The sequence below is a fragment of the Ascaphus truei genome, assembly GCF_040206685.1.
Source record: "Ascaphus truei isolate aAscTru1 chromosome 12 unlocalized genomic scaffold, aAscTru1.hap1 SUPER_12_unloc_1, whole genome shotgun sequence".
Lineage (NCBI taxonomy): Eukaryota > Metazoa > Chordata > Amphibia > Anura > Ascaphidae > Ascaphus > Ascaphus truei.
This window is the reverse complement of record NW_027453837.1, coordinates 1,048,773-1,120,861: the sequence shown is the minus strand read 5'-3', so window position 1 is coordinate 1,120,861 and position 72,089 is coordinate 1,048,773. Positions and strand designations below refer to the sequence as shown.

General features: G+C 45.6%; 3 protein-coding genes across 3 annotated transcripts; 2 read left to right on the top strand and 1 right to left on the bottom strand.

Annotated features, from left to right (window-relative positions):
- The first annotated feature begins 49,049 nt into the window (after nucleotides 1-49,049).
- LOC142473439 (histone H3) lies at nucleotides 49,050-49,519 on the top strand. The gene has a single exon (XM_075580681.1). The coding sequence runs from the start codon at nucleotides 49,074-49,076 to the stop codon at nucleotides 49,482-49,484; it is 411 nt and encodes a 136-aa protein (XP_075436796.1). The 5' UTR covers nucleotides 49,050-49,073; the 3' UTR covers nucleotides 49,485-49,519.
- A 581-nt stretch (nucleotides 49,520-50,100) lies between these two features.
- Nucleotides 50,101-50,946, bottom strand: LOC142473438 (histone H1-like). The gene has a single exon (XM_075580680.1). It carries the CDS (start codon nucleotides 50,886-50,888, stop codon nucleotides 50,232-50,234), a length of 657 nt encoding a protein of 218 aa, XP_075436795.1. The 5' UTR covers nucleotides 50,889-50,946; the 3' UTR covers nucleotides 50,101-50,231.
- An 11,149-nt stretch (nucleotides 50,947-62,095) lies between these two features.
- On the top strand, nucleotides 62,096-62,407 carry LOC142473413 (histone H4). Its single transcript, XM_075580659.1, has one exon. It carries the CDS (start codon nucleotides 62,096-62,098, stop codon nucleotides 62,405-62,407), a length of 312 nt encoding a protein of 103 aa, XP_075436774.1.
- The last annotated feature ends 9,682 nt before the right edge of the window (nucleotides 62,408-72,089 follow it).

The window sequence follows — 72,089 nt, the reverse complement described above, 5'->3', positions numbered from 1 at the left end:
ACAGGTAGGGATAATGGTGTGTTTGACCTTTATTAAAGAGCAGCCACATTTACCCCTACTGTCATAGTCTCTTTGTCAGGCTAACATATTTCTTATTACAAGAGCATTTGATAGTATAATCCACATATGTGGTGTTGCAGTTCAAATGGCATTATGTCTTCATGTTCTCAATGTGCTGTTCTTCTGTCTCTGTAACATCTTAAATTAAAGTGAATGTCTATGTTAGGGTTCTGGTCCTGGCTTTGGCTGCAATTCACACTTACAAGCATTCAGAGCTTCCAGACAAAGGCCTCCCTATACTTGGCAATTGGAATCACCTGGGTCTGGACTCACACTGCAGTCTGCTTCTTGCTGCCTGCTATGCAGCTCTGTCCCTATTGGCTGCCTATGCTATTTAGGGTCAGCCCTTTACCCAGGAAGTGGCTGAGCATAATCCTTTCTTGATGTTACTGTGCTGACCACAAGCTCCTTTGCTTGTCTCTTCTTTGCCTTCCTGTGCTTAAGCTTCCTGTATCCAGGAGCCTCCTTTGTCCAGAGTCCATTCCTGTGCCGAATCCCCTGTGCTGAAGCTTCCTTGTTCTCTTAAGTCTTTGCCTTGTTTACGCTGCAGCATCTATGCTGAAGCACCCTTGCCAAAGCCCTTCCTGTTTCTGAGGACCTCCTGTGCTGGACCACCTGCTGGACCCCCTGCACTGCAGGATTCCTGTCCCGGAGACCTCCCTTTGCACTGCAGTGCCTATGCTGAAACCCTACGCTGACGCTCTTCCTGATGCTGACCCCGGTCTGTGACCTCAAACTATGCTCCTATTGTCACGCTTGTGCTCGCCACAAACCAAGACCGGACCGCGGTGCTGAGGTGGGGATGTGAATACACCGACCTTAGGCCACAAAGCCTGTTCTGGATTGCGCAGTTCGTAGTCGTTCATAGCAGGTTCAGGGCTGGAGAGGCCAGGGTAATCCTTTGACACGCATGGGTCTTGGTTGGAGACAGTAGAACAATTGTTATCCAAGCAGGGGTTCGGCAACAGGAAATCAGGTGCGCTCCACTTTAGCGTAGGAGCAGCAGCAGTGCGGGAGTGGCCTCTGTGCGAGGAGTGGGAATGGCCCATGGTACCGGTCGCAGCAAAGGGAGAAGGAGGCCGGAACAGGCACACCTCCGGGCAGCGTTGGCGAACCAACGCTTCAGCACGGAAGTCCAAAACAGGCCTCTGCGAGGCGAGAGCAGCAGACCTTGGACTCAGTAGGCAGACCTCTGCTTTGGAAAAAGGCAGCAGGTCACAGGAACAGGGATCAGGAACAAGAATACAGGAACAGGGCGGCCAAACAGGTAGCTTGTGGCAAACACAGTAACATCCTAAGTGAAAGGACTATGCTCGGCACTGAGGCAGTGTGAGAGCACAGTATAAGAAGGCCAGCGGGCTAATCCCAGGAGAGAAGTGTGAGGGCATTCCTCCATTGAGAGCACCGAGGCAGGGCGGCAGTAATTGTGAGGGGAGGTTATCTGGAAACAGCACAGTTCTGTAAAGAAAGGGTTTCCATCAAACCCAGAAACGGATTCCTTACAGTACCCCCGACCCTTTCAGGTGAGAACTCTGGGCGAACAGGACCACTCATAGATCTGGGAGACATATCATTGTTCCTGAACTGTCTTGGCGAGGAGTAGATCCATAATCCCACAAATCATTGGCAAGCACCATCTTTAGATCAGAGAGCAGTAGCACTGCAATTCTTGGTATATGGAAAGCAACACAAAATGTCTTGGAAATCCAGAGCTGTGGAAAAGTAGGTGATTCCCGAACAGGGAAGTCCAAAGGACACCAGCCAGGTACCCGGTCCCTAGTAATAGTCCGAGAGTATAGGACGGAAACACTGATTGTTGGTCGGATATAGCAGAGAGGCCTTCTGGACAGGCAATGTTTTTGCTGGAATCGGTACGTAGAAGCTTGAGAAAATCTTTTGCTCCCCAGGAATTCCGGACCGTGGTTAGCAAGGGTATAGGGCTGGAGGGTTCACTGCAAGATATTGACGCAACCCCTTTGGTACAGTCCTGGCCCGTTCCCCCAAAGAAGTCAAAAGTGGAGGTTATTGTGTTTAAGTAGTTTCCTGCCGTGGCACTGGCAAACGATAGGTCAGCATTCCTGGGCATCTGAGGTCTAGGAAGCATCCGGTCCGAAAGCTGGACATCCTGGAAGGGAGCAGTAGGCACCAAAGAACAAGCAGAGAAAAGCATGACCGTATTCACCGTGGGAGGACAAGAAACAGGAACGGACACCACAGGGGTGAAACAGTCCAATAGAGGTGTTTCAATCTTTGGCGAGGGCAACATGAAATCCAGAGGAGACACCTCAGCCGCCACACGGGGCCCTGCGGGCATAGGATCTGCTAGCAAAGTGAGAAAGCTTGGATCCATACAGACTTTATCCGGTACAGCAGGAAGCAAGGTGAGCAGTAAACCTGATTTAGAAACAGAAGTCTTGTATTTAGAACTGGGTATTTCAAGCACAGAGGAAGGATCGGGAGAACATGAACTTGACTGAGGAGTGGAAGTCCCAGCGTCAGAGGCTTCACGCGATACTGTAGGAGAGACAGTATCAGATATCTCTGTTTCGAACACAGGGTCCTTGAAAGCAGTAGATTCATTAGGTACTAGCGAAACCTCACTGGAAGGTAAGCCTGAGTTTGCAGCTGAAGTAGAGCGATCTGTAGTAGGTACCCCAAATATTGTGGAAAAATCAGAGAAGTGTAACTCGGTTTTGAACCCTGGGTCCTTTGAATCTGTAGGATAAACAGGCACTACAGAAGAATCCAAGAGAGATAACCCTTAGTTGGTTGTAGCAGCCATGTAGTCTGTAGCGGATACCTCAAATGCTGTGGGAAAAACAGCGAGAGAGTATTATCTGAGGAGTCGGAATGCCAGACTCTAAGGCTAAGCGTGGAGTTATAGGGAAGTTAGGAAGAAAAAAGCGTTCTCAGCAGTGAGGAGCTTAAAGTCATTCTTGGTTATCACAGAAGCTGCGGGAAAATCAGTGGAGAAACAGTTTGTTCCTGAACCGAAGGATTGAACAGCAACAGTGGTTATACAGTACTAAGTACAGCACCGGAGTCCGAGGAAGGTATACTGGACACTGCCGAGAGTACTTGAGGAGTCAGACTGGGTGTTTCCATGGGGTCCAAGGACATTGTGCTTGTCTCTGAAATGGGTGGTTGGGAAATAGCAGAAACCGGACCGAACACTTCAATTAAATCGGAGGAGATGGTGCTTGTCTCAGATGAGGGTGATTGGGAAGTGACCGGAACTGCTCTAGACTCTTCAATGGAATCAGAGGACATTGTGCTTGTCTCTGAAGTGGGAGTCAGGGGGTCCGTAATCGATAAGTCAGAACCTGGAGGAGTCTGCGTGGCACAGGTTAACACACAAAATGCTGGAGAATCCTTAGAAGCAATAAGGGGAGACTCAGAGGGTACTAAAGGATAAGAGGCAGAAAAGCTGATCTCTGAAGGGATAGCCTGAGGGGCAGTAACAGGGGAGCTAATCGCTATAAAAGGTTCCAAGGAGACAGACTTAGTCAAGGACAGGAATAGCAACAGTCTGAGACATAGGAGGAATAGCATTGGTGACAGGCGTATCACATACTACTCAAGGGGCAGAGACAGGGTGACCTGCTTTTACATCAGGAATTTTAGCAGTCGCACAGGTTAACACCGGAAGTGCTGGAGAATTCTTAAATGCAGTGAGAGGGAATTGAGGGTTTAAATGAGTGAAAGGGAAATCGGACTTGGAAACCTGATCCTCCACTGCTGGCAGGGAAGGCTCCGATCCCACTAAGGGAACAGACGCAGGTACGCTGACCTTTGAAGTGGTAGCTAGAGAAACAGCAAAAGGGGGACCAACCGCCGTGGGTGGCTCCAAGGAAGGAGATTTAGAGTCTAAAGCAGGATTTTCAACTCTCTGGGAAACTGGAGGGGTATTACTAGATACCATAAACGTTTGAGAGGGGGGAATCTGTGTGCTGGTTCATGGCTACGGCGGATTCATGGGTATTCCTTTTAGATTGGCCTAAAGTTTCAGAAGAACTCAGTGGCCGGAACTTTAGCTGGGACAGTGGGATGAAAGCAATGAACTTCAGGGGCGGCATAATGTGCAATGTCTGCCTTTAAAACCAGGGGTAGAGAACTATCAAGGGTTAACGCAGGCAGTGCCTGAGAGTCAGAGAAAAGGGAATCTGACTTTGAAACTTGGGGCATAGAAGGTTCATCTTCTGGTGCTGGGAACATAACATTGGCGTGGGGCTTACAAGAATACACAGAGGGAGGCTCAAAGGTTTCACTAGCAGGGGTTAAAGCAGGCAGTACATGAGTCAGAGGAATGAGAGGTAGAATCAAAACCAGGGATTGTGGCCAACTTCTCTTTTGGCTTAAGAGGGAAAACATCAGCTTGGTCATTTTCAGGAGGAGGGGGTACCTCCAAAGGTTTAGTAACAGGACTAATAGTGCCGGGGAACCATCCAGAAATAGCGTAGCTGGCGAGAGGGTCACCCTTTTTTTTTATGCACTGATCCAAAGCTAAGGACAGTTCTTGGATCATACTTTGAACCTGCAGCAGGTGCGCATAATTCCTTTTCTCCCAGGTAACAGGGGAACCAGGAGACGGGACACAGGAGAGCAGGGTCTGTTTGAACTCCCTAAGGTGCTGGGCCTTAATATGGAGATCTTTATGGAGCAGTCTTTTAGGCGGAGTTAGACCTTCATACAGGGACGGGATTTCAGGCGGGGGCATTCTTTCAAACAGGAACCGGTCTGCAGATAGTATTTCAGGCACGAGCATTCCCACCCTCACCACAGGGAGGTCCGAGTTTGTGGGGTCGAGCATACTGTCACGCTTGTGCTCGCCACAAACCTAGACCGGACCGCGGGGCTGAGGTGGGATGTGAATAAACAGACCTTAGGCCACGAAGCTGGTTCTGGATTGTGCAGTTCGTAGTCGTTCATAGCATGGTCAGGGCTGGAGAGGCCAGGGTAATCCTTTGACACGCCAGGAAATCGGGTGCGCTTCAGCATAGGAAAAGCAGCAGCGCGGGAGTGGCCTCTTCGCAAGGAGTGGGAACGGCCCATGGTTCCGGTCACAGCAAAGAGAGAAGGAGGTCGGAACAGGCACACCGCTGGGCAGCGATGGCAAACCAGCGCTTCAGCACAGGAGTCCAAAACAGGCCTCGGTGAGGCGAGAGAGCAGCAGACCTAGGACTCAGTAGGCAGAACTCTGCTATGGGAAAAGGCAGCAGGTCACAGGAACCAGGAACAAGAATACAGGAACAGGGCACCAAAAAAGATAGCTTGTGGCAAACACAGTAACATTCTAAGAGAAAGAACTATGCTCGGCACTGAGGAAGTGTGAGAGCAGAGTATAAGAAGGCCAGCGAGAGAGGTGTGAGGGCATTCCTCCAATGAGAGAGCACCAAGACAGGGTGACACTAATTGCCAGCACAGGTATATCTGAGGGGAGGTTGTCTGGAAACAGCACAGTTCTGTAAGGAAAGGGTTTCCACCAAACCCAGGAACAGATTCCTTACACCTATGCCGCCTGCCCTAACCCCGGCCTGGATATATATTGTTAACCCTGACTTCTCCAATCCTTACCCGGCTACGTTTGACCACGGAATTCGCACTCCGGACCCGTCTTTGTAGTCTAAGGTTGGTGTATAACCATCCCCACCTCAGCCCTGCAGTCCAGTCCAGGTTTGTGGCGAGCACAAACCTGACAGTCTACTACTTTGCATAATACACTTGTATGTTTCCCTGAAGATCCTGGCAGACTTACATGGTCACTCTACCTTATAATTTCAATACTATTTTTTCTGGTGTCCTTTGCAAGAATTGTGGCAGGGTGAGCGTGCACTTTCAGAGAGAGATATGTGGGTCTGAATACCAGAATCCTTGTCTAAATGAAATAATATTTGGAGGCTGAAAAAAAAGTGGATGCTCTGAAGAAGTAAACGTGAGAAGCAGACTTGTGAGAGACGAAATGTGACCACTAAGTTTAGAGTTGTGTATCTGAGGCCCTGAATTTTGTCAGCCTCCAGATTGTGCTACTAGCTAAGATCGTGCTACTGGCTAGAGCCACAAACAAGTGATCTAAACATCCGGGCCTTAGAGCCAGGATTTACAAGCATAAATGCCCTTCTCAAAGTCAAACACAATGTCCATAAAAAGCTTTGTCACATTGGACCTTCTATAGGAGAATCTCAACTCTCTAAACATTGAATAAAAGTCTGAGGCAAGAAGACTTCCATTTTACCCAACCAACAGTGGTGTGAATATGTATGGTATCCTTTGTGTGGTTATTAGACACTTTGGGGCCTATTCACTAAACTTTGATAAGTTCAGTGCATTGCTGAATGAGTTTGCATTTTTGTTTGAGTCTATAGATGTAAGGCTGCCTGTCTATATGCCAGGGGTCCCAAACGCGCACCAAGATGCCTGCCAAGCATTTTTGGGTGGCCGTGACTAGCCATTTCATAGATCAGGGGTCGCAAACACGTTGATCGTGAGCTACGGGTAGCTTGCCGGCTGCCAGTGAGTAGCTTGCCGCAGTGCCGACAACAGCTGTTGTGCTTCTTGCTCTTTCCTTCTGCTCCGGACGTCGGGCACAACTTCCGCATCTGTGACACTGGAGGCCACCCCCAAGGTAATTGTGTGTTTGTATGTTAATTGGTTGCTGCCTGCTACTCTCCTGGACTCTCAAGTGGGCGCCTTGGACACAAAAAGGTTGGGACCACATGTGTAGTGAAAAATAGGGTAAATGCTGCACACCATAAAATGAAGGGAAAAAAATCTGATACTAATATCTGTGGTCCTGGTTCCACGGACAGCCTGCCAATAATCCAGAATGAATCAAAACTAATGTAGCTGAAACATAGCACTATGGATTTTCATCAAGCTAAATGTATTGTGCCAAAACGAAACACATTGTTTCTGCCTCTAACTGGCCTTTCACTTGATAAAAGCCAGTTTGAGGCCTAAACATTGTGTTTCCTTTTGGCACAATAAATGTTACTTGATGAAAATCTGTAATGCTCTGATTCATCTACATTAGTTTGGACCCCAAGTGTAGGACATTCAAGTACAGCAAACATGCCATGACTCATTGACTAGAATTGGCTGCAACGTGTCTTCAGGCACCAGAATGTGTCATATGGCCTGTCACAAGAGAGCAGAACTTATCACTGTGACCAGACAGGACAAAGCAGTTCAATAAATGTTTATATTCCAGCCAGAGCCAGCAACCTCAAAACAAAAAACATAATTGAGCTATTCTCACTAGAACAGGGGCATACAGAAGGGATCTGAGCTGGCTAGGTGCTGAGCACCACATTGAAGGCTTACCCGGGACTTGCTTCCACTCTCTGTTGAGGCAAATATCGTCTAGACTTCTCTGGTACAATTTGCAGCAGAGAACTTTCAAAAGTAATGCTTAATAGTCCTGCTCTCCACTTCTTCTCTGTCAAGATACAGTTCATAGTACAAAAGTTCTTTTGAATGTCCCACTGGGTTAGACTTCCAGGCCCATGTTTGGGTGTCTCCAGCACAGTCTTGGAGCTCACCGCTTAGTTCACTTTGACGGCAAGATCAGAGTGAACTATGGAATGCTGATTGGGTTCCCCTTTCATAGATTCCCTGCTTCCATAGGAAATCATGGTAGAATTGCAGGTGACTAATCAGTAGGTGAGGGGTTCATCTGTAATTGGCCAATCAGATGAGGTGGGGCTAAGAGATGTAAGGGCCTGTGGAGAGAAATACAAATAGCAGGGTGGACTCAGCAATGGCTTCCCCCAGCTGGCTGTAATGATGTCTCCCCCTTGGCTGGCACCACTCTGGCTGGGGAGGTAACAAAATGTTATACTTTTATGGTGGATGCCCCCCCCCCCCCCCCAGTCAGATGTCCGCCAATTGCCACTCTCCTTTCTTTCTACACTTCACCTGCTCCTCGAGTCACAGCAGCAGCCATTTTCCCCAAACATATGGGCTGCACAAAGGGTTTCTCATCCCCAAATGCCCAGACTTTGGATATGCTTTACTGTTGCATAAAGAAACAAAAAAAAAAAATATTTCTACACTTGCAGTTGAATAAAGAGTATATTTTACATAGGATGCATAGGCTTCCGGGCTTGTAACAACAGGGTAGCTAACGTGTCTGATGGTTAGATGAGCTCCAGGTAAGGACGAGCCCCAGGTATTAACCTTTATTATACTTGTGTGTGTGTATTATAGTACAGTATATGCAAGTGATACAATGCTAGGTAAAAAAAACATCTCTAAATCCTCTCATTGAAGCCTTTGCTGTGTGTATTATAATATATGCAAGTGATACAATGCTAGGTAAAAACCATCTTTGAATCCTGTTTCATCCTACCCTTAATTAAATTAAGCATTGAAACCTAGACAGGGAACACCCTGTGTAGAAAACCTTCTGTTTGAATGTGCCTCAGATGTGCTAATTAAGCAGACAAAAGTTTAAAAGGACGTTCAGAAGAAGTGGACACCCCCAACTGGCCCTGATTCCTGCATTTGAATTACGCTGGAAAGGAGGATATCATCTATACCAGACTGCATCATTACTGCTGTGATGCTGCCTTTACCATTTATATTTGATGTGTGTTCACTTCTTCTCAAATTATGCACTTCTTTTTACCAGCCTCAGTATGTCTCTAACTCCATTCATATATCTCCATCTCTCCTTCCTTTACCACTTCTCTGTTCACATGAACTCCTTTCTTTCCTGCGTCCTCTGGCACCACACAGCTATATCCCCTGCACTAAAAAACACCCCTACAAATCATCCTCACACATCCTCTTTCTATCCATGCTTCTCCTCCTTGCTTCTGGGGATATCTCTCCCAATCCTGGTCCCTGCCTTATTCCTACATGCTCTCGTCCTCACCTGCCAATTACAACCTCTACTCCTTCTGGTGTGAACCCCTCCAACCTCATACCCATCCCCTGCCACCCTCCCTCCTCTCTCCCTTTCTCCTGTGCCCTTTGGAATGCTTGCTCCCTTACTAACAAGTGCCTCTCTGTACATGACTTCTTTCTCTCTCACTCTGCTCCTATTTGCTATAACTGAGACCTGGCTCACTCAGTCTGACTCTGCTCTGGAAGCTGCGCTCTCCTATGGTGGCCTTTCTTTCTCCCACACTCCGTGTCCTGACGGCAGGGGTGGAGGCGTGGGACTCCTGCTCTCTCTGCTGTTACCGAACCCTTCCTATTCCTCCATCTCTTGATTTTTCCTCCTTTGAGGCTCACTCTGTCCAGATCTTTTCCCCCTGTCCATGTGGCGGTCATCGCCCACCTACCTCTACTCACCCCCCTTCTGCCTTTCTCACTTTGAATCCTGGCTCTCTTTCTCTCCTCAGACTCCCCTGTTCTTCTCCTTGGGGACTTCAATTGTCATATTGATGGCCCCTCTCTCCCTTTGACATCCCACTTTCTCTCTCTAACCTCTTCTTTTGGCCTTCAACAGTGGTCTGCAGCCAGCACCCACAAGGATGGCCACTACTTTGGCCTGGTTTTCACTAAAAACATCTCTCCGATTTCTCCATTTCCTCTTTTCTTCTCTCTGACCATCACCTCATCTCATTCTATCTCGCTTCTCCCTTTCTCCACCTCCATCTAACCCCCGGTTCTGCAGAAACCTGCGCTCTATTCACTTACCTGACTTTGAATCCACGTTATGCTCCTCTCTCAGCTCTGCTACAGACCCTGACAACCTGGTCAGGAACTACAACTCTGCCTTGTCCTCCTCTCTTGATCTTCTTGCCCCGCTTTCTCTCTGCCGCCCTCGCCCTTCTAACCCTAGACCCTGGCTAAACTCCCACATGCTGTGTTCCTCCACTCGTTCCTCTGAACGCCTCTGGATTAAATCTCATACTCTCGCAGACTTCCATAACTACAAATTTATGCTATCCTGTTTCAACTCTGCCCTCTCGCAAGCTAAACATGTCTAGTTTTCTTAACTAAACCCAAAATGCACAAGTCTAACCCACGCCGACTGTTCTCTGTCTTTGATGCTCTACTCAAACCACCCTCAGCTGCCTCTCCTTCCTCCATCTCCGCTCAGGACTTTGCTGACTATTTTAAGGAAAAGGTAGAATCCATACGTCAGAACATCCCCTCTGTTTCTTCCTCCCATCCTACACCTCTTTCTATCTCTCCTCCTGCCTTCCTTGACTCTTTTTCCACTGTCTCAGAGGAGGATGTGTCGCTGTTGATCGCCTCTTCTCCCTCTACCACTTGCTCTCTTGACCGCATTCCCTCCCATCTCCTAAAACCTCTTGGTCCTACTATAATCCCTACACCCACACACATTTTTAAATCCTCCCTCTGCTCTGGAACCTTTCCATCCTCCAAACATGCTACAGTTATGCCATTACTCAAAACAGCAAGCTTGACCCTACATGTCATTCTAACTATCGACCTGTCTCCCTTCTGCCTTTTGCCTCTAAACTCCTTGAACATCTTGTACAGTATTCGCTTGCTTGCTCCATTTTCTCAACACCTATTCTCTCCTAGACCCTCTACAATCTGGCTTCCTCACTGCTCACTCCACGGAAACAGCCCTCACTAAAATAACTGACGACCTCCATCATGCCAAAGACAGAGGTCATTACACTCTGCTCATATTACTCGACCTCTCTGCAGCATTTGACACCGTGGACCACCCTCTTCTCCTCCACATTCTCCATACTCTTGGTATTCGGAACAAAGCTCTATCCTGGATCTCATCCTACCTCTCCCATCATACTCTCATTGTCTCTTCTGCTAACACTTCCTCCTCCTCTATTGATCTCTCTGTGGGGGTACCCCAGGGCTCTGTACTGGGACCTCTTCTCTTTTCTCTGTACACACTCTCTCTAGGTGACCTAATAACATCTTTTGGTTTTAATTATCACCTCTATGCCGACGACACACAAATATACTTTTCAACACCTGACCTTACACCTGCTGTACAAACCAAAGTTTCTGAATGTCTCTCTGCTATATCATCCTGGATGGCCCTCCGACACCTTAAACTCAACATGGCTAAAACAGAGCTCCTCATACTTCCTCCCAAACCTGGCCCTACTACCTCCTTCCACATTACTGTTGGAACTACAATCATTCACCCAGTAGCCCAAGCACGCTGCCCAGGGGTCACACTCGACTCCTCTCTCACATTCGCCCCTCACATTCAAAACATTTCTAAAACTTGTTGCTTTTTCCTCCGCAATATAACAAAGATATGCCCTTTCCTCTGTTGCTCGACTGCTAAATCTCTGACTCAGGCCCTCATTCTCTCCCGTCTTGATTATTGTAACCTCCTGCTGTCCGGCCTTCCTGCCTCTCACCTGTCTCCCCTACAATCCATCCTAAATGCTGCTGCCAGAATCACTCTACTATTTCCTAGATCTGTCTCAGCATCTCCCCTCATGAAATCCCTCTCCTGGCTTCCGATCAAATCCCACATCTCACACTCCATTCTTCTCCTCACATTTAAAGCTTTACATTCTTCTGCCCCTCCTTACATCTCATCCCTAATTTTTCATTATGCACCATCCAGACTCTTGCGTTCTTCTCAAGGATGTCTTCTTTCTATCCCCTTTGTATCTAAAGCCCTCTCCCGCTTTAAACCTTTTTCACTGACTGCCCCACACCTCTGGAATGCCATTCCCCTCAGTACCCGACTAGCACTCTCTCTATCCACCTTTAAGACCCACCTTAAGACACACTTGCTTAAAGATGCATATGAATAGCACTGTGGATATTCTGAACACATGATACATAAAGCTTGGCCCCCTGCAGACACACTTACCAGAACTCCCTCCTACTGTCTCTGTACGTTCTACCTACCTACCAATTAGACTGTAAACTCCTCGGGGCAGGGATTCCTCTTCCGAATTATTACTTTTATGTCTAAAGCACTTATTCCCATGATCTGTTATTTATATTATCTGTTATTTATTTGATTACCACATGTGTTACTACTGTGAAGCGCTATGTACATTAATGGTGCTATATAAATAAAGACATACAATACAACACACTCGTGGAACCAGATAAACCCAGATATTTGGATGTATTGGCTGGGTAAGTGTATTACCAGCCTAGCATTCCCAGGGAACAAAGAAACACACAGTTACACAAGCACAAATACATTTCACAGACAATACAAGTTTACACATAACATGGTGGCCACATGAGCCACAGGTAGATGGATATACAGGATTACCTTGTACACCTATCACACAGATAGGGGCCAGGGAGTGGGCTTACCTTTAATACTCTGGTTTCTGGGACCCTACCGTTATAGTGAGCACCACATTGTAGGCTTACCAAGGGTTTTCTTCCACACCCCATTGGGTTGGGATCGTCCAAACCTCTCTGGAACAATTTGCAGCAGAGGACTTTCCAGTCTCCTGCTTTAAAGTCCTGCTCTCCGCTTCTCCGGCAGAGCCACAGTTCCACAACACAAATCATGTTTAAATTTCCCGCTGGCAAGGATCTCAGCCTCGTTTTCAGGTGGCACAGCATCAGAGCTCAGCGCTTTGTTCACCACCATGTTAGGATCAGAATGAACTCTGGAGTGCTAATCGGGTGCCACTTATCTAGCTTTCCCTCTACCGTAGGAAAGCATGGAAGAGGGGATGGGACCAATCACCGCGTGGAGTTACAAATACCTCTGGGGTTAAGAGTGAATTTAACGCCTACAATATTTAGTGACAATAAGTGATGTTGTAACACAAAAGAAAGTGCTTAGGTGCTACAAACCATAAAAATGGAAATACAACCAATATAGAAACTAAATAGAACATGTAACAGTACACAATGTATGCAGGGCAGCCAGGAACACTAGCAGAACACCACCAGAGAGCACAAAGAACATATACAGACCAGCACCCAAAAAGTCCAATAAGTCCCAAATAGAGTCCAAACAAATGAAGGGGGGGAGAATCCAGATGGTCCAATCACTGAAAGATCTCCAATCCGGAGGTCCGTGACATAGGGACAGAAACAAAAAGAAAATAATAGTGTAATACGTAATATTAAAATTAAACAAAAAACATAGAACACATAACAAGAGACATATAACCAAACAAACAAGCTGAAAATAAAATAACCATTTATTAAAACAAACGGAGCCTGCTGCAGCGGGTCATCAGGGGGTTAAAACCCAAAACCCTACTTACAGCAGGACTGGAATAACACGCGTGTGTGACCAAGTAAGGCAGACGCCGGCAGCAGTAAGGGTCCTCGCGGGCTCCCCGATGTGTGGTATATGTCCCGTTTTCCTCTGACTTCGTAGCACTCTTCAAGATGGATGCCGAGGATGGGAAATCCACACACACCTGCACACATGCAAAACAGCCTCTCTCGCGATGTCTCGATGACGCTGTTCCCTGCTTTACTTGACTGACACGTTCTCACAACCGGTACTTCTCCAAGGCGCCGTGACCTCTGACCCTATGCGTTTCGTGACTGATGTCACTTCCTCAGGGGATCATCCCCTGAGGAAGTGACGTCAGTCACAAAACACGTGACATATACCACACGGGGACATATACCACACATCGGGGAGCCCGTGAGGACCCTTACTGCTGCCGGCGTCTGCCTTACTTGGTTATTCCAGTCCTGCTGTAAGTAGGGTTTTGGGTTTTAACCCCCTGATGACCCGCTGCCGTAGGCTCCGTTTGTTTTAATAAATAGTTATTTTATTTTCAGCTTGTTTGTTTAGTGTTATGTCTCTTGTTATGTGTTCTATGTTGTTTGTTTAATTTTAATATTATGTATTACACTATTATATTATTTTTGTTTCTGTCCCTATGTCACTGACCACCGGATTGGAGATCTTTCAGTGATTGGACCATCTGGATTCTCTCCCCCTTCATTTGTTTGGACTCTATTTGGGACTTTTTGGGCGCTGGTCTGTATATGTTCTTAATAAGTGATGTTGTGACAAATGTGAGAGAATTCTGTATAAGTGTTCTTTCGATATTATAATCCTAACCATCGAAGAGATCCAGAAACTGCTACAGTACTGATATCTAAAGAAAAAAAACACATAATTGGAGAGCAAGATACTACAGAAATTCACCACTCAAGAGATTGAAGCCTTAAAATGTAAAATCAGGCGTGACGGCTGAACTGCATGGACGTATGAGCCATTAGCTCCGTTCACAGCCGGCGGCAAATTTAATAATAAATAGCATCACAGCGTAAACACCAACATCAGAACCTTACCCAAAGCTGCCTTATACAGCCAGGATGTCGAAAGGGACCCATTCAAAGTGAACCTCCACAGTCCTGACTGATTATTTTGCGAAAGGGGACTCAGCACGCGCCAAAAGCCAAGAGGGAATGGCGCGAAGTGGCTCAGACTCGGAGGAGGAACACAGAGTGGAGAATCCCAGTGACAATCAGATTCTGAGAAGGAGGGACATGAGGGAATTCTGTCTCGATATCAAGAGATGTTTACAGACGGAACTGGCTGCATTGCGTGCTGATATATGCGGGATCGGAGAGATGACAGACTCCCAAGAGAAGAAAATGGATGCCACAGTGAAAGCGCTACACAGAACCGACAAGCAAGTGGCGCAGGTACAAGAGTCGGTCAGGCATCTCATGGATAGGCAGGAAGATGCCGACAACCGAGACCGCCGGAATAATGTGTGAGTCAGGGGAGTGCCACAAACCGAGACAGACCCAGAGGAGTTTATGGGAAGATGGCTCAAACACTTAATGCCCGATCGAGCAGAGCAAGACCTGCATCTGGATCGTTGCCACAGAGCTTTGAGGTCACGGCCTCAGCAAGGGGACCCCCCACGAGACATTATCGCTCGGTTCCATTTCTTCAGAATAAAGGAGGCGTTCAGACAAATGACCAGGAGTGAAGTGGAATTCGAGGGCTATAAAATACAAGTCTATCAGGACATCTCCCCCACCACCCTCTTAAAAAAGAAGTAGCTAGCCCCCGTCACCAAAGTGCTGCGGGAGGAAGGAACCCGGTACAGGTGGCTATACCCGTTTGGGCTACTGGTGGTCCAAAACGGAGCGGCCAACACACTGAGGCACCCTGAAGACGGAGCAAATTTCCTCACCAAATTGGGGCTCCAGGACAAAATACCGGAGGAGATGTCCGCAGGGGGATCAGCCCCAGAACCATCCTGGAAGGATAACAGGAGAGGAGCAATCCCGAAATCCAAAGTTAGGTCGCGCTCCAAGTTGCAGATCAGTGCCTTCACCTACCTGTTCCAGTTGATGTTTCGTCGTTGCGAGATCATTTAAAGACTTGTTAAGGTCAGTTGACGCTCCCGTCCCTCAGCCCTGACAGCGCTCCTCTGAGAATGGCGGCCATCTTGGATCGGCTCTCGCTCCACACTGGAGAGGGGGCGGAGCAAGATGGCGACGTAGGAGGAAGTGCCACTTCTCGCGAGAGGCCGGATCGCAAAGAGACTTGCCACACACAAAATAGCGCCGGAACCGGATGGAGAGGATGACGATACGATTACCTTCCGGAAGTCTCCTAAAGTTTACTGGCCGGGACCAGAGGCGGCAGTAAAGCTCGGAAGCAACACCACAAGGCAAAGGCACAGTGGACTATGCACGACACGGGATGAGGGGGAGTGGGGGAATGGGAAGCAGCAACACGAATATCGGACCTACTGTCTCTATTAGTAAATAAAAAAGCTGGAATGTAAAAGGAAAAGGGAAAGGAGTATGGGAGGAAGGGAACGCTAAGGGGGCTCTCAAAAAATAAAAAATATTTCATAAAAAAAAAAGAACCCAATCACGCAGCAATATATCATAGCACCCCTAGCAAGAGAGAGTAGCAGTTGGCTAGACATATACATGAGACATAGTAGGCACAACAGGGCTATCTGCTCAAAGAACCCCCACATAACTATCTCCCATTTACTGGGGCTCACTTCCGAGCTACTCACGCTTAGGGTAGCAGAGAAGGAGGGAGTACATAATTCAGGACACAGGCCCTCCGAGCTTTACATGAGGGTGAAGTTACTAGAGTAGCAGGTAGGGTTTAAATAAGTTTGAGGTTAAAGTTGGTAGTTAATGTTTGAAGTTAAACAAACAGAGTTCAATAGAGTCTCAAGGAACAACTAAAGCGAGGAATAGAGAGTAACACTACATGCAAGTTCAGAGGTAGTTGCAAATCTGAAGGGACCGTGACGGATGTGGATCAAGAAGAGTTTAAGATTGGATTATGAGATGAGAACTAGATTTAACTGAAAGTTAGGGGATAGGTTAGACATCACACAGGTCCTGTGACGTCATCATTTTTTTTTTGTCGGCCAAAACACATGGTTTTCACGGTCCAATCAGGACCGTGGGAACCATGATGCAAAATGTGACGTCATAGGCCTTTAAAAGCCTATGTCATCTCATTTTGAAGCCAGACGCCGCGGAGGAAGGACCTCCGGGAAAGAAAGAAGACCAGGGCGTGGCCGCAGACGGGGAGAAGACCCCGCCCCGCCCCGCTGGAAGGAGATAGAAGAAAGTAGAACACAGATGAAGATGGATTACAGATAGAAGACCCGTGGATTGATTTGGATTTTTAGTTTAATGTTTATTATTTTGTGGTTTATTATTTTATGGGTTCCTGATCGTGGATTGGTTCGTGAGTAAGCTGCGCAACGGGAGTCGGTGGGGGCAAGTAATGGTAAGTGAACTACAGTAAAGAAATGTATTTTATTTAACTTGTTAATTTTTTCAAAAGGTTTTTTAACATGTGTATTTTTTTTTTTGTGGTATATCATTTCTTGCCACTGTATGTATGTATGTACAGTATATATGTCTAGAGAGATATACTGTACAGTATACATTCAGGGTAAGAAATGATGATGTTTTAAAAGCTGGATTAGATGTGTTTTTAATTATTTTGTGAGTTTAAAGTATTTTAAAATTAGATACAGTAGATGTATTTCTTGGTATTGTATTGTGTGTTTGAGGAAGGTCAGGGATAGATAGCCTTGGTTGTATTTTTGTTGGTACTTATATTTTTTCAAAGGCGTAATTGTTCTGCTCTAGGCGTGAATCTGTTAATGGTTTCATTGTTCGTGATTGAGTGTGAATTGTTTAGGGATGTAAATAATGATTGCTAATTGATTTTTGTTTACGTTTGATAAATTTGCATAATGTATACTGTATGGTGCATAGATATTGAGGCATCATTTATATTGGAATGTAAGTTGTTTAAATGGCTTTTCAGAGGTTTAGTGATGATTTAGATTGAGAGATCAGTTATGAATATTAAAGGAAATTGATTTTAATTTAGTGTGTATGTATGGAGAAGTGTTTGGTTGTAGGACAGTGCTTTTGATAACCCTTCTGCATTTATTTGTACTGTATATTGGTTTATCATGGGTGTGTATATAACGTGTGTATATATATATCTCTCTCTCTCTCTCTCTCTCTCTCTCTCTCTCTCTCTCTCTCTCTCTCTCTCTCTCTCTCTCTCTCTCTCTCTCTCTCTCTCTCTCTTTCTCTCTGTCTCTCTGTATATATATACAGTATATATATATAGTTGGATGATGAAGCCACAGTACAAATTCATGGGTGAAGGGTGGGTATCGGTCCTGTGTGGCTTAACCCCTTAATTACCTTTGCGGTTATTATCTGATAAGGTGTTTAAGGGGTTAATTGATATCTGAATGTAATTGCAATGTATTGGCTTTGTATTTGCTATGTATGTTGTGGACAAGACAAGGATTTTGCTGGCAACGGACACTTCGTATTGATGAGGTCAGTAGTACTTTATTTATTTGTATATGCTAGTTAATGTTTTTAATAATGGGCAATTAATCTATTATCCATATCTGGATAATAGTTATTTTGCACATTATTGTACTGTAGGTGTTGGGGGGGAGGGTGTATGTATTGAATGTATAGGCCAGGTTTATTTTTTTTACATTCAGGGTTTGATTCCGTGGTTTTGCGTGGGGCCTATGGAGACCACCTGTGGGTATCCTCGGGTATCCCAAGGGTATCAGGCTGGTGGTTCCACGGGTGACACATGCGGGGATGATGATGTGTGGTCCCACTTCTGTGGGGGCACCGCGGACCCGTAGTCTGCGGGGATGACGATGTGTGGTCCCACTTCTGTGGGGGCACCGCCGACCTGTAGGTGCGGGGATGATGATGTGTGGTCCCACTTCTGTGGGGGCACCGCGGATCCGTAGTGAGCACCCGTGAGTTCCCCAGACCCCCATGGGAACCACCCGAGGCCCCGCAGACACCTGTGGGTTTGACCCGGGGCTCCCAGACATCCTTGGGCCTACCGTGGGGACCCAATTGTGGCTCACGGTGACCCAAGGAGACCACCTGGGCGCCATGGTGCTGGCAGGATCCACCAGCAGGCCTCCAGAACCTGTGTAAAAAGGGCTGCTGGTAAACTGTAGGTCTGTCCAGGTGCCAAGCACGAAACGCGTAGAAGGGTTGCATCCCTTGCTTTTATGATTCCTTATTAAAGATACCTTTTTGCCAGACCTGTTCTTCTTTTGGATCGCGGTGCGCTGCACTCTTTTCTACATTGCTGGACTCCATTTCACTTCAGCAGCACGCGGTGGAGGGGAGACTCTGGTGACAAGCTAATACTGTGAGTACCTAGGGCCAACCCAATGAGGTAGGGGGGGCTGTCCTTGGACTACCTACCCCAACCTTCAGGGTATCTGGTGCCCCATTGCTCAATATTCAGTGTCACATTAATCAATGTTTTATTACCCAGAGTGTATCTCCCCTCCTTCCTATGCATAGTACACTTTAAGAGCACCTTATTTCACCAAACCACGTTTACTCTCTTCAAGGTAGCTCGTGTCTATTCAAAGGTGAAATTTAATATTGAGGACTTATCTCCTGTGTTATAAGAAGTGATTTACTCAACTCAGGACATAAGAACAGGTCTGTGCTCTTCATTTGTTTTTATGGACACTAAATACAATTAAGCTGAAAGGAATTCACAATGGATGACAGTGAGGCTGTTCAAGATATTTCTGTACCAGTGATATACACTTTCAACTGTGGGGATGATTCCTCCAGGAAAAAAAAGGCTCTTCGTGTCTTTGAAAGCGTGGTGGATACTGATTCCAATGATGTTGCAGATTTAAGGATATATTTCCAAAAATTAGAAAAATTGTTGATTTACAAAACACGCATCTCGTGGGACATTGTTGCCACAGAAAACTACCTTAAAATGAAGAGAATCCCCAGAGGCTTGAGGGTTAAAAAGGCCCCAACATTTGGCTTCCCTGACAAAGCCTTTGAGGAAAGGTGGATAGAAACTCTAAACACCTGTTCATTCAATTTAATGGACCAGATTCTACAACACAAGATTAATGAGAAAGCAACACTTGATAATCAGATTAAGGAATTACAGGATAAACTACGCAGATTTAAGGACATTGAGGGGTTTACAAAATTTGATAAAATCCTGGCTAAAACTACAGAGGATGCTGAGAGAGAAATCATGATCAGGAAACAAGGCAAATACGATCGTGATCGTATTGATTACGAAAAAAATCAAATATATAGCTGGCAAAGAATTGTACCTGTTTTTGACCGGACTCTACAGGATTCAATGAGGAAGGGGTCTAGGAGGTCTACACCAAGCAAGTCCATTTTAAAACCTACAAATTTTGATTACCAAAGTGGTGACTCTGAACTGTCTGACGTAGAAACAACTTCACACTCAGTGTCTTTTCTTGATATGGAGAATAGATCAAGCGGATCACAGCGTGGTGACAATAATCAAACCAGAGATGAACGACGCCCATTAGATGGGAGCTCATCCAGAGGGGATATCGCCTCAGCACAAGTACTAGACACTTACCACACAGATCAGCAGTCAAAAAACTACATGATGTTCAGAAAAGACCAAAGAGGACAAGGAGGGGAGGGAAGAGACGCAGGGGGGAAAAGGGCAAACAAAAGAAAAAAGAACTATTAAGTGATGTTAATGATGTCAATAATGTAATCAATATTTCTGGGATTGATTTGTCGCTGTCGGAGATATCGCTCCTCAATAAGGGACTCAAATATGCACCCACTATGGACATTGACCTCTTTGGCACAGTGGTCGATGTCCATAAGTGTGTGCGCAAGATGGCCTTAAAGAAATTTTATCATCAACCTCATGGGGGTGAGTCCCCGACAGTGACAAATTCAGAGGATGATCCCTTTGATGTAACACACACCTTCAAGCCCACCCATAGACACCTTGAGCTCTTTTAGGGATCAATGTGCACTTAGAGATATGGAAGACCTTCTTTTGCAGAGTAATGTAACTGATGAATCACAGTCATACACACTTGGGGTTTGGAAATCCACATTAAAAGAAAAATCAATCTTTTACCCAACCTTCATTAAAGGTCCATATCTCACAATGTTTGAGAACCTAGTCATTAGGGACCTCAGAGTACTAGCACAGGGATTCTCTTTTTGCCAATTCAGAGGTGACAATCTCAATAAAGGAGAACGTGCTGCAATTAAATCTTTGCAAGAAAATGACATGCTGGTAATTAAATATGCAGACAAAGGGGGTGCTGTGGTGGTTCAGAGTAGGGCAGACTATTTCAGGGAGGCATTTCGCCAACTTGGTGATGTGTCTTCCTACTCTGAGCTACCACGAGACCCCACAGAATTCTTTTTAGAAGAACTCCTAGATTTGGTTGATCTGGGAACAGCTACATATGTTCTGAATAAAGATGAATCAGGTTTTATAACCAATTTAAAACCAGTTATCCCCATTTACCACCATCTCCCAAAGATCCACAAGACTTTGGTCGACCCTCCTGGTCGGCCTATAGTCTCTAGCATAGGATCTTTGGGAGATGGTCTATCACGATATGTCAATGCTTACTTACAGCCGTTTGTGAGGCAACTACCCTCCTGTATTCTGGACTCAGGTGATTTGCTTACCAAAATGAGAGAAGTTAAATGGAAGCAGGAATTTTTATGGGTAACTATGGATGTGGTCTCCCTGTACTCAATTATACGACATGACCTAGGCATGACGTCTGTCCGTCACTTTATAGAATGTCCAGGTAGCTCATTACCTATGACCACATTTATCATGGAAGCTATACTTTTTCTTTTAACACACAATTATTTTCTTTTTGAGCACAAATTTTACTTGCAACTTCGGGGTACGGCAATGGGGACAAGTTTTGCCCCCTCCTATGCCAACCTTTTTATGGGGTGGTGGGAAAATAATTTCATCTATAATAGCACTAATACTTACAGACACAATATTATTTTCTATAAACGTTTCATAGACAATCTCATTTTTATTTGTCACGGGAGCACAGATAGTTTATTAGCATTTTTTGATTATATTAATAACAACACTTTGGATATTCACTTTACTATCACCTATTCAGCAACTATCTAACAGCTACAGCTACAGCCGATGATGGAAAGAAGACCACGCCCTGCCCCGCCCGGAAGGAGATAGAAGAAAGAAGAATACAGATGAAGATGGATTACAAGTAGAAGACCCGTGGATTGATTTGGATTTTTAGTTTAAAGTTTATTATTTTCTGGTTTATTATTTTATGGGTTCCTGATCGTGGATTGGTTCGTGAGTAAGCTGCGCAACGGGAATCGGTGGGGGCAAGTAATGGTAAGTGAACTACAGTAAAGAAATGTATTTTATTTAACTTGTTAATTTTTTCAAAAGGTTTTTTAACATGTGTATTTTTTTTTTTGTGGTATATCATTTCTTGCCACTGTATGTATGTATGTACAGTATATATGTCTAGAGAGATATACTGTACAGTATACATTCAGGGTAAGAAATGATGATGTTTTAAAAGCTGGATTAGATGTGTTTTTAATTATTTTGTGAGTTTAAAGTATTTTAAAATTAGATACAGTAGATGTATTCCTTGGTATTGTATTGTGTGTTTGAGGAAGGTCAGGGATAGATAGCCTTGGTTGTATTTTTGTCGGTACTTATATTTTTTCAAAGGCTTAATTGTTCTGCTCTAGGCGTGAATCTGTTAATGGTTTCATTGTTCGTGATTGAGTGTGAATTGTTTAGGGATGTAAATAATGATTGCTAATTGATTTTTGTTTACGTTTGATTAATTTGCATAATGTATACTGTATGGTGCATAGATATTGAGGCATCATTTATATTGGAATGTAAGTTGTTTAAATGGCTTTTCAGAGGTTTAGTGATGATTTAGATTGAGAGATCAGTTATGAATATTAAAGGAAATTGATTTTAATTTAGTGTGTATGTATGGAGAAGTGTTTGGTTGTAGGACAGTGCTTTTGATAACCCTTCTACATTTATTATATATATATATATATATATATATATATATATATATATATATATATATATATATATATATATATATATATATATATATATACTGTATCTCTCTCTCTCTCTCTCTCTCTCTCTCTCTCTCTCTCTCTCTCTCTCTCTCTCTCTCTCTCTCTCTCTCTCTCTCTCTCTCTCTCTCTCTCTCTCTCTCTCTCTCTCTCTCTCTCTTTCTCTCTGTCTCTCTGTATATATATACAGTATATATATATATATAGTTGCATGATGAAGCCACAGTACAAATTCATGGGTGAAGGGTGGGTATCGTGCCTGTGTGGCTTAACCCCTTAATTACCTTTGTGGTTATTATCCGATAAGGTGTTTAAGGGGTTAATTGATATCTGAATGTACTTGCAATGTATTGCCTTGGTTTTGGCTATGTATTGTGTGGGCAAGACAAGGATTTTGCTGGCAACGGACACTTCGTATTGATGAGGTCAGTAGTACTTTATTGATTTGTATATGCTAGTTAATGTTTTTAATAATGGGCAATTAATCTATTATCCATATCTGGATAATAGTTATTTTGCACATTATTGTACTGTAGGTGTTGGGGGGAGGGTGTATGTATTGAATGTATAGGCCAGGTTTATTTTTTTTACATTCAGGGTTTGATTCCGTGGTTTTGCGTGGGGCCTATGGAGACCACCTGTGGGTATCCTCGGGTATCCCAAGGGTATCAGGCTGGTGGTTCCACGGGTGACACATGCGGGGATGATGATGTGTGGTCCCACTTCTGTGGGGGCACCGCGGACCCGTAGTCTGCGGGGATAACGATGTGTGGTCCCACTTCTGTGGGGGCACCGCCGACCCGTAGGTGCGGGGATGATGATGTGTGGTCCCACTTCTGTGGGGGCACCGCGGACCCGTAGTGAGCACCCGTGAGTTCCCCAGACCCCCATGGGAACCACCCGAGGGGCTCCCAGACATCCTTGGGCCTACCGTGGGGACCCAATTGTGGCTCACGGTGACCCAAGGAGACCACCTGGGAGCCATGGTCCTGGCAGGATCCACCAGCAGGCCTCCAGAACCTGTGGAATGCTGCTGGTAAACTGTAGGTCTGTCCAGGTGCCCTGCCATCCCACCGGGGACTAGCGTGGGGCTGCGTTATGGACCCTGAATGTAAAAGAATAAATCTTGTATTTATAGGGGGGCACAGGGGGTGGGTAATGTATTTAATAAATAGAATGCTGTTTATTGTGGGGCTGTGCATTGTTTTGATTGCGGGGACTGGGGGTGGGGGGCGTTCCCCAACGGTATGTGGGTAGGCCTCCCTTGTGGGTAGTTAGTGGGTGAGGGTTGAGAGTGGTTAGGCCTCACGGGGTGGGGGGTTAGAGTGGGAGGGTATGTACAGTAGGCATCCCGAGTGGTGGGTGAGGGTGGGTTAACCCCTTCATGACTGTAGCGGTTAATAACCGCTATGGTGATTAAGGGGTTAGGGGACATTACTTTGAAAGTGTTAATTTTGTTCTCTGTTTTACTGTACAGCAGCAGCAGCAGCGGAGGTTGCCATGGGTAGTGGGTAGTGTATTGAATGTATTTATTGGTTATTATGCCTTAACCCCTTCATTACCTTAGCGGCTATACGCTATGGTAATGACGCAGCATTTCTGAACTTTTAATAATATTGTGCAGGAGCAGGGGGTCCCCTGAGATTAGATTTCTGTCTCAGGGAACCCCCTGCTCACTGTACAATATTATTAAAAATACAGAAATGCTGCTTCTTTACCATAGCGCATAGCCGCTAAGGTAAAGAATGATTCTTTAATGATGTGTGTGTTTTATTCACAGTGTAGATGTGCAGGGGGTCTCCGGAGCAGAAGCGCACAGGTTTCAGGTCTGGGGACCCCCTGCTCCCCGAGATACAGGCCTCTTTAGGGGGTGCCGGTATCCCTCTGCTCTGCTTGGTTTAACAGGCCGCGGTCACGTGATCGGGGCCTCTAATGCAGAGGGATACCGGCACCTCATAAAGGGGGCTGTATCTCGGGGGGCAGGAGGTCCCCCGACCTGAAACCAGTGCGGTTCAGCTCCCGAGACCCCCTGCACATCTACATTAGGAATAAAAATGTATTTCAAATGTATTTATGTGTATTTATTTATTTATTTATTGCGGGGATGCTGTGTGTGATTATTTTTTATTGTGTGTAGCGGGGGTGGGTGACGGGGTTTATAATTGTGAGTTTATAAATAAAATAAAGAATATTATTTCTAGGGGCCTTGGAACAGAAGTTCCCACGCCAATTGCGCGCTCATTGCTCTTTTGTTACAATGTTGCTGGTCTTGCGGCTTTGCAGTCTGGCAGCAAAAAGCAGTTTGTAGTACTGAGTGTGAGATAAATTAACCAGTTCTTTTATTGCTGAAGTCGCCACCAAAAACTTTTATTTACAAATACAGTACAAAAACCGTGCAACACACAACAACATACAGTACAGTATCCTTTGTTTAAGTACAGCAGGTACTGTAGGGTAAAACATGTACTGTACAGTACAGCACAATATTACAGTATGGTCTCACTGAAAGTCCTCCCCATTTTCCATCCATGGCCGATGCCTTGCATGGCGCAAAACGCCATTAATGCAGTCTCTAATGCCTCTCATTACAGTATCTGTAACAGGATAATAGCGCTGCATTTCTTCCACAATCTTTTTCCTTAAATTAGCAGGAAGGGCCTTTTTATGGCGATTCCCATCGTAATTTACTTTGAACACCCACTCGTGGTACAATGTGTAGGGAACATGGTGTTTAAATATGATCAAGGCATACTTGTGTGGTATACCAGCACTCCTCACCCTATACTTCTCCCTCAGCGCCGGTGGCAGATCACACAGGGAGATGTCGGGCACTGTTTCTATGCGAGTGGGTGTAGGAGGTCTTTTGGGAGCGGGTGTACTTGAGGCGACGGGCAATGGTAGGGTGTCTGGGAGGAAGCTTTCCTCTGGTAGTGGTTGCCGGATTGTCTCCTGGTGTGGTCTTGACGGGGTTGTCATGTCCTCCTCAATAGCATAGTACACTGCATCTTCTGGTGGAGGGGGTGTGCTTGGTGATGGACGGGGGCCGAAGGTACCATGCATCACATCCATGTCACCCCCCTGCTCCAGCGTCGGGGAAACAGGGGCATTAACACCGAGCAAATAATGTATGCCCGCTATGTCAGCCTCTATCTTGTCCATCCGTTGATCCATCCGTTGCTCCATATGTAGCATCCGTTGATCCATCCGTTGCTCCATATGTAGCATCCGTTGCTCCACACCGACTCCAGAAGCAGATCTAGCTTTGCCAGCACAATAGAATTCCCGGGGAGATCCACAGTTAGCCCATTCAGGATCCGGTCTAACGAGCTGCTTGTGCATGGCATCTGGAGATCTGGGGGGATGGGTGCAACGGAGGATGAGATGGGGGTTCCCTGGAGAGAAGCGGCATCGATGGAGAGTGGAGGAGGTGACCTGGGGATGCCCAGTACAGGAGAAGCTGCAGCGTCGTCGAAGAGGGATGGAGAAGGTGACCGCTGGATTTCCGGGAGAGAAGCAGAGTCGTCCAAGAGCAAAGGAGACAATGAACCGTGGATTTCAGAGGCAGCAGCATCTTCAGATGGAACCGGAGAAGATGGGGGTGGAGAAGCCGGGCTGAAGATTTCCGGGACAGCTACAGCAGAGTCGTCGAAGCTTATGGGAGCAAGTGGTCTGCGGATTCGGTGAGTTGGCTGCCATTCGTCTTGCGTACCGAGCACAGTACCGTATTTCTTCCTCACATAATAAGGCTGACGTGTTTTAAAACCCTTAGCCTTTGGGGTCAGCAGAAGGTTTTCTTTATTGGCCTTAGCCTGTCGCTTTGCCTTTGGCTTGGAAACGGTAACTGCCTTTCTCTTTTTCAGTGTGGCAGGCACAGCAGAGGTGAGATGGTTCTTGCGTCCATAGAACCGGGGCTGCTCCATGTAAGTGGGAGGCACAATGCAGTATCTGGACAATGGCTCAGATAAAGATCAGCAAGTGGTGGGCTATGCAACGTGTACAACCTTTTATGCATGGCGGCCAGGTACAGGTGTTGAAAGTGGGTGGTCTGTAATGTGAGTCATTAACATATAAATACACCATCCATTTTGTGGATTCACTGCACATTGAATACACATCGACTAAACATCGAATATACATTCTTGTGTTTGTATTTCTTTCTACTCGCAGCAATGCCTGTTAAGAAGATTTCAAAGGATCTCAGCATGAGAATGAAGGAGATGTACACGAGCGGAAAACGAATTGCAGATATCCAGCGCTGGTTAACTGCTTCTGGCCTCGTTGTGCCATCAAACACCGTGTGCTATCATGCACACGGAAAAAACAGAGACCTCAAAAAGGCACCAAAGGTAACAAATGCGTAAGTATATTTATAAAACTTAACCAAAAAAAAAGTATACCGTATTTATATAGTATATTTATATTACAACAGTATATACTGTAGTGTACTGTATGTGTGGTCAATTTATATTTTTTGTGCAGCAGTATACACTTTTGTTATATTGCAATTCATCTTACAACGGAATATACAGTATATGATGTGTATTTATTATGATATAACAACAGTATACCGTATTTATATAGTATATTTATTATATTACAACAGTATATAGTGTACTGTATGTGTGGTCAATTTATATTTTTTGTGCAGCAGTATACACTTTTGGTATATTGCAATTCATCTTACAACGGAATATACAGTATATGATGTGTATTTATTATGATATAACAACAGTATACCGTATTTATATAGTATATTTATTATATTACAACAGTATATAGTGTATGTGTGGTCAATTTATATTTTTTGTGCAGCAGTATACACTTTTGTTATATTGCAATTCATCTTACAACGGGATATACAGTATATGATGTGTATTTATTATGATATAACAACAGTATACAGTATTTATATAGTATATTTATTATATTACAACAGTATATAGTGTACTGTATGTGTGGTCAATTTATATTTTTTGTGCAGCAGTATACACTTTTGGTATATTGCAATTCATCTTACAACGGAATATACAGTATATGATGTGTATTTATTATGATATAACAACAGTATACCGTATTTATATAGTATATTTATTATATTACAACAGTATATAGTGTATGTGTGGTCAATTTATATTTTTTGTGCAGCAGTATACACTTTTGGTATATTGCAATTCATCTTACAACGGAATATACAGTATATGATGTGTATTTATTATGATATAACAACAGTATATTTATATAGTATATTTATATTACAACAGTACTGTACTGCTGCGGCCGAGTTTATTGGAGCATTTGCCCGTTCTCGGCCGCAGCAGTTACCTGGCGCGCGCCGGAGGGTGCCGGGCGCGCGCCGAAGCAGCGGAGGAGAGGCCCGCCGATCGCAGCTTCCCCCTCTCCTCTCCGGGTCCGCCGGGTCCCCCAGAACCCCCTGCCGCCGTCCCCCACATCGCGGGACACCAGGGCTCCCTCGGGGAGCCCTGGACGTGAGTGCAGGGGGTGCAGGCACCCGATGATCGGAGATGCGCGGCACGCCGAGGGGCTGCCACTTGCAAGCCGGGAAATCTCCCGGCTTGCGGTACTGGCCACACTGCAATAAAGTGTGTCGCCAGTGTATACTGTATATTTTGTCTATTTATATTTATAGTACAGCAGTATACATTTTTTGTATATTTATATTTACTGTATATTACAACATTACATGTACAGTATACAGTACACATTTTATATTGCTGCATATTAATAACACAATATAATTTCTTTGCATTGTAGGGAGACTACTCTTCTGGTGGACAGAATAAGTGAGGAGAATGATGAGAGGAGCGCATTAAGGGTTAAAAACACTCTGCAGGAAAACCACAATCTGACTGTATCCGAGAGCAGCATAAAGAAGATGAGACGCAGAATTGGATGGAAATATGGACGTGTGAGGTTAGTACTGGACAGTACAGGAGGTACTGTAAAGTAGAAGTGTTGTTTTGCAAACTGTACTGCGCTGTGACGCTAAATTTTTTTATTCATTGTCATTACAGAGCGTACCCCATGATACGGGACGCAAACAAAATCAAAAGAGTGCTACAGGCCCAAGCATGGATCGACAGCGGTGAGACTTTCCAGGATTGCATCTTCACTGATGAGTCTACTGTGTCGCTGGAGAGATTTGCAAGATTTGCGTTCCACAAAAAAGGCCGCATAACTTTGAAGCCGCGGCCAAAACACCCTGTGAAGCTGCATGTGTGGGGTGCCATCTCTAGGCGTGGACCGGGATGCATTGTCGTCTTTGAAGGTACAATTTCTCAAATATAATGCCGCCTAATACACTGTACTTGACTAGTGTTGCCTTACCGTATGCACTGTACTGTACTATTGAGCCCTTTTCTTTTCTTGCTATAGGAATCATGAATAAAGATTTCTTCCAAGACAACATTGTGCCCGTGATAGTGCGATACATCAGACGTGACTTTCCCAATGGGCATCGCTTTTATCAGGACAATGATCCCAAGCACACCGCGTCGACAGCGCATATCCTTGAGCGCGGCATCAACTGGGTGAAGACGCCAGCGGCGTAAGTGCAGTAGACCGTGTCCCATTTATGTTCCCCACTGTTTTTACTGTGTACTGTATCTCTTAAACTAATTGTCCTTTCTTTCCAATCACAGATCGCCAGACTTCAATCCGATCGAAATGGTCTGGCATCAGCTGAAGGACCACATCCGTAAAGAGGCGAAACCCTCCAAGAAGGACGAGTTGTATAAAGCCATAATGAGTTTTTGGAACGATGTACTCACCGTGGAACGATGCAATAAATATATAGACCATATTGCCACTGTGTTGCCCATTGTCATCGCGCGCAATGGGCAAGCATCAGGAAAGTAATACAGTGCTGTAGTATTGTACAGTAAGTACAGTATGATACAGGTAAGTATGGCACAGATTTTTTCTTTCCCAATAGTCAGAGTATACAGTAGTTCCAGTATACAGTACAGTAGACTAGTTTAACAGTACTACAGTAACTGCCTACTAACTGCTCCATTTTTTTCTTTCCAGAGAAAGCTGCACCAGCCACCTACTGTACAGTAGTTCTACCATAATACAGTACGCACATACAGTACAGTAACTGAACAAAGTTTTTGTTTTCTTGTCGTTCCAGGAAAAAGGGTGCCCAAGGGGGAGGTGGGGGCGTTGTGTTCCGTCAAATCTGCTTGTGCAGTCAAATGTACAGTATATAAACAGCAGTAATGATGTACACAAAACCTCTCCTCTCTCAATGAACTACTGTACCGCAGACACAATGAGGATACTGTTACAGTATGAAGGGAAAAAGAACAGGATGGGTTATTTAACATTATACTGTGCAATATTTATACTGTATATTTATACAGTATATACTGTATTTTTATTCTAAAGGTATTCGAGAATGTACTGTACTGTATGAGGACCTGGTGACTTTCAACCCTCTCAGACCCACAGAACGGATTATTTCACATTACTGTATATTTATCCTGTATATTTTCAGTAATTTAGAAGCAGTGGCTGTTCTGAACAGAACAGTTACTGTAAGCAAACGGATGCACATCAGATTTACATTTCCAATTCGAGAGGGGATTTTTCCAAAGCAGGCAGGCCTCCCTCTAAGGGAGGGGGATGGTGGGATCATACGCTGGCTGGCCTCCTGCTGAATCTTGTTACCGTAGCCAGCCCAGGGCCAGATTAACAAAACAATGGCTTGGATTGGATTAGCCAGACGATTGATGCTTGGCCAGGGAGGGATTAAAAACTCTAAGGGAGGGGGTGGGGTGGCTGAAATAGCTGGGACTGTACTGTGTCAGTATTTCCAACGGCAGGTCACCCTAATAATTGCATGATTAAACCCCCAAAGACAAGGCCCAAATATAGTACAGTATACTGTATACTGCATATACAGTACAGAGCTGTATACTGTATTATAAATAAATAATCATACAGTAATGTACAGTATGTATTATTGTGTGTTGAGGTTTTGAATTGCTGTTAACTTGAAATGTTTCACCATTGTATTGTACTGTATTTGTAAATAAAAGTTTTTTGTGGCGACTTCAGCAATAAAAGAACTGGTTAATTTATCTCACATAAAGTATGTGAATACGACCGCAATCACCATTGTAAATGGGTGCATAGGATGGAACGACAGGTGCTACAGGGGTATACAGTAAATATGATATTTATCAGTGTTGATCAAAGAGAGTTGATCAGAAGGATTCCCCTTATAAAGTATACAACACTCTATTGTCATTCATACAGTATAGTAAAGGGTAGACAACAAAGGGTCTTGCAGTATACTGTATTTCTACAAATCTGTCAGGTTGACCAGAATCACTGCGGATATCGGAAAATAATACAATTTTATTAATTCTACATAGAATTAATAAAATTGTATTATTTTCCGATATCCGCAGTGATTCTGGTCAACCTGACAGATTTGTAGTAATACAGTATACTGCAAGACCATTTGTTGTCTACCCTTAACTACACTGTACTGTATGAATGACAATAGAGTGCTGTACTGTACTGTATATAAGGGGAATCCTTCTGATCAACTCTCTTTGATCAACACTGATAAATAATTTATCTCACACTCAGTACTACTACAAACTGCTTTTTGCTTGCAGACTGCAAAGCCGCAAGACCAGCAACATTGTAAAAAAAGAGCAATGAGCGCGAAATTGGCATGGGAACTTCTGTTCTAGGGCCCCTAGAAATAATATTCTTTATTTTATTTATAAACTCACATTTATAAACCCCATCACCCACCCCCGCTACACACAATAAAGCGGGCACTTACAGTACAGTATATATTTATTTCTCTTCATGTATTTATTTATTTATTTAGATTTATTTATTAATTGTGGGGCTGCTGTGCGTGAATTTTTTTTATTGGGGGTGAGGGGGGTGTTTGGCCCTTGGTGTGAGTTTAGGACTTGCAGCAGCAGCACAATTACTAAATAAATCTAAATAAATAAATGAATATAAATAAATACATTTAAAATACATTTTTATTGATAGTGTAGATGTGCAGAGGGTCTCCGGAGCTGAAGCGCACAGGTTTCAGGTCTGGGGACCCCCTGCCCACCGAGATACAGGCCCCTTTAGGGGGTGCCGGTATCCCTCTGCTCTGCTTGGTTTACAGGCCGCGATCACGTGATCGGGCCCTTTAAACCAAGCAGAGGGATACCGGCACCCCCTAAAGGAGGCTGTATGTCGGGGGGCAGGGGGTCCCCAGACCTGAAACCTGTGCGCTTCAGCTCCGGAGACCCCCTGCACATCTACACTATCAATAAAAATGTATTTCAAATGTATTTATTGTAATTTATTTATTTATTTATTTAGATTTATTTATTTATTTTTTGGCGGCTGCTGTGCTGTGTGTGTGTATTTTTTTATTGTGGGTAGCGGGAGGGTGGGTGAATGGGGTATTAGCCCCAACGATGGTTGTTTAGGGCTTGCGGGGGGGGTTAGCGGGAGGGCTTAACCCCTTCATGACCGTAGCGGTATTAACTGCTACGGTCGTGAAGGGGTTAAGTGCACCCGCAAACCCCCCCCCCCCCCCGCAAGTCCTAAACTCACACCAAGGGCCAAATACCCCCCCTCACCCATCCCCACTACACACAATAAAGCGGGCACGGTGGGTTAACCCCTTCATTGCCTTAGCGGCTATCCGCTATGGTAATGACGCAGCATTTCTGTATTTTTAATAATATTGAGCAGGAGCAGGGGGGGTCCCTGAGCATTAATTTCTGGCTCAGGGAACCCCCTGCTCACTGTACAATACTGTATTATTAAAATACAGAAATGATGTTTCTTTACCATAGCGCATAGCCGCTAAGGTAAAGAACGAGTGTTTATTTATACTGTATATTGTATGTGTTTTATTGATACTGTACATGTGCAGAGGGTCTCCAGAGCAGAAGCGCACAGGTTTCAGGTCTGGGGACCCCCTGCCCCCCGAGATACAGGCCCCTTTAGGGGGTGCCGGTATCCCTCTGCTCTGCTTGGTTTACAGGCCGTGATCACGTGATCGGGCCCTTTAAACCAAGCAGAGGGATACCGGCACCCCCTAAAGGGGCCTGTATCTCGGGGAGCAGGGGGTCCCCAGACCTAAAACCAACGCGATTCAGCTCCGGAGACCCCCTGCACATCTACACTATCAATAAAAATGTATTTCAAATGTATTTATTGTCATTTATTTATTTAGATTTATTTATTTATTTTTTGGCGGCTGCTGTGCTGTGTGTGTGTATTTTTTTATTGTGGGTAGCGGGAGTGTGGGTGAATGGGGTATTAGCCCCAACGATGGTTGTTTAGGGCTTGCGGGGGGGGTTAGCGGGAGGGCTTTACCCCTTCATGACCGTAGCGGTATTAACTGCTACGGTCGTGAAGGGGTTAAGTGCACCCGCAAACCCCCCCCCCCCCGCAAGTCCTAAACTCACACCAAGGGCCAAATACCCCCCCTCACCCATCCCCACTACACACAATAAAGCGGGCACGGTGGGTTAACCCCTTCATTGCCTTAGCGGCTATCCGCTATGGTAATGACGCAGCATTTCTGTATTTTTAATAATATTGAGCAGGAGCAGGGGGGGTCCCTGAGCATTAATTTCTGGCTCAGGGAACCCCCTGCTCACTGTACAATACTGTATTATTAAAATACAGAAATGATGCTTCTTTACCATAGCGCATAGCCGCTAAGGTAAAGAACGAGTGTTTATTTATACTGTATATTGTATGTGTTTTATTGATACTGTACATGTGCAGAGGGTCTCCAGAGCAGAAGCGCACAGGTTTCAGGTCTGGGGACCCCCTGCCCCCCGAGATACAGGCCCCTTTAGGGGGTGCCGGTATCCCTCTGCTCTGCTTGGTTTAAAGGCCGCGATCACGTGATCGGGCCCTTTAAACCAAGCAGAGGGATACCGGCACCCCCTAAAGGGGCCTGTATCTCGGGGAGCAGGGGGTCCCCAGACCTAAAACCAACGCGATTCAGCTCCGGAGACCCCCTGCACATCTACACTATCAATAAAATGTATTTCAAATCATTTTTAATGTGCCGATGTTTGCGCAGAGAGAGCAGCGGATCTCTCTCTGCTGCAAACACATCTCGGCCCCAGTATGTGCAGTAATTTACTGAACATGTACTGTAGAATAAATGCATAGTTTTATTTATTCGGGTTTATCACACAGTATACTGTTCGGCCGGAAAACATCAGCATACAGTACAGCACAATATTATCCATCGAAATCCCCCCATTAGCCGTTTTCTTTTCTGAGGAAAAACAAAATGAAAAGTTTTAATGTACAGTAATGGTCAGCCCCCTAAAGAAGTACCCAGCCAGCCCCACCAAAATAATACGGCAACAATACAGTACTCACCATACTATTTCCCATTCAGCTTGCGTCGGCGCCGGTCCACTGCCAGTACAGCTTTCTTCATCATCCACGTCGATAGTTAGCAGCGGGACTAGCCCACCTGTAGTCAGCAGGTGAGGCGGGAAATCGCTTAGGTACATGCAAGCTTCATCAAAACTGGCCGCGAAATCCGACTCTGTCTAAGGGTTGTCACTGACAGTGGGACCGTCATTGGAAGCCGGTGCTGGTGCTGGTGCTGGTGCATTGCTTGGCAGGGATTGTCGCTTCTTAGTTGGTTTTAACACGACCCTTCGCCTTTTGCCGCCTCCATGATCATAGATACGGGAAAAACCCTGTGACACACACCAATACCCTCCAACAAATTGGGGCTCAATACGGTGAAAACAGGGGTCACTACATAACCTTTTCCTTATTGCACGCTTCCACAAATGAGGAGTTGGCGAAAATTTGTAAAAGTCATAGTTTTCGATAAAATACTGATAAATTTGAACAACTGTTGCCATCTTATCCTCTGTTGCATTAATAGCGGCCCATATTAAATAAGCATAACTTCTGTCAGGTTTTTGGAACACGGGCTGCTGCACTTGGACACTCATGGTGAGTCTCTGGAGAATAGTGTACTGTAACTGAAACAGGTATTTGTCTTTATTTAATACAGTATGTAAAGCCTAAATTGATACATTTTTGCAACTCTTCCTTCAGTCTCAAGGCCAAGGCCAAGTTACTGTACAATGGCACACTGTGGTACAGTATCTTTTTTAAACGAAACAACTGCAAGCCCACACATTACTGATTCGGCGCTTTACAAGTCATGAGTTTATGCCATCTGGTGGACACGCGAAGCATTGCAGCCTAGTAAATCCTTCTCATTATCATTTAACAGATCAGGCCCCCGTCAGCCAGGCATGAACCGTGGCTGGGAAGGCAAACGCAACGAAGCATGCAAGAGGTGAGCAGCGGCGGATTCCAGGTATCTGCCAGGTACAAACTGGGCATTTGCTCGAATAAAGTGTGTCGGTGCAGTACATATGAATTACCAATAAAATTCAAGTTGGAAAAAAAAAATGTAAAATCAATGAATGTATTGATAAATTCCGGGTTAAGCCCATCTTGTTACCCCTGAAACCCTTGTGGTCCCTGGCAGCTGCATAGCACCATAAGCCATTTCCATGGGTTATAACATGTAAAATTTAAAGTGTCCCCTGTTTTTCCACTTTTCATGTTCACTTTATCCCAGACTCATGACACTTTCTGTGTGCAACTCTTATGTGGGAATTTTTGGTAGAAATGCAGTGGTTTTGTTTGCAGGAGTTTGGGGGACAAATATACCTGTAGTCAACTAATTATCCCCGGTGTGCAGGCATGATTTTCTTGTATGCGGGTTGAATTACACCGTGGCTGCCCTGTATCCCCCAGACTCCAGGTTTTCAAGCTCAGATATCCCAACTCTATTTCCCTCATATATATGGGTTTTCCCAAAGTATATCATGTATTTAAATATGGTTTATCATGGTTGTGCAATTTCTGTAAATGTCTATTCAGTCAGTACAGGCTCCATACAAGTTCCGGGAAGTCTGGATAGATATCGGAGTTCAAAGAGGAGAGAGGATGTGGGGTGTTATGTGGCTAGAGCATGGTGAAGTACTGTATCTGGAGAACAGAGACCCCCTGTGGGGAGGACACTCTGATCTGCCAGAGTCAGTTGAGCCTGCAGTAGGTGGCAATGGGTTGACTGGGGGAATCCAGAGAATATCAGTGTATTTCCCATTGGTCAAATCATATGTCCCACCCATTTGGGCAAGCTGAGCTGGCTTAACTTTCCCCCTCCTCTGATGTCAGCCAAAGAATGAGCCCCTATTCCTAATAGGTAGTGGAAATAAATTCCCACACTCTGATTGGTTGTTCCTCCATGCTGAACATAGAACAGTGGAGGGTATGTAAGGAGGTAGCCGACTGAGATAGCCATACCTTCAACTGGCTTGTGTCGATGAAGCTAGGTCAGGCTTTTCAAAGTTGCTCTGTTTGAAATTGTTGAGCAACTGGCTTTGTTTTGAAGCTAGGACAGTCTGCCCTGCAGGGACTAAGTCAGATGTGAAGTCAAAGTTCTGAGAATTGAACATAGCGGTCGCGGCTAGGATCTTTAGCCGAAAAGAGGACCAGGAAGCCCAGGTGTATATCTTGGTCAGGGTAAGCCTTCCGAAGCAGGCACCTATTTGAGCCTAGATTTCACTACCCAGACCCCCAGTAAGTGTGTATGTTGTCTCTATTTTGTGTATTCATTGTGTGCATGCGGGTTTACCCGAATAAACTTCATTTTGTTTTATTACCTTGTTTTGCCTAGTGATTGATCCCGGTATAAATATGTAAAAAGTCCTGATCTCCCATGACAAGATGGAAAAAAAATAACGTTCCAAAGGGATCTTTAGGGCTACCAGTCGAGCAGAGTGAATCGTTGGACATATCAATGCTTTGAAGCACAATGTGGTTCATTGCCCTTCCCGAGAATATTCCACACTAGATGTTATTATCATCAATCCTCAGACTCTAATCACTCTGATTTTTTAGAACGAGGATACTCACAACATCCCTCACCGATCATGACCAGTCTCACGGGAGACCAGCAGTATTATCACACTACCACTGGGATCACTATCACCAGACAGGGCACAATAGTTGAATAAACAAAAGTTTATTCTGGCAAGCCAGCAAACACACAAATCACACAATCACAGTATGACACTCACCAAGTGGGGCAATAATCTAGCCTCAGGCAGGTGCAGGAGCCTGCTTCGGAAGGCTTGGCATTAACGGCTTCTTCCCCGGCTTCTCTGTGCTCTTCTGCAAGCAACACTTTTAAAATAGCCCACCAGCCGTGACATCACTGTCTCCGATCCACTCTGCAAACTTGTATGGTACTGTGATCGGCTGTGCTCCTTACATAGGCCTAAGTCTCCTATCTTTTTTGCTGGAGCAGAGACCACCGGCCAATCAGAGCACAGATTGTGATGGTGCAGCCAATCATAGAATGAGTGCTTGTCCGGTTGCACCAATTAGGGCAGGTGTCCGGCTTATTGACTCTGGACTGCTTCTCGGGGTGTGAGCTGCTGGCGTGTGGGAAATTAGATCTGGGCAATGGAAATCATGCCTTCGGGGCTGAGACCCAGTAAAGGATCCCCTGGCCAGCCCAATTTCTCAGTGTTTCGGGGAACAAAGGCTCTGAACCGTCGATTACCAGTTCCTGGACCTGAATTACAGCCCTTCCCCACTCACCATTTTCCAGGTACTCAGCTGCTCCCAAGCTCTGTCACGGACAGACATTTCTCTGGATGCAGCCCAGCTAAGTGAATTACTGTGTCTGCATACAGATAAATGCTAGCAACACAAAGGACAATGCTGGATTATTAACTGTGTGGGGAAAACACAAACACAGGGAAAGACAGTGATTTTTTACAATTCCGGCTCCCCAAGACACATAGTTTTCACCCCTTGTAGATATCACACAGTGATTATCTCTTTTCTGGAAGAGATTTACACAAAACACATTGCACAAAGGCCAAAATGACCCTGACAGATGTGGCAATTAAACATGGATTTGGGGCAGCCTGCCTGGCTTAACTTTTATTATGTTATGCTGGCTACCCCTACAGTCACAACCGGTCTAACGTGGAAAGAAATTATATCGGATAAGGACACAAATGCAGGTCAGCTAAGAGTCGGATTGTCACAAGATCACAAAGCCTCAGGCTTGTGGATCACAAAGCCAATGGTGAATATTTCTGATTTATATTCTCACGGACATAGAGACTAATAAGATGCAAAAATAACTGATTTGTGCCCACAAATCGGGCTGATATTTTTTTTTTAACTTGATTTGGATTTGATGAAGTTATTTCGGAACTTTCTTTGGAAAGCATTATTTGTGCCTACCGGAGTACGCTCTTCTTTGGACATGGTAGGTACACAGGTTAACACACTTACCAACAGTATGACTACAAGCATTGATAATTATGTTATTAGTCAATGAACGTCTACCAGGGGTGCTCGGCAACGGCTTCCCCAGCTGACAGGATATCTCCCCCTGGGCTGGCACCGCTCTGGCTGGGGAGGCAGCAAATGTGCATGGCCCGATCTCCGCCCCTGGATGCTGTTGCCTTTGTACTCTGCCCCTCTCCTCCGCCTCCAGACCCTGCAGTTACCATTTTCTTTTGAAATGCTGGCTGAACAAAGGGTTTCTCAGCCCTGCATGTCCAGAGATGTTAAATGCATTTATTTATTCCCTGGGCATGCAAGCTGGAAAAATACAATTACCCAGTCTCCACGACCATGAACCCTGGTTAGGCTGGTTCCACAGGGAGTTTGTAGACAATAGAGGATGGGGATGGGCAAGCCTCCAATCTCACAGGCGTCGGTCCGAAGAGCAAAGTCATTGTCTGTCCAGACAGAGGCCAGAGGGAACACAGAAGAATTCTGCTGCCAGTGCTCAAGGGCCAAAGCGTAGAATGTCTTATTCTTAGAACATAATGGCACACATCTGCAGCATATAACTATCACTCTAAACAAGCGGATTAAGCGGACCCAGTGGAGCAGGCTGGGGGGAGGGGTAAGGTGAGGTGACGCTAAGAGGCGCCGACCATCCAGAGAACAGCCAGGCTGACGCTAAGTCACCCACCATCTCCTCTGCCAATGATAATACCTGCTGTCATGCTGCTTGATCCGGTGTAGCCAAAGAGATAAAGTTGAAGCACCATTGAGTGAATGCCTGCAGTGATGTGTGTCCTGGAATCCACGTGCAACCAGCAAAGGTACCGGAACAGCCAAACGAAGAAGCGGTGCACTGAGGTAAGTAGAGAACAACACGCAGCTCTAACAAAAAAATGACTAATTTATTGAAAAAAAGGGAACAAACATCATGAAGCTAGGAACCTCTTACGCGTTTCATCCCGCAAGGGACTTTGTCAAAGAGTGAGTGGTGAACCTGCCTGTTCTGTTCTGACTGACAGATTGAATCTGTCAGTGGTGATATTGGATACCGAGGCTTGAGCCTCATTACTCCAAGTTCTCTTGTTGAGTATATTGTCGCACACTTTAGAAAGCTTCTTGATCTGTGTTACTTGCCACAGTTGAGTTAGTTTCACAGGGTCAGCGCTGTGATGGATCGTGGGTAGCGGTCAAATGGGTTTGCAGAGATTGCAGCAAGCTTCTTGATCAGCGGATTTGAGTTCTGGTCCAGTTCCTTGTAGAATTTCTCGTTGAGCTTCTTTAGATGTTCATCCAACATCTCGATGCCCAGCTCCCTATGAAGGTCCGCTATTCTTGTAGGAAGTGGTGCGTTGGACGCAATCCGCAGCGCCTTGTTCTGTAGTTTTTGATGAGATGATCTGAGCCGTTGGTGGCAGCCACTCCACACCGGGGAGGCGTATGTCATTGTGGGTCTATTGATCGCCTTGATCACGTTGACTTTGCTCCGGATGGGCATGGTCCTTGTCTTCAGCAGGGGGTACAGTGCTGCCAGCTTGGCTGTTGCCTTCTGTTGAGTCTTCTCAATTTGGTTTCTCCAGCTTAACTTGCTATCTAGGATTACCCCTAGGTAACAGCTGTTTGGCTCCCATTTGATTGCCTCTCCGTTGAGGCTGATTGGCGGGTGTGTCTTGATCTTCCTTTTGGTAAACAATGTAGCTGTGGTCTTGCTGGAGTTCAGTCCTACTTGCCAGTCGCTGTACCATGTTGATAGCATGTCTAGTGCTTTCTGGATGTTCTTAGCTACTTCTTTCTCGCTGAAGGACTGGGAGATGACTGCCACATCATCTGCGTAGTGTGCCAGTTGAGTCTTGTGGAGGTCTGCGGGGATGTCATTCATGAAGAGGTTGAACAGGAATGGTCCCAGGACTGATCCCTGCGGCACGCCTGCGCAGATGGGGCGTGAGTGGTGAACTATCTCATACACCTCTATATACCACCAGCTTGACTGTGATAGGTCAATAATAAATTGATTTAGAACGGCAACTCCTATATGCAGCTGTAGGTTAATTAATGAGACTGTCGTTCCATCTATACAAGCATAGTGGTGTGTAGAAGGGGAGAGAAGGATAACAACATACAAGTGTATACATAGTACATGTATAACAACAAATAAACAACTTATTGCAAAACTACTGTAAAATAGTATAAACAGTAGTAGCAAAAGATAATTTAAAACCAACATTCAAGCAACATAGATGAAAACAAGGAATGGATTAGAATATAAAGAAATGATATAATAAAGAAAGATAAACGACAGGTAAAAAATATATATTATATGACAATCAGCAATATTGAAAAGTATATTATAACCACTCAACATAATAAAACAATTATAATAATCATAAATAATAACCTGTCTTATATCAATATAAATGAAAGAAATAAAAATAAGAAATTGTCAAAAATGAAAACAATAATAAAGAAGCTAAATATAAAAATAAATATTTTAATAATAGAAATATAGCATATCATAAATATACTGATAATAAAGTATACATAATATCCCATATGGTGAGCAACAGCATATATCTAAATGACATTATAACAACACCAGAGAAGCAAAAAGCAGAAGCAAGCAAAAACTTAAACATATTTCTTTAGTTAGACTAGGAAATGTTTAAGCTCCCAATCGGTATTAATACCGTAGGGATGCAATGTATTCATGATATAGATCCAGTGCCCAGACAGAGGCACCTATCTCACCAAGAGATAGTGAGCTGGCACTGAGAACAGGAGGGAGTGAGGCGCTGTTCTCATTGTCTGGTTCATAATTCCCACCTTCCTTGCCTCAGCCTCCCTGTCACACCCTCAGACCGGATTGGCCAACACAGATGAGCCCTCATTCTGTGATTGGCTCCCCATTCAGCATCAATGCTGGGATTGGTCGTTGCCCCGTTCTCCATGATTTTCCATTGAGAACTGCAACCTAGAAAATCAGCGACCAATTTGAGTTCCACAAGCCTCTCCTGGGTTGGCGTGAAGATAGACTAAGCGGGGGGCTTTGAGGATGTGCCAGAGACACCTGAAGTCGAGGCTGCTTGTACGCCAAGCTGGAGATTTGAAGTTACCTTTCCACAACTTGCATCCAGCGGTGCTTGGAAACTCATGACCTACGGCAAAAGTGGAATCTGCTCCGTTAAAGTCATGTTGGTGGCGTCGGCCGAAATTAATACCCGTTTATTTGTTTATCTCTGTGTCCTCTCTGGTGCTTGATCCCACAAAAGAGTCCCGGTCTCTTGCCAGAACACATTAGAAATAAAGCATTCCATTTACATGGGATGCAAGGTGCAACCAGGCATGCAAAAAAAACCCTGTATCTCAGGGGCCTTGGAGCCAGATGAACCCAAGTGACAGGGCGTAACCTTTATTAACCGGTCCCTGGGCCTCATTCCATCACAAGCATAGCTAAGGTCTCTGTACTTAGGGAGGAGCCTAAGTAGACGCCGGCCTGTTTACACATTCAGCTACCTGTGTGGAAGCGGAAGCGGTGACGTCACCGCGCTGACACCGGAGCATCGCGAGATACACGCGGCTACCGGCAAGGACTGCCAGGGACTGGTGTTTGCTGCTGGACAGCCGGGTCGGGCGCTCCTATTGATTTTAAAACTCACTGTGTCTGTGAGTATATGTCTGTTTTGTGCATTGGACGTATTAAAAGGTTTTTAGGTATTGCGCAATCCTCTGCCCCCTTTTTTATCCCTGGTTGGAGTTGCATATACAGGAATACGGGAGTGGACACAGATGACAACACCTGGAGAAAAAGATTCTATCTGAGCCTATCCGAAGACGGCGCACCTCGTGGGGTTTGTGCTGTGCCTGAAAACGCTGGGACTTGGAAAATCACAGATTCTCTCCACTGCATGCTGTCTGCTTTGCATCTAGTAAGTAGGTACGGGTTGAAGCTGTATATGGGGGAATTCATTTGATGAAACAATACTGTGCAATGTTTTGTCCATGGTTTTTATCATACACCACAGGATAACAGTCTGCAGCAAAAAAGAAAAAAACTCCTCCCGTTTTTCTTCTCAAATCTTGGGAACTGAGTCCATTTACCACTCAAACATCTGAAAGGAAGGACTCCACTCTCATCACTTATATCCTTTATTTTTATGGACATTGCTTTTTATAGTAATATTCACAAATATATTGTACACTTTGTGCCAGGTTATTTTCTATATTTCTATATTCACTATTGCATCCAGCGGTGCTTGGAAACTCATGACCTGCGGCAAAAGTAGAATCTGCTCCGTTAAAGTCATGTTGGTGGCGTCGGCCGAAATTAATACCCGTTTATTTGTTTATCTCTGTGTCCTCTCTGGTGCCTGATCCCACAAAAGAGTCCCGGTCTCTTGACAGAACACATTAGAAATAAAGCATTCCATTTACATGGGATGCAAGGTGCAACCAGGCATGCAAAAAAAACCTGTATCTCAGGGGCCTTGGAGCCAGATGAACCCAAGTGACAGGGCGTAACCTTTATTAACCGGTCCCTGGGCCTCATTCCATCACAAGCATAGCTAAGGTCTCTGTACATGCAGGGCTGAGAAACCCTTTGTGCAGCTCGCATGTCGAGAGAACTGGCAAATTCTGTGACTGGAGGTGAAGAGCGGTGCAGGAATACAAGGGGGAGTGACTGTGGGAGAAGATCAGACCAGGGGGCAATCAACCCAAAAAGCAGAACATTTTGTCATCCATCCAAATATCCGGACGCCGAGCCCAGCATGGGACATCCTGTCAGCCAACGAAGCCATTGTTGGGCCCCGTTGGTGGATGCTGCTCCCATTGGCCAATTCATATTTCTTTCCGCTGCCCTTTAATTTGCAATCACTAATTTCAAGCCCTGATTGGCCAGTTCAGACAAGACCATGTGTCCTGAATGGCTCCTGTGCATCATTCATGCTGTGATTGGCCGCAGCCCTGTTTGCCATGATTTGCTAGGGAAGCAAGAAATCTATGAAATGGGAACCCAATCAGTTTCAGATCTTATTCTGATCCTAACGTGGTGATAGATTAAGCTGTGCCCCCTGAGACTGTGCCAGAGACACTCAAAAATTAGATTGTAAGCTCCTCGGAGCAGGGACTCCTCTTCCTAAATGTAACGTTTGTCTGAAGCACTTATTCCCTTGACCAGTTATTTATATATTATGTGTTATTTATATGATTACCACGTGTATTACTAATGGGAATTGCTATGTACATTAATGGTGCTATACAAATAAAGACATAGGGGGTCATGCACTAAGCTCCGTTAAGTCGTTTTTAGAGCGCAAAGTGCTCTTAGAACCTGATGTTACGCTGAACACGATGCACTAAGCCACGCAAACAGGCACTTTGCGCTCTAAAACTGACTTTTTTCAGGAAATATTTCAAAGTCCAACTTTGTTTGCGTTAAATTCTGCCCTTAAGCGGGATGCACTAAGCTACGTAACCTTAGCGTACGCGAAAGTTGCGTTCAACAGAACACGTCAGCTCAAGGTAGACGCAAAAAAAGCTGGACTTTGAAAAATTTCTTGCTCTACATTTCTGCATGTGCAAAACCCATACAACAGGCCGGCGGGTGTCCCCGAGAGACCCCACGGGGGTCCCCCAGAGAGATCGGGGTCGCGCGGGTGTCCCCGGCTTACCCCGCGAGAGTCCCGGGGTACCCGCGGGCCTGCGGTACCAATGTTGTGCTTACAAAAATAGTAAACATTATTTCTAACTAAATACACCCCCCTAACACATACAGTACAATAATGTGCAAAATAACTATTATTCAGATATGGATAATAGATTATTTGCCCATTATTAAATACTGCATTAGCATACATAAATAAAGTAAATAAATACAGTTATACTTACCACAACAACAGGTCTCTCTGTCCTCCGTTGAAAGAAAGCATACAGAATATACATAATAAAGACATTCTAATGGCCCCTAACCCCTTAATCACCTTAGCGTTTACTAACCGCTATAGTCATTAAGGGGTTAACCCAGCCTGCCCCGATACACACCCGGGAGGCCTAAGCACCCACCCTGAACTGACTATACCCACCCTGTACCCATTGAGTAGTATAGTGGTACATCATACCCATATAATAATAATATGGGCATGATAAGCCTCTATAGCACTCAACGGGCACCCTAATTACAATACATTAATGCACCAGATACACAATAATAAAACCTAACTCCAAAAAAACATACTTCACTAAATAAAAACAGTAGCCAGCTAATCCAATGAATACAAGCAATAACAACATCAACAATGAATTAATTAAACCATTAACCAATCAAAACAATTAATTCCTAAACCAACTCAAAATGAATAGTAACACTAACCAATCAAGCCAATTAATTACTACAACATTAATGAATGTAAACATTAAAAGACAAAGAAATACATTCAAACACTATCTGAAATAACAATTAAATGCATTAGCTAACATAATACAACATTAACTACAAATGAAAACCAATCGCAAACATTTTATTAGCATTAAGCAGGAAAAAAAAAAAATAATGACATCCACATAAGAAACTGACATAAAAAAAACCAACAGCAATAACAAGCCACAAATGCCCCCCAAATATTGTCATAATAATGTATTAATCTGTACCTTAAAGGGGTACAGATTAATATATCATCAGTCAATGTGCCTCCCCCAAAAAATAAAAAAACACATCCAATGAAGATACCTGTTAAAATAGACATTTACAAACATTGAATATATTACTTACCATTAGAAGCGGTGCCCCTCCGACTCCCGGGGTAACAGGAAGCTCACGTACCTTGAAGGCCTCAAACAGCATCCGATGCCATCGCCATGAAGATCCGGCTCAGGTACCCAAATCTTCATTTTTCTTTCTTTAATCACCTTCTTCTATCTTCATCTGTCACCATTTCTTGATATTCTTTTTCTTCTATCTTCATCTGTCAATCCAAAAAGAAACCATGGTAAATCCCAACCGATGTTGTCTTGTCGTCCTCTTGGGCTCAAACGAGGCGTCACGGCCTTAAATGGGGCTGTGACGTCACATTTAGCCTCAAAAGGGTTAACAGCCACCTGATTGGCTGTTAAACAAATGTTCCGACTTTATTTTTTTTTTTTTTACATGACATCACTTAAAGGGAATGATGCCAGCCAATCAGAATGGCTGTGCTTCATTTGCCTTTAAGATGATTTCACTAAATCCAAGATGGCTGGTGTCACATGGTATCACACGGCGTCCACACTCTGATTGGCTGAAATACCATGTAACGCCGGCTTTGTGACGTCATCTTAAAGGCAAATGAAGCACAGCCATTCTGATTGGCTGGCATCATTCCCTTAAAGTGACGTCATGTAACAAAAAAAAAAAATTATAGTCAGAACATGGTTTTAACAGCCAATCAGGTGACTGTTAACCATTTTGAGGCTAAATGTGACTTCACAAGCCGTATTTAAGGCCGTGACGCCTCATTTGAGCCGAAGAAGACGACGAGACAACAACGGTTGGGATTCACCATGGGGTTTTTTGGACTGACAGATGAAGATAGAAGATAAAGAAGATCAAGACATGGTGACAGAAGAAGATAGAAGAAGGTGATTAAAGAAAGAAAAAAGAAGATTTGGGTACCTGATCCGGATCTTCATGGCGATGGCATCGGATGCTGTTTGAGGCCTTCAAGGTACGTGAGCTTCCTGTTACCCCGGGAGTCGGAGGGGCACCGCTTCTAATGGTAAGTACTATATTGAATGTTTGTAAATGTCTATTATTACAGGTTTCTTCATTGGATGTGTTTTTTTTTATTTTTGGGGGAGGCACATTGACTGATAATATATTAATCTGTACCACTTTAAGGTACAGATGATTACATTATTATGACAATATTTGGGGGGCATTTGTGGCTTGGTATTGCTGTTGGTTGTTTTAATTTCAATTTCTTATGTGGATGTGATTGTTTATTTTTTTCCTGCTTAATGCTAATAAAATGTTTGCGATTGGTGTTTGTTTGTAGTTAATGTTGTGTTATATTAGCTAATGCATTTTATGGTTATTTCAGATATTGTTTGAATTTATTTCTTTGTCTTTTAATGTTTACATTCATTAATGTTGTAGTAATTCATTGGTTTGATTGGTTAATGCTACTATTCATTGTGAGTTGGTTTAGGAATTAATTGGTTTCATTGGTTAATGGTTTAATTAATTCATTGTTCATGTTGTTTATTGCTTGTATTCATTGGCTTAGCTGGCTACTGTTTTTATTTACTTTATTTAGGTATGCTAATGCAGTGTTTAATAATGGGCAAATAATCTTTTATCCATATCTGGATAATAGTTATTTTGCACATTACTGTACTGTATGGGTTTGGGCGGAGAGTCGTGTATTGATGTTTGTTAAATCTTTTTTTAATATACATGTGTTTCATAGTGTAGATGTGCAGGTGGTCTCCGGAGCTGACCCGCGTTGGTTTTATGTCCGGTGACCCCCTGCTTCCTGAGATACAGGCACCTTTATGGGGTGCCGGTATCCCCTGCAGTTTCAAGCTTCCACGTCACGTGACCGGGACATTTAAATGCTGCAGGGGATACCGGCACCCCATAACGGGGCCTGTATCTCCTGAAGTAGGGGGTCCTCGGACCTGAAACCAATGCGGTTCAGCTCCGGAGACCCCCTGCTCATGTACACTATTATTAAAATGATTTTAATTACTGTACGATCGCTTGTGTAACAGCATTGCATGGAGATGGCAAATCACCATGCAAATCTTACATGCAGCTTTTTTTTCTATCAGCTAGCGTATGGGAAGTTTAAGAATGCTAGCAGGGGGGAAAAAAGCAACACGTACGCTGTGGGTGTTTTGAGCACATACGTTAAAAAATGGGCTCAAGGCCTTAGTGAAACGCGTCCCCGGCCTCACTTTTTAACGGACATGCTATTTTTTTTAACATTAGAACACAAACCCATTGAGCTTAGTGCATAGCCCCCATACAATACAATGAGGCTGGAGCTTTTCAGGCTTTTCATTCTCTCCCTTCATTTACATTTCACAAAACAATCTAACAGCTGTTTAGATTACAGATATTCAAAGACATACTAACATATGTTTTAGAAATATAAACTATATTTTAAACTTGATAGAAGTTATACGATATGTAGCAAGCTGTGCAAAAAAAATTCAGTATAATAAGGCAGAACTATGCTTATAGGAGATCATGTTAATATGGATATTAAGTTAAAGGTGACACTGTATGCTTATATGTGTGTTTATTTCCCAGAATCCATAGCTGCAGTGGAAACATGGTATAACACAAGATAATGGTGATATGCCAGGTTACAGACAATATACGATATACAATATTTCCTCTACAGAGGAGAGTAGAAAGGTTTGCAGATTGATACATTGAATCAAACACTGAATGTTTTCAATTTAGAGAGATACCTTCCCCCTGAGATTATTATTGTAGATTGGTTGCAACATATATCACTGTTACACTAGTTTGTAAGAGTAGCTAATGATAGCAATTGTATAGGAGATAGTTACTTAGTAGGATTGGTTAGTGGATATTGTGACACATTTGAGCACTAAGTAGTTATTTGCATAGAAAATGATCACACTAGTGTTATTAACTTGGTCGCTTGAGCACCTGTTTAGGTAAAAGTAATCACCATGTTGGTTTAGGCACATAATAATAATAATAATAATAATAATAATAATATTATTATTATTATTATTATTATTATTATTATTATATGTTAGATTTCATTCACTGAGGTTGTCACAAACAACGTATTAATTTTATTTTACTTATTTCTGTGGGGAAAAAAATTATGGTCTCCAAAAAATTAGAGTATTGAATGTATTAATTCCAATACATATGTAATGCATTTTATCTATAAATAATAAAAGAACAAAACAGCATTGGATACGTTATAGATAATATATTAATTAGAGGAGGTGAACTATTGGAAAAAAACAACTGTTTTTCTCTTCACCACTTAAAGTAAAGATTGGTAGGTTCATGTGTAATGTTTGTTCATAGTAATAGTGTAACAAGTATTAAAAGTGAAGGCTTATTAAGAATGGGATATTGAGTGCAGCTTTGGGGAAAATATCTCTTCAATTTGTAGTTACAAATAACTAACTGACTTATTCAGGATACATAAGAAATCTATAGTTTAAAAAAGAATGAACAGTATGAGAAGATACATTAATTAATAATAAAAAAACATATTGAAACAATGGAAATATATCCTTATCCAGATCTGCCTAAATGGTGAAATAGTTTGACAAGCATTGGAAAAAAGATTCAAAAACACAGCAACAATTAATGCATAATTAAATAGTCATCTTAAATGCTAATATTGTATCTGAAAAATAAAAAACAAGTCTTGATATAGTTCAGCTTCTGTTTAAATGTATTAGATAGTGTGTATTTACATTGGTAATTTTAATATTTCATATGCAGTGATATAGTTCAATAAATAAGGAATGAGGATACGTTTAATAGATATCTTTAAATACAGGCCCCTGTTCAGTCTAGTTATATTACTCTAACATCAGATGTTCATCTTTATTTAGAAAATACACAATACATTATGGAATATTTAATTTGTGCTTAAACTATAACACATTGGGTATACACATATACAGACTTGGTATTTTATTTAAAAGCAAACTACTGTGACTGGAGCATTAGAGGGAAGCCAAAGAGCCCGGTTAGGAGCTGATCAGATCACACAGAGCAGTGACAGCGAGAAGACATTGAGGGAAGCCCCATTTATAGCGCAGCACTGCCACCGTGTGGTGCTCTGGGAACTGCAGGCATTAAGGAAACGAGCCGCGCGGTTCTGCTTCTTTGTGTCTCTGTGTTCGGGTTTATAATAATAACACAATGTGAACATTAGAAGAAGAGGAACCAAGAAAGTCCCATTGAAGCAATGATCTGGGAAAGAAAACCCCTCATATTACATTTCACCGATTAAAGATCATTTGAATACTTGGTATAAGTACATGTTCCATGTCAGAGAGCTCTGTGCTGTATCTGTGCAAACACTAATGTTATCACATTAAATCTTTTTAATTGTCCCACTTACAAGCACTAAATAAATAATAACTTTATTAGGACGATATCGGTCTGAGGCGGGATTTTTGAACATCGCAACGGCTTTCACAGAACCAATCAGAGCGAAGGGCGGGACCAAAGCAGCCAATCACAGCGACCTGCATCCATAAATACGCAGCTGCAGCGTTTTTTTTCTATATTAGTTCCTGACCGGAGACGCGCACTGACACAGCAGCACAGGATGGCCCGGACCAAGCAGACCGCCCGGAAATCCACCGGAGGGAAGGCTCCCCGTAAGCAGCTAGCGACCAAGGCTGCCAGAAAGAGCGCTCCGGCCACCGGCGGAGTGAAGAAGCCTCACCGCTACCGGCCCGGTACTGTGGCTCTCAGGGAGATCCGCCGCTACCAGAAGTCCACCGAGCTGCTCATCCGCAAGCTGCCCTTCCAGCGCCTGGTCCGGGAGATCGCCCAGGACTTCAAGACTGACCTGCGCTTCCAGAGCTCGGCTGTCATGGCTCTGCAGGAGGCCAGCGAGGCTTATCTGGTGGGGCTCTTCGAGGACACCAACCTGTGCGCTATCCACGCCAAGAGGGTCACCATCATGCCCAAGGACATCCAGCTGGCCCGCAGGATCAGAGGGGAGAGAGCTTAGGCCGGCTGCACCCTGACTTCGTTTACACCCCAAAATCAAAGGCTCTTTTAAGAGCCACCACATTTTCAATGAAATTGCCTGATCAATATTAACACACGGATACTGATCTCTATATAGAGAGTTAAAGAAGTGTGTTATCCTTGTATCAACATATGTACTTGATGTGTGACAATATAGATAAACGCACCTTCAATATTTGTGTATTCTTTGTCATGTGATATATAGACTTGCATGCATAGTCACCATTTCATGCTGTATATGGCTGCACGTAAAGACAAACCTGTAAATGTCCCCCCTCCCATGTGCCACTGGTGATTATACTGAAGTGTTAGGGAATAGCGTGTGCTTCATGCTTTCAATGTGATGTAAACACATTTATTTTATAACATGGTGATAAATACGTTTTTCTGATGTCAACTACACTATTTTAATTTTTATTCTCTATAAACCGTGTATGTGAATATTATGTAGACACAAACAAAACCATAATGTCACCTAATATGTCAGTTTGTCTGAGAAACATTTATTCGTGCCATAGGTTAGGGACTACAAACTTACACATGCACCTTACAGTGCTCGCAGTATCAATGCATATACACTTATGCTCTGGCAGTGTAACACAAACCCCTGCATGGGACAAGTTGGAGAAACATTCCCAGTTACACATTATGTGCACAGCTCTCTATGTGGGGTTGTGGTGGCTCTTAAAAGAGCCTTTGTGTTTGTAAGAGGCTGAAGTTGTCGGTCTCACTTCTTAGGAGCTGCCGCCCTCTTGGGCTTTGCTGCTTTGGGTTTGGCTGCCTTGGCCTTAGCTGGACTCTTAGCAGTTTTTGGCTTCGCAGCCTTTTTAGCCGCCGGGCTCTTCACAGCCTTCCTGGGCTTGGCAGCTTTAGACTTCTTCGGGCTTTTTGCTGGCTTCTTGGCGGCCGCCGGTTTCTTGACCTTTTTGGGGCTTTTCTTCACTCCCGCCGGAGCCTTTTTGGGTTTCTTGGGGGACTTGGCGGGTTTCTTTGCCACTGGCTTCTTGGGTTTCCCCACATCCTTTTTCTTGGCCGCCTTCTCCTTGCTCTCCAGCTGCTTCTTATTCAGCTTGAACGATCCGGAGGCTCCGCTCCCTTTCAGCTGGATCATGGTTTCCTTGCTCACCAAGCCCTTGAGAGCCAGCTTCAGGCGGCTGTTATTCTTCTCCACATCGTAGCCTCCTGCAGCCAGAGCCTTCTTCAGAGCGGACAGGGAGACCCCGCTGCGCTCCTTAGAGGCGGACACAGCTCTCACTATCAGATCGGACACGCTGGGACCGGACTTTGCTGGGCGGCTTTTCGAGGCTCCGGCCGCTTTCTTCGGCTGCTTCTTCTTGGCGGCGCTTTCAGCTGGAGGAGGAGGAGCAGGAGCGGTCTCGGCCATTGCAGCTGCAGGTAAAATCCCCCAACACACTGACAGAAAGTTATACTGGGGGCGGGGACCTGCCGGGACTTATATAGAGAGCCTGCTGCTCTGTGATTGGTTAGTTATCGGAGTGAGCTTCTCTCTCATTGGGTATAATCACTAAGCCCCGCCCCTGACTCTCATCCTCCCGGATCACAAACACTGCTCTGACTTTGTGTTTCTGAGGCTGCAAGAAAAGGGCATTTTATCCCCTAATTATTACTCACATCCCCCCTTCTTGCATGCAATTTATAAGGAATTATATTCTCTTCACTGCTGTATCATTTTTCTGCTGGGAAAGTACAAACACAATTAGGAATAATGGGTGAAAGTTCGGCTCTGTAGCCCGGGATTTGCCAGATTTCATTCATATCTGTCTATTTCTGTCACTTTTACTTTGCTCAGACTAAATGTGCAACCTCCATCCTCATACAGTGACACTAAGGACATATTATTCTACAGTATCAGTTTAAAATAATGTGCATATAAATATATAAACATGGTCTGGGGATTCACTATATATGTACAAGTAGCACAATAATTCCTGTGCAGTGTACATTGCTATTTCATGTTGTTCCATTTCCCCGGTACTAAGCTCTGTATTATTCCATTGTCAGTTATGAATATTGGTTATTAAATGGGAGATTCGAAAAGTTTTGTATTCCATCTGTTCTGCAAATGAATAGTTTATAATGATATGTATGTAAATTATGTTTTCTAAAAACAATCATAGTAACATACACATCATGTGAATGACAGTACATATATTTTAATAATGTAATAATCAAACAACTATTTTGTTTAAGCTTTATAATACAATTGGGAAGTGTTAAAAATATGTTTATTTGTGGGTTACAAAAAAATGTGTATGTGATATTAATGGAAGATTAGGTTATTAATCACCCTGTGTGTTACATAACTATGTAATGTCACTATTAGCACTATGTATAGGAACTGACATGTTTTGTGACCATTGTCACCAGAGACCAGAACTTTTAACATCTTTACATCAGGATCACTATCACCAGAAAATAATAATAATAATAAAAATAATAGTACGTTCTTGTATAGCGCTGCTAGTTTTATGTAGCACTTTACAGGGGCATTTTGCAGACACAGTCCTTGCCCCGTGGAGCTTACAATCTATTTTGTTGGAGCCAGAGACACAGGGAGATAAAATGACTTGCCCAAGGTCACAAGTAGTTGACACTAGGAGTTGAACCAGGCTTCAAACTCACTCTCAATGCCAGTGTGTTTTACTCAGTGTTTACTCACGGAGCCACTCCTTCTCCCGAATGACACACTAGTTGAATAAACAAAAGTTTATTCTGGCAAGCCAGGAAACACACAACATACATGTGACGGTTGGGGTAGCCAGCCTCACATAATAAGGTAAAGCCTGGCTTCTCTCAGCTGTGTCTCCGTAAAACTCCCACTTGCTCCGCTGACCGGGCTTCTCTGGCGCTTCTCAGCTGAGATCAGTGCTTGTGTATGCTCTTTAACACAAAGCACTTTTTAAAAGCCTGCCAGCGCGTCTCCGATCGCCTCCATAGGTTGTCTGGTTCCCTACACCGGCCTCACTCCTTACATAGCCCCTGCTGGATATCCTTAACATGGAGCTGGGGCCCTTGACCAATCACAATATGTATTGTGACGTTGCCGCCAAACACAGGATGAGCGCTCGCCCTGCTGCACAAATGGGGGAAGGGGATCAGCTTAAGTGCTCAAGACCAACCCTGCAATAGGTCCCCCTGGTCAGCCCCAAATATCCCGCTTGGAAGGCGCCACCAGGTCTGCGGGAAACAATTGGCTCTAGCCCAGTGAAAGCCGGACCCCGGACCTTATTTCTAGCCCTTTCCTGCTCACCATTTTTTTTCACCATGAGCCTTAATGGTCCCCAGGCCTGAGCCTGGGGTGGGCATGCTTTCCCCCGATGGGGAACAATGACAGCCCTTGTGCTTTCTTCTCCTCCCAGCACAAGACTGACTAAATGTGATACTGTGAGGATTCACTGTTCTGCTCCTCCTGCCCCTTTAACCCTCACTTGCCCATTGGACTACCATAACACTCAAGAGTGGCAAACTGGGGTGGAACTTACGCACGGTGCGCGGGTTCTGTGCAGTCCCCTTCGGTCTCTGGGCATGGAGCGCATTCTTGCTCCTCCTGTCTTGATGCGCAGCGCGCATGCATGGTACACGGTCTTCCCTGTGGTCTGCGGTCTCCGCCCCTCTGACCCGCCCCCGTCCTGGCATCACCCCTATGCAGCGCGGTTACGCCCCTCACTCCGCCTCTACCTCAGCGGGTCCTGCCTCTGGTACCCGGCCCTGTCCTGATATCACTGTTATGCGGCGCAGTTGCGCCCCTCCTCTATCTCCATGGGTCTCGCCTCTGGTTTCTGCCCTCATGGCGGTGCGGGTGTCGTGGCGCACAATGACAGCGCGTGACCAGGTCACCTACGGGTTTTGCGGGGGGCATGCACAAATTCTGACGCGGTAGCTATTGGCTGTGTAATAGGACACACCTGCATGATCCAGCAGCCTATCCTGTCCGCACGTCTGCTTCCTGGTTGCCTCCCATTGGTGGGAGGTCCTATAAATATGCTCTCAGAGCTCCCAGTCATTGCCGAGCATAACCTCTGTTTGTGTGACGCTGCACTCATCACCTAGTTCCTGTCTGCCTGAACCCTGCTGCCTGACCCTGCATGGATACTACTCTGTGATGCTCTCCTGCACTGACCTTGGCTTTGGCAACGACTACTCTGTGATGCTCTCCTGCACTGACCCTGGATTTGGAACCACGGCGACGCTACTCTCTCCTGCACTGACCCTTGCTTGGCTCCACGACTACTCTACGCTCTACCACCCTGACCCTGGCTACGTACCCCAACAATCCGCTGCTCTATACTCCAAGATTCACAAGTACCTCACTTGCCCTGTCTTCTGTTACCCTGATCCGGCCTGTACGACTGTCCTATACTCTAGATGTGCCCTCGTGGTTGTGGTTGGCGTTCTATACAAATCCCTACCTCAGCCCCACGGTCACGCCTCGTTTGTAGTGAGCTACGGGTTACAGATACTCCCACTTGGAAGTCTCTGCAAGGGGCGGGCTCATGGACTGTACCCATCTTGGATAGGCTTACACAGGCCATGAGTCACCACCTTACTTCCTTCACTGGGGGGTCACTGGCTCATAGATTAACCTGTTAGTGCTCTGAACATAATAGGGACTTCCATAATAGATACACTATGTGGGAAAGAGAGGTATTATGGGACATACCCTGTTACACTGGATAGAGGTAGTTTGGGCAGTTAACACGCAGGTGGCCCAGCCAGTTACACAAGGAGCACTGGCCCTCGTGGGCAACCTCCATCGGCTCTACTTCAACACCCTGGGTTTTTGACTTCTTCCCCCCCTGGTTTGCTGGCCTGGGGAGGGTCAGCTACCTTAGGTCTTTTGACCGCCAGCACTGGAGTAAGGGAAAGGAAACGCTTTTCCAACTGAGGCCGTGTGGCCACTGTCACGATGGACGGAACGTATCAACAATTTTATATTTTAGGGAAATAGATTGAGCACACAAGTTGAGCAAAATAAACTGACATTTATTTCCTTAATAGACAGACACACGACAACCTTAGAATATACTTGACAAAACACTTACTGAGGAAGAGAATGGGATAGAATGTCCAGAAGTAAAACAAAGCACCAGAATATTGTCTTTTAAAATGCTGTCCTTTTGCAAGGGGCGTAAATTGCCAGCCCAATAAGTCTGTGAATATTGCAAAGTTCTTTCTGGTCCATTGGGGTTCGTTAGATAACCCCCAGCACTAACGGAATCCTGAAGAAGTGTTATGTCCTTGGTTCTGATGTAATTAACTTGTTGCGTTAGGGAATCGTTGCTGCTGCTCTTATCCGCTTGTAGAAGCAAAGTGGAAATTTGTTCACATTGTAAAAGAGAGACAAAAGACAACGGGGATAGCTTAGGGAGCACCCCTTCGCGGGAACCTCCATCCCACCAATGTCCATCTTGCCCCCAGTTTGCAGATGGGTACTACAGGGATTTCCAGTTGATACAGCGCCTGTGCCACTCTGACACCTGGGCTGCTTACCATATGAGTGCTCCCCTTTTTACCTGGCTTCTCCCAGGCTAGGAGTTGGACCCAAGGTGTGAACTAGCCCAGATGACTAACAGGATCTCCTGGTCAGCGAGCATCCCGGTTAATTCACACTTTGTGGCTCTGGGGCTTTCATCTGCAACACTTACCTAGATCCATAGGCATTGCCCTAACAGGGAGTCTCTGAAGTTTGCAGAAGGAAGTGCCCCCAGCTCATCGGTGTAAAACATGTGGTTACTGGTTGCATTGCAAAGGCAAGTAGAAAAAGCCTCATCCTGCCTGTACATTTAAAACTGCAGCCAGAAAGGCACTTTATCAAAAATATATGTTCTATTTGTCCTAAAGTCATCACTGGAGATATCGGCATTCAGCCGTGCCTGGGATGTCTGCCAGCAAGTAGGCAAGCCATGTGACAGTGCGAAGGCTCCCCTTAGACCACCACCGGGGCTAGGTAAGCCCTTTCAGCACAAGGCTGTTCAGTGGGACAGCGGCATTCCCTTTCTGTAGCCCATCGCTGGGAGTTCTGGAGAGCCGGATCCTGCCTGATGTCCTTGGAGAAGCAAAGGCAGGGAAGCTCAGTGTAGCAGGCGGGACGCTGATGTGGTAGTGGTTGTGGCCACTATTTGTGGGGCTAAGCACCCGGAGGCCGAGACCCTGAAGACTATCTCAGAGGCGGACCTCAACCCTCCAGGGCTTTCCCCAGTTGTCATTCCTACTATGGCGTATAATTGTGAGGCTCTGTTTGCCATGTTGGGTCAAGGCGCAATGGCAGACCATCACCTCCAGTTATCCTAAATACTGAGAGACCTTGTCAGACCTTCTCCTGCCCTATCCCAGACCTCGAAATGAGGCCCCAGTACCTCCCTGGGGTCTGATAATTTATAAATAACATACCTCCCCACACACCACATTTTTCACCATTGTGTCCAGTATTTTTGGACAAGACACTTGGCAACCCTAGTGCTGGCAAGCCAAGTACTTCCAGAAGCTGACTCTACATGAGACACTAGCCGAGGTTGAGTCAGCCATGAGCCAGAGGGGCTGAACGAGAGATTGACCGAGACATTGCCGGTGAATCTGTCTCCATGAGAGCAACCTTGCTGGCTTAGGAATGTGCCACACAGGCGCTTTGACTTCTGGCCGCCAAGATGACGGACGACGGTGTGCCCCCGAGTACACAGCAAGAAAAGTGTGTACTGACCCCTGCTACTATGCCGGTTAGGAGAGCACCCCAAATTGTTGACTCTCTGCAAGTCACCAAGCCATGTGGGTCAGCCGGGTGCCGAAGATGCTGTAGCAAAGACGGAAGAGGATGCCCATTAGGGCCAGTGCTCCCGGGGAGACCAGTTAAACCATCTGCAGATGAGTACCCCAACACATCCCAATCAAGTATCCCCAATCTGGGGCAAAGTCCCCAAACAACAGGGCTTACCGACTATGAGAGGCTAGCCCCAGCAAAGGAACCACAAGCAGTCGTGCGGTTCCAGCGGAGGACCAAGTCAGCGATCCCTACGGCTGTGTGCAGCCATCAGGCTGGAGGACTATGCAGTCCATAGAAGAACAGTTTTGCGTCCAGGGGTCCCAGGTAATCGGCAGGCGTTTGGACTGGGGGACCCCAACACTACAGCACCTCTTGAGCAACCTGATATGGTTAGTCCAGAGCATCCAATCCCAGGAACGGGGATGCGGGTGGAGCTGCCAGAGGATGCTATTTGACTGCTTTCACAGGGTGCAAATGTTGGGTAGTTACCCTGGCTTAGGTGCCTTTGGTGCTGCTGCCAGACACAGTGTTTCTTGTTCCCCAGCTTTTGGTGCCAAAGAGTGTCATGATCTGTGAAGAGAAAAGGCAGGTAAGACCAGACAAAGCCCAACCAAGCAAAACCTGTGTCCCTAATTACTTGAATACCAACCCCCCCCCCCCCACCTTTTTCAAATCCTCTGACAGTGTGACGGAGGGTGAACGGCCAGAGCTCAGTGAGTGGTCCCCCGATATGGAGGGCATGAGACCTCAGTTGGCTGAGTCTGTCTGTTCAGTCCCCCAAACCATATGTGTTTTTTGTACTGGGCCAGCTATGGGCAGAGAGGGGCCAGCTATTGTGTCACTGGGTGGGTAGGAAACAGAGTTTATAGGGAGCTAAGGAGATCCTGCTTATGGGGCATTAAGGGGTTGCTCACACCAGAGCCTGTCTAGTGCAAATGTTCTGTGGGTTGAAGGCATCCCAGGAGGCATCAGCGTTTGACCGGTCCCGGCAAACCTGCCGAAAGGCATGGCCAGGGGACAGTGTGAGAGCTCCCAGGAGAATGCCACCGGGACTAGGTGAGCATTTCCAGTGAGAGGCTGGGAGTGAATCGGCGGCATTTGTAGTATATAACCCTCCAAAGGGAGATTGAGAGAGCCAGGCTCTGCCCAACGCCCTTGCAGTAGCAATGGGAGAAGGCTTAGTGGAGCAGGGTGATACAGATCTGAAGCTCGCAGCTCCCCAGTGGGAGTGGAAGCAAAGCACGGCTGACTACCAAAATACCGTGTGCAATGGCCACCTCTGCCAGGCTTATTGTGCCCAATGTATAGGATTTTTTCTTTGTGTAACCCTTCCAGAAAAGAGCTAATCACTGATGTCTGGAAGTGGAAAACTGTATAAAGTGGGGATAGGGATGTGGTAACTACACATCAACACAAACATTTTATCATGCCGTGATGGTCTTCACCTACTGCTGACAGTCTTTACTTCAATCCTCTGCAGATGTGGGACCTGTCCTGTCAAGGCCACCCGCTTCATCGTCCGCTGACCTGGGACCTCTCCTGAAACCTGGTAAGTGAGAAGTAATGTTCCTTGATTGTAAGTGTCAAATCTATGGTGTGTCTTACAATCACTGGCAGCTTACACAAGAGGAAATACGGTAATACAAATAACACATATAGTCCATGTCCCCTCTGGACTTCCCCCTTGTTCCTCGGCCCCCCTGGTTCCCCATATTAAGAGATACACCATTGCTTATAGTTTATGTTGTTGTTTCTTGTTTATTTATTGTAAGGTCCGGGGGAACACCTCTCTCTAAAGGGGCTCCCCCCGTGACTTTACTCACCCCCGCTCCAGCTCTGCCTTCTCGCCGCTGCTGGTGGGATCTCCCTTCTCCTCCGCTTCCCGCGGCGGCTTCTGATCTCGCGTATACGCGCGCACGGCAGAGGACTTTTACGTCCTCCCTCAGGGGGAGTTCCCTCCCCCAGCTGAGGCCGCGCACGCCTCTCCCGCGCGGCGCACATGCCTGATGTGCGTGCACCGCTCACAAGCTGCACATCTAGCACAGCTGTGGTGAGTTTCTCCCTACCAATTCCTATCTTTCCTGGGACCGCTCCCTTGTTACTCCCCCTCTCCCTATTGGTCCTTCCTCCTACTTATACCTTGTTCAGCCATTCATTCTTTGACTGAGCATAGCTTTGTATGACCTGTGTTAACCACGGTCGTGCCTGCCTCAGTTCCTGTCTCTTTGTCTCCTTAGTGATCCCTTGCGTACTGAACCGGCCTGGCTGTGGATCCGCTCTGGTCTTCTACCCTTGGTTTGTATCCTGACCTCCTGGACTCGCCGACCCCTTCACCTCGGTTTGCGGATTCCGACCTACCTCCCGGCTCTGGACCCCAGGCTCTCGGTACCACCTATCTTCTGGAACCTCCCTTCTCGTCTGGCGAGTATCTTACTTTATCTTATACTCCCAGACGGTTCCAGACGCCTATTTTCCACTTTCCAGGCGTGTCCCGTAGCTGTGGGTGCAGTTTGTTACCCATCTCACCTCAGTTTCGGGGTCCCTCCTTGTCCGTGGTGAGCACAGCGTAACATTTATTTAACACAGATATGATCGCACAGATTAATTTACATTAATGTTTTATAAAGTACAAGCAATTTTATTAAAATCTATCCCTATTAAAAATGTATTCTATATTTTATCAATGAGTAATTATATACATTTTGTTTACCCATTACACCTCTACAAGGGTTCACAACACAACACACACACCATACAGCAAAGTGGTTAGGGATAAATGCATGCAACTTATTTTTTTTCCCGCTGAGGACCTGATTTTGTGGCATTATGTGACTATGTTTAAATAGTCTGGGAGTGTTACCTTGCTAACATGCTTCCTCACCTTATTTCCCTTTCCAACATATGTTCTTATCAGGAATTGCACCTTTATAGCCAAGAAAAGTGCCTGGTGGCTGTTTGCCTTTAGCTGGATTTGCACAGCTTGTTACAGTTTAGGCTAAGCACTGCATGCAGGCGGCACGCTGAGAGGCAATTGAACCTGCGGGCTGTAGGGAGCTTGAGCGGGGGGGGGGGGGTGTGGTTTGAGCGGAGGGCTCTCCGTGCTGACCCTCCTCCCCCTCCCCCTTACCCCTCCCCAGTCGGTCCGTCCCCACACACACACACCATATATATATATATATATATATACACATATATACACATATATACACATGCACACACACGCGCACACACACTTCCCCCCCACCTTTTGGAGGTGGGGAAGCTGCCTCTAACACTCCTGACCCGGCGCTGATAGACTCACCAGCGCACCACGTGACGCGTCACCGCTCGGGATCGCAATTCTCTTGCTTCCCCTGGCGGCTGACGCGTCACAGCGCGTAGTGAGCCTCGCCGGAAAGAGGCAGCGGGGACAGATGGGCAGCAGGTAGGGGCTGGTGGTCCGCGCGCGCGGCCGTCCGCAGCGGGTCCTCAGCCTTAGGGCCGTTCTATAGTGGTGGGGGTGCGGTGAGTCAGCTCTTCTATACAAGGGCCGCGCGCGCACGCCAGGGAGCGGGGAGCCGACAGACAGCGGCGAAGACGGGAAAAATAATCTTTTTACGCTGCTACCGGCGCTGAATGTATGTATATGTGTGTATGTGTGTATATATGTATGTATGTATATGCATATATGCATGCATGTGTGTGTGTGTGTGTGTGTGTATTTGTGTGTTTGCACAAATGTTATACATTTGTGCACGGCTGCACACACTTTTTAACAGCCCTTAGGCCGTGCTTATAGTGCCTGCAACAGCGACACAACATCGCACAAACACAAAAGCATTGCCGCCGCCGCGTGCGCTTATAGTGCACACAACGTCGCCGTCGCGAAAACTTGAAGCCGGCAAATTTGATTTTTCAAGGGCCGTCGTTTCACGTGATGGTCCTTGAACCAATTAAATGCCCGGAATCCCGCGCCGCCGCCGCCCCGGCGAAACATAACTTTCGCCGGTGGCGACGGGTGACGTCACCCGTCGTGTCGCGTCACCATCGGCGGGACTATAACTATAGGCACAGCCTTAGGCCTTGGCCATGTTTGGCGCTTGCTGGCGGGAGCGTGCTGACGTGCGCTCCCGCTCAGCACTGAGCCCCCACAGCCGCAATTAGAGCGGCTTTAGTAGGGGCTCACCTATGCTTCCGCGCGCTTGTGGAAGCGCAGGTCTTAGGGGAATTTAAAATTCCCCCACTTGCCAGCGAGACAGGCCGGTCACGTGAGTGGTTCGCCCAATGAGGGCGAACCAGCTCCGAGACGTCACTGGCCCGCCCCCGGCCAGTGATGCGCCCGCCCCCGGCCCGACCCCTGACGGTCTGTCCCTCTTCTGCCTGATCATTGTCCCCCTTCTGCCCGATCCCAGCCCCCCTTCTGCCCGATCCCTGTCCCCCTTCTGCCCGATCCGTGTCCCCCTTCTGCCCGATCCGTGTCCCCCTTCTGCCCGATACCTGTCCCCCTTCTGCCCGATCCCTGTCCCCCTTCTGCCCCGATCCCTGTCCCCCTTCTGCCCCGATCCCTGTCCCCCTTCTGCCCCGATCCCTGTCCCCCTTCTGCCCGATCCGTGTCCCCCTTCTGCCCGATCCGTGTCCCCCTTCTGCCCGATCCGTGTCCCCCTTCTGCCCGATCCGTGTCCCCCTTCTGCCCGATCCGTGTCCCCCTTCTGCCCGATCCGTCCCCCTTCTGCACGATCCCTGTCCCCCTTCTGCCCTTATCCCTGTCCCCCTTCTGCCCGATCCCTGTCCCCCTTCTGCCCGATCCCTGTCTCCTGTGTGTGTGTGTGTCTGTGTGTGTGTATGCGTGTGTGTATGCATGTGTGTATGCGTGTGCGTGTGTATATGTGTGTGTGTGTGTCTGTGTGTCTGTGTGTGTGTGTGTGTGTGTGTGTGTGTGTGTGTGTGTGTGTGTGTGTGTGTGTGTGTGTGTGTCTGTGTGTGTGTGTGTGCGCGTGTGTGTGTGTGTGTGTATGCGTGTGTGTGTGTATGCATGTGTGTGTGTGTGCGCGTGTGTGCGTGCGTGAATATATTTATCAAAGTTGCACAATGTTAAAAAATAATTTATTCTCACATGTCTTTTTTTTATAACACACACACACACACACACACACACACACACACACACACACACACACACACACACACACACACACACACACACACACACACACACACACACACACACACACACACACACACACAATTTCGAAGCAGCACTGCCACCCTGTGGAGTAACTGTCAACTTCAGACATTTCTACTGGAGGATTTGTGTTTGCTGAACTTGTTTCCCCGGTCTGCATTTCTTCCACGTGTCACCTCATGCAGGGTAAATTAGACATAAAAGCAAATTAATAAAACAGGGATATTTATTCAAAAAAATACTGATGAATGTAGTTGATCATACACATCTAAATATTACAAATTAATTACATTTACAGATATATAGATGCAGACACAACATAATTAAATACATGAAATAGATGGCACACAAATGTGTTCGTGTGAGTTGGGCAATACTAGGCAAAGCAAATGTGATCACAGTTTTAATGAGATAAACTTCCAACCAATCCCATTACCACGCGGCCTTTTTTTATAAACAGTAACGGCTTTCACTGAGCCAATCAGACTAAAGACTTTTTCAGCCAATCAAAATCAAGGAACGTCTTCCAGTGCAATTCACTTTCTCCCCTCATGGGGTGTCTGTGGTTTTCACTCAGGTCCGCTCATACTGCATATAAGCAGCAGCTTTACCGCAATTACCTCATTCGCTTCTTGTTTTGACACTTTGCAGAATGACTGGTCGCGGCAAAGGAGGAAAAGGGCTCGGGAAAGGAGGCGCCAAGAGGCACAGGAAGGTTCTTCGTGACAACATCCAAGGCATTACCAAGCCAGCTATCCGCCGCCTGGCTCGCAGAGGAGGGGTGAAGCGCATCTCCGGTCTCATCTATGAAGAGACTCGTGGGGTGCTCAAGGTTTTCCTGGAGAATGTGATCCGGGACGCGGTCACCTACACCGAGCACGCTAAGAGGAAGACGGTCACCGCTATGGACGTGGTGTATGCTCTCAAGCGTCAGGGCCGCACTCTCTATGGATTCGGAGGCTAAACGGTGACACTTCTTACCAACTCTTGATACGGAATTTACATTCATTTAACCCAAAGGCTCTTTTAAGGGCCACCCACATTCTCCTGTATAGAGCTCTGGTTACACCGCCATCTTATTCTTACCCGTTTTCATGTTGCTGTCTCTGACGGGACTCAATATTTCATATTGGAAACTGGTTAGAGAAATACAATTCACTACAAAACCACCAGTATGTGACCGCATTTTGTTACAGCGCTTTATGTACGATTCTTTTCTATGAATTGACAAGTACACTCGTGAGTTATATAAACTTTGCTATACTCCCTTCATGCTATTAACTGCTCATTCATAAAGCAAACTACAAATATTGGTTTCACTTTTTGATATAACTTCTCTGAATTAGAAGTGTCTGCACTTGACATAGATTTAAATACGTGATTTTAATTGCTCGATCCATATACACATTTTTTTACATTACACATTAGTACAATCTGCAAAAGAAAATGTATCTGATAAATGCCTTATCTGTATTGATTTTAACCGCTATGAAAACAATTACATTTTTATAGACTTGCATAAAACAATGACAATGTTTGAGCATTCATTCATTATTATTTTGCTGTCTTTTCTGCTCTTAAAACAGAATCCCCAATGCAAATGTTTCATAAAATAGTCACTCTTTTTATATTCCATTAAATAGACCCATATATTGGGCATCATGTATCAGCTTTTGATGAGAAAAAAATGCAATCGGATTTTCTTTAGCACTTTCTGTGACTTTTATGATTCTTTGTCACAACTGTAAATCTCATACATATTGAACACGTTTTTTGGTTTTATGATCATAAATACAACCCCGCATTTCATGTGTAAAACACTCGGTTTGGGGATCTCGGAACAATTATACAGAGAAGGTAAAAAGGCGCCAAAGCTTTACTATCTGTCATTCAAACAAAGACCACACGGTGGCAGTATTGTTTTGGAAATGATCTGGATTCTGGAGACCTGGATTTTTCACAATGATCTGAATCAAAGGTTTCACCTCCAGATATTTGTGTTAAATACGTTTTGCGGATTCCCTTTAATATAATTAGTGAATTAAGTTGAAAATCAACAGGACTCTAGCATCACTTCTTAAATCGCACAAATATGTGTACTGATGTGGGGGCTGAAACTGCCAAAGATGCCACATTTCCCACACAATCTATACAGGGGAAAACGCAGCAGCAGCACCAAAATAAAGGCAGCAAAACACACACACGTGTGTAACTCACATTAACATGAAACACTTGGGGTCTTCCTTACTTTTGTGAACAATGTTACTAAATCAATCTGTTCTATTAATTCCATGATCCTTTGTTTTTTTTTATTTCAGTCACACTTTATCTCAAAGATTATCCCGGAGACCAGAACGTAACCCCGGGATCAAGGCACCAGAAAAGCAAAGCGTTTCAATAAAGAGAATTTATTCTGGCCGTATCCAGCCCAGCACAAACTCACAAACCCCTTACACTCCCCAAAACAGGGAATACAGGGGAATTCTTGGTGCCAGGCGCCACTTCCAAGGCTCCCCAGGGTTTGCTCCCACTCCTGTGGGGTTTGAGGCTGCAGCGCTTTCAAACCTGTTTGCTTTCTGAGACTCTGTCCCGCAGCACGGAACCGTTTTCACATCTCCCGCTGGATGAAGCTCCCAGCGCCGTGTGAAGGTGTCTCTGGCGCAGCCTTGGGGCGCACCGCTTAGTTCCCTGCACGCTGGGATCACACTGACCCTGAGCGCTGCTGGGTTCCCCTTACATAGAGTCCCCGCTGCTATAGGAAATCGCTGTAGATGGAGCCGCGACCATCATGTGTGGATACTGCATGGGAGACAGGACGTGAGGTCACATCTGCATTGGCCAATCACGGCTGGGCGCGGGGTGGGTGAGAGTTAAAGGGCTTTTGGAGAAATATGAAGGTCCCTGTGGGAGCAGCGCCTGTCAGTGGGAGCGGCGCCTGTCAGTGGGAGCGGCGCCTGTCAGTGGGAGCGGCGCCTGTCAGTGGGAGCGGCGCCTGTCAGTGGGAGCGGCGCCTGTCAGTGTGAGCGGCGCCTGTCAGTGGGAGCGGCGCCTGTCAGTGGGAGCGGCGCCTGTCAGTGGGAGCGGCGCCTGTCAGTGGGAGCAGCGCCTGTCAGTGGGAGCAGCGCCTGTCAGTGGGAGCCTGGCAGCGGCTTCCCGGCCATCAGGAATATCTCCCATGAGCATCGGCGATATCTCGGGATATAGCGCAATGCTGCACTTTTAGGGTGTTTACCCGTCAGCCCGATCTCTTCCCCAGCCACTCTCCCTTTGTTCCTGCCCCTTCCTCCCCCTCCACTCCAAGCAATAGCAGTTCTCCGGACATGTGGGCTGCTCAGTGGGATTCTCAGCCCAATGTACAGAGACCTTGGCTATGCTTTATATATGCACACACAGTGTATACTTTGGTACAGTTTACAACACGAGAGTAAACAATTACAGTTACAGGGTATGGAAGGGGTTGCATGGCACATTAAAATGGGGCAGCTCTAGGGTCTGGTGACCAGATGAGCCCCAGGAAAGGACAGGTAGGTGGGAGGGACGGGGTCCAGAATAATACAGGTTAAGCCTGGTCCCAGGGGTGTGTACTGAGGCCTGGGGAACTGTGATTGTGTCCACACACATCAGGCACTCTGATGGGTCACCACCCTATCTCCATGATTTGCTATGGAGACAGGAATCTAGAAACGGGGTGGCAGATATCAATTCCACAGATCATTTCTGGACTGGCATGGAGATGGACTAAATGGTATTCTGTGATGTCATGCCAGAGACACCCAAGACAAGGCTGTGTGCTTTTCTGAAGCAGAAGATTTAAACTTGCCTGCTTGCAACTTGTTTTCAGCACTGCCGGAATTCCTGATCCTCTACAAGAGTGGGAGCTGCTCCGGGTAAGCCATTTCTGTGGCACTGGGCACCTAGGACTGCTAGGATTCCCCCTGTATTCCCTGGTTGGTGCGAGTATAGCTCTGTTAGGAGATTCTGTGCTGTGTCTGATGGCTACTGCTGAAATAAACACCTCTTTATTTGATCGCTGTGTCCTGTCTGGCACGTGATCCAGTGAAAGAGTCCTGGTCTGCTGTGGCAACTATTGTTAGTAAGCAATATGTAACGAGAACTATGCTCCCCTCCTTACTATCCGGCGTCACCTGTTTCATATATTGTTCTCATTCTTGCTCGCCCAATGCTCAAAACACATTGTTCCCTCCCTCAGTGCCCTGTTTTGATTGTCCACTTCTCAAGTGTTTCAAGATTTACCTAATTCTTGTTGTAATAGTTTGTGGGTTGCTCCCTTCCCCAGTGGTCCCACTCTGTATTGTTTCCCGCCTCTACTTCCATGGCATTCCCAGTGCTTGGTTTCAAGTACTAAGCAATGTAGTCTCCCTCAATTATTCCTAATCTATTGTAGTGAGGAGATTGGCCCCTTCCCCTTTGTTTCCTAATCAGATTGTTCCCTTTCAAAGTATTCGTAATCCATTGTTCCCCAGTGATTTCCTAATTCATTGTTCCCATCCACAATGCTTCCAAAATCTGATTGTCCCCTTCCCAGTGCTCTCAAAATGTACAACTCCTCCCGCAAATACTAACACATGACTGTCCTTATTAAAATGATTCTCCCATGCCGCTCTCACCCCCAACCCACCCCTCCCCTACCCACCTTCCCCTCCTTCTCCCAATTCCGCCCACACATCGAAAGACAAGGCTAAGGCCTAGCTGTCCAGAAATCTCATCTACCAGGCCTCCCCGGTGTAAGTAATTTCGGATGAAACCATAGAGCCTAAAGGGTCTCCACCCAGCCCGCCTTCACTGGAGACCGTTTTCGGACCCGCCCCCAAGGGTCTTAAACCCCACTAACCGGTCCTTTACTAAAGACCGGTTCAACACCTTTTAGACCCCATTAGGGTCGACTTTCCTTTCTTTTCCTAGCCGCTGTTACTGTCCCAGCGGCCCCTTACCCAACCCTCTCCCTCTGCCCATTTTGGCTGTTTCTCTCCAGCACTAGTCCAAGGACAACACACGCGGTACCCTCTGGGAGGTCATTATGTCTCACCAAAAAGCACTAAAAATTGTCTCCCTAAATGTGAAGGGCCTACACAACAATAGAAAGTGACGCCTGGCCCTCCAGGAGATAAAGAATACAGGGGGAGATGTTGTTTTCCTCCAGGAGACGCACTTCACGTCTCAAGAACCGCCTAAAATATTTCAACACGCGTTCCCATTGAGCTATTTCTCATCATTCAGCAGCAAACGCAGAGGGGTTGCCATTCTGATCCGTCAGGGCACCCCATTTAATTTAACAAAAATTCAGACAGATCCAGAGGGGAGATTTATTGTGGTCTACGGCTCACTTTCAGGCACGACAATTGCCCTTTTTAACCTATATGCCCCGAACGAGAACCAGACAGAATTTCTGAAGAAGGTTCTGGAAGAAATTGACCCACAGTACCTATCCTCGCTACTTATTGCAGGTGATCTTAATATGGCTCTCAACCCAAAAGAAGACAAATCGAGCCACCCAGGACGACAACACTCCACTCAGTCACAAAGACTGGGGAAAAAATTCAAGGACATTGTTGGGGACTTTTCTCTGGTGGACATTTGGAGAACACAACATCAGGGGCAAAGGGATTATACCTTTTACTCAGCTCCTCACCAGTCTTATTCCCGTATTGACTACTTTCTTGCTACCAAGAACATCCTAGAGGCCACCACAGACTCAGACATCGGCCCAATTACGTGGTCAGATCATGCCCCTATCACCATGACCCTATCCATTCCATTTGGGAAAATTATCTCATTTAGCTGGAAACTAAACGATTACCTACTGAACCACTCCGGGACAGTGCTGGAACTCAAAAAATCCCTCAGGGAATACTTTAGAATAAACAAAGGCTCTGTATCTTCACCAGCAAGCCTGTGGGAAGACCATAAGGCGACAATCCGAGGAAATCTTATCTCGATTGCCTCCCACCGGAAAAAAACTAAACTCAAATTAACTAAAGAGCTTACAGACAAAATAATCAATTTAGAGCAGCAGCATAAAAATAACCCCTCCCGGAGAATTTACAAACAATTGACAACTGTTCGAAACGATTTAAGAATAACCCAATTGGAAAATGTAGAAAAAGCTCTTAGATGGACGGGTCAGAGGTACTATGATAAAGGGAACAAGGCCGATAGACTTCTTGCTAGTAAGTTACGAGGAATACAGAAAAAGTCACAAATAACGGCGATCAGGAATAACTCTGGTGAACTCCAATACAACGGAAAAAAAATAGCAGAGGAATTCACCAAATTCTGCACCAAATGATATAACTTAAGGACCCACTCTGCGAATTCTAGTATAACGAACTCGGCATTAGCCGCTGATTACTTATCCGATTGCAATCTTCCATCACTAACAGAGGAAGAAAATACTTATCTAAATGCAAAAATTACGCTGGACGAATTAGAAGTGGCCGTTAGGGCCTCAAAGATCTCCAAGGCGCCGGGCCCTGATGGTTTCACAAATGCATACTACAAGAAATTTTCCCCCATCTTGTCCAAACACCTATTAAGCTTGTTCAACTCATTCTTAGAAGGGAGTCCTATCCCATCCACAATGTCGTCCGCAAATCTGGCGATAATACTTAAAGAAGGGAAGGACCCCACCCAATGTGGCAGTTACAGACCAATCTTACTGTTGAACAACAACCTTAAACTATATAGTAAAATTTTGGCGAACAGACTTAACCCTATCCTCCCGAGACTAATACACAAGGACTAGGTCGGGTTTGTCCTGGGCCGACAGGCCTCAGACAATACACGTAAAATAATTAACTTAGTAGACCATGCCCACCTTTCAGGCTCAAAGGCGATGCTATTAAGCCTAGACGCAGAGAAGGCATTTGACAGGATTTACTGGCTATTTCTAGACCAAACACTGATAAAATTTGGTTTCGGAGACTCGTTCTTAAAGGGTGTTCAAGCACTTTATCAGAACCCTTCTGCCTCAGTACGACTCTCGGGCGGAGGCCTTGAGCGATTCCAAATCAAAAATGGTACCCGACAAGGATGCCCCCTATCCCCCCTCCTCTTCGCCCTCACGATTGAACCACTGGTGTCTAAAATAAGACAAAACCCGAACATCCAGGGAATCCCTATCGATAAAGCGCAATACAAAATTTCCCTATTCGCTGATGACATCATTCTTACTTTGACTAAACCCCTAACTTCCCTCCCTAACCTTCAGAAGGAACTGACGGAGTTTGGTAAAGTATCAGGATACAAAATAAACAGCGACAAATCAGAGGCTCTAAATCTTAGTCTCCCAGATCCCGAAGTCAAACTCCTCAAAACTAACTTTAACTACAGATGGTGCCCTTCATACATTAAATATCTGGGAATTAATGTGTCAAGGCACTACCAGGATTTATACCGGGATAACTACCCGAAGTTATGGGACAAGATCAAAAAGGATCTAGATCAGTGGGAAGGTTACCAGATATCGTGGTTCGGTAGAATGATATCTACTAACATGAATATACTCCCAAGAATGTTATACCTTTTCCAAACACTCCCGACCCACGTTCCGGGCGCTGATCTAAAACATATTCAGAACAGATTGTTCCACTTCATTTGGCAGGGCAAGAGACCCAGAGTCGCCAGATCGGTCCTGCTGGCAGCAAGATCTAGGGGAGGACTGGGAGTACCAGACCTACACAGATATTACTTAGCTGCACAGCTCAAGCAGGTAGTAATGTGGAACTCAGACCCGACCCGTTGTAGTTGGGTAGAGATAGAGACTCAATGTGTCAAAATGCCTTCTCTGCAAGCCTGCCTCTGGAGCCTGGACAGAGGAGAGGGGCATACACACAATCTTAAACTACAGGCCTCACGTTTCACGTGGGACGTCTGGATAAGATGTAAATACAAATATGGCCTTACCACCAAAAGTTCCCAATTGACCCCCATCTTTAACAATCCGAAGTTCCCCCCCGGGATGTGGATCTAAACTGTTCGATCAATTCAACACATGGGGTATAGAGGCGATTGCGGACCTTGTGAGCCTAGGGAGGCTTCTGAGCTACCAAGAATTGAGGACCAAATATAAAATTAGAGAATTGGACACATTTAAATGCCTCCAAATCAGAAACTTTATTAGAACAACATGCCCTCTCCCAGAATACCCCACTCTCACGACGTTTGAACAACTTTGCGAGACAAAGACCCACCAGAAAGGTCTAATCTCTGACATATATGGTGCTCTAGAGCGCTCCTCCACCCCCAAAGAGCATGATTATATGCTCAAATGGGCAGCAGACCTGAATATAAATATAGACAGAGAGACTTGGGAAGAAATCTGGCAGGCAGCCTCAGAAACCACCCTATGCACTACAATAAAGGAAAACATTTATAAAATTATGTTTGGCTGGTATCTTACCCCAGCACGATTAAACCAGATCTACCCTCTGGCATCAGACCTATGTTGGAGAGGCTGTGGTCATAGAGGGGACATGGCCCACATCTGGTGGACCTGTCCATAAATTGTGAAGTACTGGGCTAAGGTCCAAATTTTGATAAAAGTGTTCACTGACCTGGAATTACCTATCGAACCACTGACCTACCTGTTGGCCGCACCAATGACTGACATAGTCCGGCCAACCAGGAAATTAATATCCTTCATTCTTACCGCGGCAAGATGCTGTATTGCGGCCTCCTGGAGGAAAACAACCACGCCGGCACTGGGAACGATCAAAAAAAGAGTCGGCTAGGTGATGATCATGGAAAGGCTTACCGCTATCGTGAGACAAAAACTTCCCGCCTACGAGGACATCTGGGAACCGTGGATTTCCTGCAATAAGGTCAGACAACCAGCTCAAACGTGACAGAGGTCTACCCCCTCCCCAGAAGTGAACTAAAACTACCTGCGAGACCACATCCCCAACAGCCAGATGGGTCTCCCAACCCACTCCGACCACTCCCCCCCTCTCCCCCCCCTCACCCTTCCAGTCCTCCCCCCCCTGCCTTCCCTCTCTGAAGGCACTCCCCCCTCTTTACTGACAACTGAGGTTGTCAATCTGTTTCCCCCCCAAAAAAATGTCGATTTAAAAATGTAAGACTTTATCGCTTGTTGTACCTGCATACATATCTAAATGCCTAATAAAATTGTTTGAAAAAAAAAAAAAATGATTCTCCCATTAACTGTACCTGTAAAACCCTACATAGATTGCTCCATTATTAACTGACACTTCCATTAATTATCCCCACTAAAATTACCACTAACCCTTGATGAACTACCACTGTTCAACCCAACCTCACAAACCATAATCAGTCCATCACCAACTATCCTCTCCTCCGCCTCATCCTATCACAGCCTCACATAATAAAGGGGAAGCTCGGCTCGCTGCCCCAAAACTGTGTGTAATGGCTGCCTCTGTGAGACTCATTTGGCCTGTTTATAATGTATTGAGTGGTAACTTCTTCCAGAAAAGAGCTAATCACTGTGTGATCCCGGGGGATGTGTGTAAAGGTTCTGGTCTCCTGTGACAGGCTTTTTATCTGGTGGATAGTAATGGATATCACTTGGCCCAGTTCTTAATCTCTTGCGGGACTTTCATTTCTGAGTAGTTCGTGATTTCAAGACCGCAGGACCGATAGTTCCACACATAATGAGCATAGTCCAGTGCACCTCTCACCGGAGTTCTATTGTGCCCAGTTCAGGGCTCTGGACAAAGGAGGCGGGGCACCTACATGGAGTTCAACTCCTGGCTAGACCTTCACAGCCCTCGGTGGGTAGCCAGATGCAGAGTCACCTCGCTCCTAGACAGGATGGACATCATCATCCGTGAACAGTTTTTGCCCAAATGTGTACCGGAGGTGCGGGAGTGGGTCATAGAGCATAAGCCGAGAATGCACCAGACGACCGCCATGATGGCAGATGAATTTGTGACCATGCGGCCACAGTTGGAGAAGTGGGTCCTGACCCCCGATCCAGTGCCAGCGACAACACCACCTAACGTAGCTGACCCTCCCAAGGCCACTAAGCTGGGATGGAACAAGTGGAGTGCCGGAGGTGCTGCAGCTAAAGCCTGTAGAGTTTGCCAATGAGCGCCGGTGCTACCAGTGCAATTGGCTAGGCCATCAGCGGGTGGACTGCCCCAACCCACCCTGCTCCAGTAACCCCAATATGGGGCAATGCTCACAAGCAGCGAGACCAATCCCCTACGTGAGATTGGCCCCAAAAGCATAGCAAGTGGAGGCCATGCAGAATGTGCAGCAGCAGACCTAGCAGCAGCAGTCAACGATGCAGAAGTGGATCTGGAGGGACATGGAATCGCAGCCATCGGGCTGGAATCCAATGATGTCCGCCAACAATATTTGTGCCCGGTTACCATAGGCCATCTCCGGGTGGCCGGCCTGATGGACACCGGTGTTACGGTAATTTGGTGCAACCTGATATGGTCAGCCCAGAGAAACTTCTCCGTGGCACGGGGATGCCGGTGAGAATGCTGGACAGAGCCCCCAAGTTATTGCAAGTTGCCCGGGTGTTACTTGATCAGGGCACTAGTAGAGGAGTCTGGGATGTCACAGTGTAACCCAGCTTGGACACCAACATCCTGCTGGGCAATGACTTGGGGCACTTGATTTGCTCCTACTCTGAGGAGAAT

What these genes read in the sequence shown, in the direction of transcription:
- LOC142473439 (XM_075580681.1), top strand. Translation starts at nt 49,074, where the DNA reads ATGGCCCGGACCAAGCAGACCGCCCGGAAATCCACCGGAGGGAAGGCT.
- LOC142473438 (XM_075580680.1), bottom strand. Translation starts at nt 50,888, where the DNA reads ATGGCCGAGACCGCTCCTGCTCCTCCTCCTCCAGCTGAAAGCGCCGCC.
- LOC142473413 (XM_075580659.1), top strand. Translation starts at nt 62,096, where the DNA reads ATGACTGGTCGCGGCAAAGGAGGAAAAGGGCTCGGGAAAGGAGGCGCC.